We start from the raw sequence: 72,089 nt of genomic DNA, 5'->3' as shown, positions 1-72,089 counted from the left end.
CGAAGTGTTCGAGAGTGACCACCCATCCGGAGGGTTATGACTTGGGGATCGGAACACAGTAAACTTAAAAAATGAATAGGATTTTTAACTTTTTAAAAAGTGAATTGAGTTTATAACATGACATATACTATATTTCTAAACGTTTTTAACTTTGTTTAATATAATTTTATATTTTAAATTTTAAAATCCATTTCTGGATACAATGAAAACATAAAAATGTTATTTTCAGAATTTACATTGTTTAGATCACAGAATTCAAAAATAATTTTCAAAAAAAGAATCTGGGTTGTCTATCACACACATATTCACTGAATTCAGTGAATCTGAAAACATAAAACAAAATCTAGATTGCGAACCAAACAGGTCCTAAATTGTTTATACAATACAATTACAAACTACAATACCACAAGTTTTAGGACATCATCCCTAACACCTTATTTTTAAGGCCACCGACCCTCCTATTTCTAGTCTCATAGTCCCATATTTCTTTGTGACATCAATTTATATCCTAACCTTCCCAGCATTATAACTCCACTAGATTGCTAAATTAAGTGGTCTGTTTAACTTAACAATATTTTTCCATAAACTCGTCAAAGAAAATGCATACATCAAAGAGGTATGAAACATAAGAATTTCTCAAGCCACAAACCTTAGGGTATCCACATAACTTAACCCCTTAGAGAATTTAGTTCATGACTAATAATAAAAGAATGACCTTCATTAAGTCATAAATCATAGCTACAAGATGATGTTCGGCGAGTGAAAAGAAAATAAAAGAACTACAAGAAATAAATGAATATAAATGCTGGAAAAATACAACTCAAGGACAAATCCTTGATTTCTTAGTCTTTCTAGGTTGATTCCCCTTTTCCAAGGAAGAATCTTTTTCACCACACGCTTTCACGAGATGAGATGATCTAGTGCCATTGTGTCCCAAAAAAAAAACTTTCGTTCTTGAAGCTACTAACTTAAACAGTTGAGAAACACCCAAGGGGTTGACTAAATAGTTTAAACGATGAAGAATGGTGATGATTTCAGTGATGGAGAGTTGTATGCTCGAAATGGAAGACTTTTCTTCTTTATATAGGCTCCAAATTGGTTGGAAAAGGTCAAAATTCACGTTATGAGAGTTTACCAAGCAAAATCGGGGCTACCCAACTGATTAAAATGTGAAAACCGCAACTACTTTTGCTTGATTCAAAATTTGGAAAATTAGGGGTCACTGATGTGGTCCCAGTGGCTCTGCTGATACGGTCGCATGAAACATAAATCAGCAATCTGGCCCTAATCTCCTAAAGTCATGCTCTAGACGTTTTTCCATAATTTTAGACGTTGAATAACAATTTTGATAGAGAAAATAACAATTAGGGCTCACTAATTGGGCACGAATCTGGAAAATTAGGGCTTTCTGTAAAATCTGGAAAATTGAAACTTAGTGAGATCCCTAATGAGTTCTAGGTTTCACCAAAGCTCCGTACTTAAATATAAAGTGCACTCCCCAAAACTTGTGCTTTTGCTAGGCCTTAATGCTCCCATTTTATGTAGCTTTATACTTTTCTTTTCTTTTCTTGCTCTTGCCTAAGACTACTTTGCAAAACAAAAGACTAGCATGCTCATTTACTTACATGATCATCAATATTTTTATTTCGTATTGTTTTTTCAGACTCTTAAATAAAAGCACCTTAAATTACCTAACTCTAAATTAAAAGAAAAAACAAAGAAAAGAACTATGCAAAAATATACTTAAAGCAATAAAAGAGAATTGAGAACTCCCCTAATTAGCTTTGGAAAGTCCATCATCATCTTTATTAGTAGTGGAAAATATGATACTTGGGGATAGGTGCAGATCATTAGTTGGTGGTGGAAGAGTGGTCTTGCTCACCAAAATAGGAACCTTCGATTAGTTATCTTTCTTGGCTTATATTTCCAAACCCTAACATCATCAACATAATTCTTATCATGCTCCATCATTCTCTCAAGAGTAACTTTTGTGTTGCTTGAGGGGCAGAAGGTGGCCAATAGACTTTTAAAGTCCACCCAAGATTCTAAAGACATTTGAATTTCGAGAATTTAAATCGATGTGGGCGCATTACCCCTCCAAATCTTCAAATTTCTTTTCTTTACACGCTAGTTCTCTACCAGACTCATTTTTTACCTGCAACACTTAAAATAAAGGGGCAATTGTAACTTTAATTAAAAAAAATGAAAATTGGGCATGTGATTGATGGAACACGAGACATACGCAGCGGAATAAGGATCTAATTACATTCTAATTGCTTTTAATTTAAAGGAAAATAGCATGCAAAAAGAAGGGAAAAAACAGTGAATTAAAAGGATAGGATACAACCTTTGAAGCTCTCGAAAACCGCTTTTCCTTGCTAAACCTCGACCCGAACTCTTCCAGACCACCACTAAAGTTGACCTACTATCCTCTGGACTCAGAACCGGGTTGTGGGACCCAATGGATGAAGAACCTGAGAGAGAGAAAGAGGTGGAAAAAAGATGGAGATTTTAGGTTGGGTTTGGGTTTTGAATTTGCTCCAAAATAGTGATTTTTCCAGCCCAAATTTAGAAAACAATTTTGGAAAAATGGCAAAGTTTTTAATCCAAATTCTAAGCCTATAATTATATAAAAGAGCCATGCAAAAATTGCATGAAATCAATTCATAAAAATCCAACACCTAGAATCCACTATCTAAGTGGGCTTAACGTCTCCACTATAAGCCAATACCTAGCCCACTATTTTGTTAATGGAATTATCCAACAAAAGTTTGGATTTTTCTACTAACTTTAGTCAAAGAGCAAAATAGCCATTTGGTCAAAGTCAAACAGTGATTGCTATCTGATTTTTATGTGATTGCTATGTGATTGCCACACATATGATTACAAAAAAGTTGAAGTCATGGCTTTGGTTTTTTAAAATGTATTTGTCATACAATGCAATTTTTCTAAAAGAAATTGTTAAAAAGTTCAGGAAATTCCATAGGCACTTAAAAAAAAATTCTTCTTTTTTAATATCAACTTAATAATTTAGCAACTTTACTCCCAAGTAGGTCTTCAAGTTGAGGTGTTCCCAATGGTAGCTTAAACACCTCTTCCTTAGACAAAACCATCCTAAATAGAGTTTCCACGCATTATACTGTTGGATGATATTTAAAAACTCTTTAGTTCTCTCTTTATTGTTATATTCGTTTTTGCTTTATTTTTTTCTGTTCTTTTTATTTATTTTTTTAAAAATAAAAATGTTAACTTATCAAAATTTCAATAGCGAGATGAAGACATTGTTCCTTCATTTTACATCTAGGCCTTGACGATGGACGTGATTTAAGTCTAAGTTGAGGTGCTTTGATCATGGAGGGCTTTGGCACATTGAACGTTATTTGTTGTTTGCTACGACTAAACATCAATTTATATCCTAACCTTTCCTGAGTCTTTTCAATTTTTCCTATAAGCCATAAGTAAAATTATTAATTAGGCTCATAACAAAATATCCTTTCCTTCCCTAAAGGCATTTTATTGCCAATGGCGCATTGAACGTTATTTGTTGTTTGCTACGACTGAAGGAAATCTAAACATAGATATCCTATGAGCAGTGGAAATGGAGCGTTCCAAATCTCATTGAAAATGAACACAAACAATTATAGTCTAAACGAAAACAAACAGATCATGCATAATAATAAATTATAGCATGCTACAAGATATGAAGATACAAGGGATAAAGTATGCGAACCTTTGAAGAACTCTTCTTTAAGTATCCCTCGATAGTTCAGCAAATCGTTCAATCAGCATGAACTCGAATGCAATGATTAGAACACGATCTCAACGCATGAAAAAATCAACAGCACGAACAACTTGATGCACCTCGAACCCAATCGAGTCCAACTCGATCCTCAAATAGAATTAGAACACCACTACAATGGTTATCTTGGTATTCTCGATATGAGAATCCAGAAGTTGTGGGCTCTATATGATCTTGGATTGAGGAAGACAATAGGTAAACCATCGAGTAGATGATCGAGTAAGTGGGAGATGAGGCTATCTATCATATAGATGAAATACTCGATCGTGTAATAAACGGAAGCCTATCGTATAGACTTTTCTACTCGATCGTGTAATAAACGGAAGCCTATCGTATAGACTTTTCTACTCGATCGTGTAGCAATAATTAAGCGAGTAACTATCATATAGTAAACTCGTAGCTCGATCATGTAAGCTCTCTATACTATCATTTAGTAAAAACCCTTTTTATTTTATAGCCTTTTTCATGAGATTAATCCAAGAGATGTTGGGATTGATGTCCTAATTCTTCTCGAGTCTCGTAGTTTGTAAACTTTGTACACATTGTTATTAATAAAATAAGAGTTATTTTATTTGCATTTACTCATATCCAATAAATGAAGATTCGTGGTTATTGTATGTAAACTTAAGTATGTATATGAGATATACAAGTGGATCATGCCTTAAGTAATAACCTAAAGGTCTGTAGTATAAGGATAAAGGAGGGATACCTTATTCTGGTGACACTACGGATATGTCCCGCTTTATAGAGGTTTACAAGTGTTGTGAACTACTATAGATGGTCTGATTCTAACCATTCATGTGGAGACATGCGAGTGGGGGTGTCCTATACAAAGAGTTTGTATAAGACTGGACCACGAGATAATTAGTCTCTTTATATAACGCCGTTGATACTTGAGACTTACATCTTACTATAACGACTATGGATTACATGACCTTAATCCTGAGTGTTTTGGGAACTCCTACCTTTGAAAGCGGTCCTTTTATTAGTATGGGTGAGAGTGACCAGATTTCCAACTACATAAGCCTACCTTATTTAGGGATTTGTCCGATTGGGGAGCTGGGAACTCAGTTACACAAGACGGAATTCACTCTTTCCCTGAGGCAGGGTAAATAGATAGATTACTCCCTTAAGGGCTGATTCCAGGTCTTGAACATAATGGCCACATCCTCGCTTTGGAAAAGGGGACCCAGTCATAGTAGGAATATGACTTATTGTTTATTAGAGGAATCAGTGGTACTTAAGGAGTTAGATATAACTATAGAAGTAAAACGATAAATTTGCCCAACTGTACTTACGAGCGATCTGTGAAGGGTTATCGCATTGTTGATTGCTTAATATGGACACAGAAATATATCTGTAGTGAGAAGAGTGCAGCTATCGATCTTTAGTAGAGTGGTCGGCAGGTAACGGATGGTGGATCCCTTGACTAAAAAGTTTAGTCAGTTATTCACGTTCTATTGGAGCTTCAAGCTATAAGTCCATAAGGTCCCTTTCGTAGCTCAATGGATTCAAGTTAAAAATCAGTTCTTGGGGTTAGTTTGAAGTGTTCAAATTAACAAGAGAAAATTCAATTATATATGACATAATTGGTGTGATGTATAAGATATATCAAGTGGAGGATTAATGTAAATATGATTTACATTAAGTACCATAAAATAGAAAAAGAACTATGGTTTGTATGTTTCATGAGATGAAATATTAAAACTATAGGTTATAAATATAATATGGTAAGTTGGTTATCATATTTATATATAATATATTAATTATATGATAATTAAATTCTTTTTCTCTAATAACCGATTGAGTGAGAGGTTATTAGTGGTTTTATGGTAATCGTGAGATAAAAGAAAAAATGTTTTCCTAAAATTAGAAGTTACTTCATTCGGAAGGTTCTCACAGATTAAGCTATCAAGTGAAAGTATTTCACTAAGCAATAATGTGTAGAGACTAAATGATCGTGGAGCTTTGACTATGCGATAACATTCAGCTGATTATAGCTACACGATCGCGTGGCTAAGTCTATACGATATGCTATTGTTTACTAAACAATTGAGCACATCATCTATACGATAGATAGCTTCCTATCTCCCACTTGCTCGATTGTCTACACAATCATTGTCCTCCAGTCTCTTCCTCAAGCCAAGATCATACAGAGCCCACAACTCCTGGATTCTCACACCGAGAATTTCAAGGTAACCAATGTTATGGTGTCCTCACTCAGTTTGTTAATCGAGTAGGACTCGATTGGTTCGTGGAGATTGTGTTCATTTTGTTCGTGCTATGTACCGGTCGTTACATTCGAGCGTTGCTGATCTTGGACACTTGGAGATTGATCTAGGGATTCGTGAATATTGTTTCTTCAAAGGTATGCATCCTTTATCCTTTGTATCACCTTAAAGCATTCTACAATTTTTTGTTGTGCATGACCTGTTTGTTTCCATTATTGTACTATAATTATTTATGTTCAATTCGAAAGGAATTTGGAACGATCTTTTCCATTGCTCATGGAAATCCTCGTGCTTGATTTTCTTCAATTGGTATCAGAGCCAGATTGTTCTGATATTCTAAATACCATTTCGGTTTTGAACATCTTTTACAGTCGTGGTGGGTTTTTTGTGTTCTGCATTGCGTTTAAGGGTTAAATGCGTTTGTGGATGTGTTAATGAATGTTTACGGGATAGTTGCCTCAGTTTAAAACTTTCTTTATAATTACAAAGTGTTAATTTGTAAGGGCCCCTGCGTTTTTAGGCATAATTAACAAGCAATCGAGTCTGTAATTCAAAGTGTTTGAGTTTTTTAAGTCGTTCCTGATGAAGTTTCGAAGCATAGAGGCGTGGTTCTCATCGAGGAAGAAGACCAAGGGTTGGTCATATCGTATAGCCTAAGGTAAATGATTGTTGAGATTTGGCTAAACGATCATGTAGAAATTTTCTGCGCAATCGTGTAGTTTTAACTAAACGATCGTTTAGCTAATGCTAAATAATGGGGTAAAAAGTTTACTCTATCGCATAGCGCTGGTTGCTCGATCACATAGACGCTGAAGGCAAACGATCGCGTAGAGCATTTGATATCATCATTTATAAAAGATGCGCGCACTAAACGATCGTGTAGTTAGCATGCTTCATCGCATAGTCGCTGACTACAAAATCACGCGGTATACGATACCTTGATGCTTGCTCAGCGATCTTTAGACGATTTTGCTTCACCACATCGTTGTCGTTTAGTCGATCGCTTAAAGCTTGCATTGCAAGATGCATGTTCCACAATCGCGTATTTTCATGCTTCATCGCATAGTCAAAGGTACACAATCGTTGCTAAATAATTGTTTAAGCTCAGAAAGTGTTAGTAAACGATTAAGTAAAGAGTTTACTCTATCGTGTAGGTGATCACAAGGATTTGTTATAGGATCAAGGAAACGCGTTTCTTCGTCCAGACGGTTCAAGACCCGGTTCGCTTGTTTGAACCGGAGACTCATTGTGCTTTGTAATAGTTAGCTTTGGTTTTTGAGGTTTTGAGGCTAATTGTCACGATTCATCAACTTTATTCAATGTACTGGGATGTATGTCGGTTTATATGCCAGTATATAACATATAGATTTAAAACCCACCTTAGGTTATGCAATTATTCATGCACCATATATTATAAGTGTTATAATATAGTCTTTGGCATGATGAAATTATAAGAGAGCATGCGCATGCATCATGAAATATAAGAATTATATTTATGCATGCAGTAAGCATATTCATTATTATAAGAGTTATAGTATAAGGGTGTATGGAAGCATGTATGCTTGGTTCATTGCTTGGTTGTATAAGTGTTATATAAAAGTAGCAATGAATGAACGATGCATGGAGCATAACACTTATGTTGTTTATAAAAGTTATGAATGCCTTGTATGTGTAGCTTCACATTATGTTGATTTTGGTTGTTTCCTATTATAAGCGTTATAATGGAAATTAGAACTAAAATCAATAAGAAAGAGTTGCATGCAGACATAGGTGAACTCATGTTTTAAAAAGGTTTTAAAATTGGACTGAGATAGACCTAAGTTCAAGGTTTTAATGAAATTAGATAACTAAGTTTAATCTTTTAAATCAGTTTAATAGGATTGAATTTATTGGCATAAAAGATTAAATTTATATTAAATCTATCTATAAGGGACCTTTTATCTAAGGCAGGTACTGTCTAGGCTGGGGTACTTAAGCTGATGGAAACAGAATACCCCTACCTGGGAACCTACCTGGAAATATAAATTAGATAGATTTTCTGCAAGCATGCAATAATTGATCAAATACTTCGTTAAAGAGTTTAATGAATGATGATCAAAAGTTGTTTCAACTTTCCAAAGTAAAAGTTACTTTTGGGCAAACCTAATAAGTCACTAGTTAAAATTCTTAGTCGTGTTTTTTCTAAGTAAACTAAACCCTATGTTATAAAATACTCGGTGGGAGGAAGAGATATATATGATATGTCAATGATTCCACTCACGTTTTCCCTGAATGTTCACATCGTGAGATTCATGTTTGGCCTCGTAGTGCCCTAGGAGCATCCCCCTTCAGATGGTGTTTGCATGAGTCAATATCAAGGTGGACGGAGAAAGTGTTTATAGTAAGTGGGTGAAAGGTATGTGTCAACACGTCCTGCAGTCTCCTTCATTGGTTTGCAGCGTGAGATCTTCTTGCACTCCCTCGTGGTGCCCTGGGAGCGTCACCCTTCGAATCGGTTTTATGCAATAGGTCAATATCAAGGTGAACTCCATAAAGGATAAGGTTGCTTTAATTTTTGCTCAAATTGGATTTTTTCACTTCGGATTAGTTGCTTGGGGCGAAACTCTACGGCCTAAAATGACGAGTCACATTTACGGAAAATTGTTAAGTAAGTTAATGATTTCTTAACCAAATCAATGATGGCTAGTCTGCTGGGTTTTATGTCCTAAAACTCGTAGTTTGTAAAAAGATGTTATATTCTATATTTTATAAATTTCATACATAAAAGTCTAAATCCAATAAACTAAGATCCATGGCTATTATATGAATACTTGAACTTTATGTAGAGGCATAACGATAGATTAAGTTCGAGTAAATAGTAAAAATGATCCATAGTACATGATTAAAGTTGGGTACCTTATTCTGGTAACACTATTGGATGCAGCCTACTCTGTAATTGTTACAAGTTGTTGTAAAGTTACTACAAATGAAGTGATCCAAATTCGTTCATGTATTTGACATGAGGAGTGGGGACATCCTATGCAATGAGTTTGCATAAGATCGGATCAAAAAATAAGTCAATCTTACTTTATAACGTTGTTTACTGTATAAAATTTACTATTTCACTTAGATGACCTAGGTAACTCAATCTTAATCCTGAGCTAACTATGAACTCTAATTTATTCGAGATTATCCTTAGATTTACACAGTGAGGATTGGCTCAACAGTGCCAACTCAATAAGCCTCTCATTTCATGGGTAAGACCGAATAGATTGCTGGGGACATAGGGTGTAAGAAGGAATTCACGCCTACCCGATAGGGATAGGATAAAGGTTGTTCTCTCAAGTATTAAATCCAAGTCTTGAACAAGGGGCCCTACCCTCTCACTTGACTCAGAGAGTTTTGGTTTAGTGACTGGATCACAAACCAGTTGTTCATTAGAGGATCAAAAAGAACTTAAAGAACAAGACGTAATCTCGGTGGTAAAACAGACATTTGACCCAGCCACTATTACGAACAACCTGTGAAGGGTCGACTTATTAATTATGATTAAATCATGTGGACATAATATATCTACATTCAGGGGAATGAAACTATGGGCTTTAGTGGAGTGACCCATTAGTTAACGAATGGGGATTAATTCAATCTAATGAGTTTAGCGAATTAATCTCGGATCGTTGGAGTCCATGATCTATAGATCTGCGAGGTCCCCCTACAAGCTCATAAATGGACTAACTTTAGAGTAGCGTGATAAGTTAATTTGAAACGTTCAAATTTGAATTAAATGAATTAGTAATTATATGAGATATAATTACACGTTTAATTTTAAGAATTAAACGGAATAGGAGAATTAATATTTTAATATGATTTAAATATATGAAGGTGGATTTGTGTAAAATTAATTTAATATTTGATATTAAATTAATTAGAATTAATTAAATTATTTAAATAATTATTTATTAATTTTATTAGAAAAATTAATTTATGAAACTATTTTTGTAAAATTAATAATATTTTCAATTTTGGAAATCAAATTGATTTATGAAATCATTTGGAAAGTTTAAAAAACACAAAAATGGAATTATGGTTTTTTCTATTTATACCTTCAACTAGCTCACACCAAACCCACTTCATTTGGCTTCAATAACTTTAAGCATGAGTTGCATCTCATTCAGCCATCTTCTTTGCATGAAAGACGTGAATTAAATAAAGAAAGATTGGAATGGAATTGATGCATGCATATATAGAGTTTTTACTGAAAAATTCGGGTGGAAGAAGTTGTTCTTTAGGTGGGTTGCTGCAGTGAGTTTTTCTTCAAATTCCCTTAATTTAAGCTTATTTTGAGTCCCACAACTCAATCTAAAGTTCCAAGAGAATAGTGGAGAAGATCTTGAGGTGGTCTACAATGAGATTTGGAGAAATTTGTAGTTGAGAATCAAGATTTCAAGAAGTTCTACAAAGGTATGGCTTGAAACCCTCTTGTTTGAGTATGAACATGCTTTAGTTACTGCAAAACTTAATAAATTATAGTGCTTATTGATCCTTGTTGTTGATCCTTGTTGCTTCCGCTGCTTGTTGATATACTCTAAAAATCGATATCATAGCTTCATTTAAGCATTCAATTTGATTTAATTTTGGTGCGGTGGGTTTTTTTTCATGAGTTATATGAACATGGTGCACTGACGTGATTTTCTAAGTTTTGGCATTTAATTTCTCTTTAATGTCTTGATTAAATTTGTAATTGGCTCTTAATTAATGAGCTTATATGTGTTCTTAAGAGTCTATAATTTTTTTTGGAGTAATTAGAGTTGAAATTAAGATATAATTGACGAAACAAGTAAAGAAGGCCGAGCTACAGATTCCAGTTTGCCAGCCTCTGCTCAAATATCGTCGTTGAGGTATAAACGCTAGACGATCGTGTAGCTACGAGCGCTAAATGATGTGAAGAGGTGTTATACGATAGCACTACATGATCGTTTAGCTTTGGGCCTGCGTTGAACGATGTGAAGAGGTGTTATACGATAGCACTACACGATCGTCTAGCTTTATGCGTGCGCTGAACGATGTGAAGATGTGCTATACGATAGCACTACATGATCATAAAGCTTTGTGCGCGTGCTAAACGAAGTGAAGAGGTGTGCACTACACGATCGTGTAGCTTTGTGCACACGCTGAACGATGTGAAGAGGTGCTATACAATAGCACTACACGATCGTGTAGCTTTATGCGGACGCTATGCGATGGCGTTGTACGATAGTTGGAAGACGCTAGGCGATTGTGTAGTTTTGTCCAGCACTAGACAATGGCGATACACAATAGTTGGAAGACGCTGTATGATAGCACTACAGGATCGTGTAACTTTGTGCAAGCGCTAAACAATGTGAAGAGGTGCTATGTGATGGTGCTACATGATCAAGCAGATAGTAGACGATCGTGCTAGACGATAGATGCCTGTGCTACACAATGAGCCTTAACGAGATTTCGAGCATGGAGCGAGAGCAAGTTCGTCGGTTTTCTTGAGGTTCTATCCGTTTCAACCTCAAAAGGTTTTTTGCTGGTCCGGTTCAAACTTTTCTGGTTCGGTTCAAGTTGTTTAGGTTCGGTTTGAAGGGTTCGAGCGGTTCAAAAGCGGTTTTGAAGCTGTTTTGTAATATTTAGGCTTTTGCTTGCTTGTTTATGCCAAAACTAAAACCATATCAGTTTATGTTTAATTATTTATGCATTTGATGTATGCTATAATTAAATAAATCTTGTATAAGCATACAGTATCCCATGTAGATTTAAAATCCCACCATAGAAAGCATGTTACATGCATTGAAAGTATGTTATAAAATATTATAATATATAGTACGCATGTTAGGGTTTCTTTATTTAATATAATTTTTATATTAAAAATTGAATGCCTTTGATGTATGTTGCAGATGTTTAGCATGTCTAAAATTTTGTAAGTTGTTATAAAATTGGGTTAGACATTTAAAATCCATAGAAAAGAAGAGATGCATGCTCACATAGGTTAACACTCATTTTAAAAGTTAAAATAGATTGTTAAACTTGTAAAACTAGATTACAAACTCAACCGGTATATAATCCTGTCAAAGGCTAGAGGTATTTAAGTTGACGGTCTATAGAACACCACCTACCTGGGGATTATGGCCGAATAATTGAGAATTGTTAACTAGTTTTATAAGCATACGTGAGCGATATGAGGTCATAAAACGAATTATCACCTAGACATAGTAGGTTTAAAATCCAATTATAAGCCTTATACTTGGATAAAACTACTTAGACTTAAGGTTATTTTTATTAGCCGAAAAGAACCTAAGTATATTAAATTTACTCTATTAATAAAACACTTTAGTGGGAGTTTTAATAACTTATATATGATAAAGTTATTAGAACACTTCAGTGGAAGATTAATAACATATACGACATGTTATTTTTTAGCTCTCACGTCCCTAAGAGTTCACATTCGAGATTTAAGCGGTACTTCGTGTCACTCTGGGAGTGACCTCCATACGAAAAGTATTTTTTAGCATAAATCTAGATTTCGGTGAATAAGGAGAAGTTGTTCAAGCATAAATCAATTATATGATATATAGATTTCAACTGCCACATCTCCACATAGTTCACACCATGAGATTCATACGGTGCTTCGTGTCACCCTAGGAGTGACCTCCATACGGAAAGTGTTTGTATGAGTCAATAACAAGGTGAACGGGGGAAGTTGTTATAGTAAGTGGGTGAAAGATATGTGTCAACATATCCTGCGGTCTCTTCCGTTGGTTTGGACTGTGAGATTCCTATGTTGCGCCTGTTGGTTTACTTTAAGTGGCCCTTATTAGTCATTTAACGACGGCTATCCCCACAGAGGGTTGTGACATAGGATCCAGAACAACTCAAATTCAAGAAATGGATATAATTTCTTAGGTCCATTCCCAACCTTGACTCTTTATTTCAGTAGCATAGTTGGGGCTGACCTCTGACGTCTGAAAACGGAGGGTTACACTTACAGAATTATTAAAGTGTTAGTAATTTCTGACCAAAGGCAGTAGTTAAATGACTATCGGAATATGAGTTATTTTGGAGATAGTATTTAGTCAAGAATGTCTTGCTAAAGTATTATTGCAGATAAATAATAGTTATGGGTACATTATTACTTGTTCTGCTAAAACTTCATTATGGGTTTAGTTGCAATTAATTAGACTTTATTTAAATTTTTCAGCATGTTGAAATCTTTTAAAATACTCACTTCTGAATTAGATAACGATAAAATCAAATCAACAAATAAATTACTAGCAGTTGATATCTTCAATAGAGTTTTAACAGAGGATTGTCCTCTATCTCCCGACTCATGTAAAATTTTGAATAACATAAATGAGAATGCAAAATTCGAACAACAAGATAAGTATTATTTACTTGTTATTGAAGCGTGTTTAGTGGAAAACGATAAAACCTGGATAATTGATTCAGGTGCTGCTAATCATGTTTGTAATTTCTCACAGGAAACAAGTTCTTGGAGACTGTTGACAGAAGGTAAAACAATATTTAAAGTAGGGACCAGGGAGGTTGTTTCAGCTAAAGCAGTGGAAGATTTGAAGTTATTTATAGGAGATAATTACATTTATTTGATTTTTTTTATTATATTCCTTCTATGAAAATGAATCTAATATCTATCTCTTGTTTGTTAGAACAAAGTTATAAAGTTTATTTCGAAAATGATGAAGTGTTCATCAATACAAGAAATAAACAAATTTGTTCTGCAATATTAGAAAATAACTTGTATTTATTAAAACCAACTGAGGTTAAAATCGACTAAGGAGACCATCTACATGGCTCAACCAAAGAGGTTCATCTAGATGGTCTCCTCAAAATGGTCTTCTCAAGATTACCATTAAGAAAGGCAGTCTTAACGTCCATTTGTCATATCTCATAATCATAAAATATGGATATGGACAGGAGTATCCTGATAGACTTTAACATGACAACAGGTGAGAAAGTTTCATAGTCCACTCCCTTGACCTAGGTATAACCCTTTGCCACGAGTCTAGCCTTAAAGGTTTACACCTTTCCATCTACACCTCGCTTTTTTTTATAGATCCACTTACACCCAATATGTTTTACCTTATCAAGCTGATGCAGAAGCTCCCAGACATGATTGAAGTACATACACTCCATCTCCTAGTTCACGGCTTTAATCCACTCATCCTTGTCAACATCCCTCATTGATTGCTTAAAAGACAATGGATCCTCGACCCCATCATTAGAAATGACGTTATGAGCTTCAGTCAAACCCAGGTAGTGATCCGGTAGGTTCATAACCCTCCCACTATGTCAAGGCAGTCTTAACTCTTGAGCTGGTTGACTAGATGTACCGACCTCAACAATTCTTGTTGATCTGTCAGTCTGTTCAACAACTCTTATTGAACCCTCATTTGTCTCAGTTTCAATAGAAATCTCACATAAAACAAGCTTACTTCGTGGTTTATGATCCCTGATGTGGTCTTCTTCCAAGAAGATAGCATTTGTAAAAACAAACACTTTATTCTCACTTGAAGCATAGAAGTATCCACCCCTCGTTTCCCTGGGATAGCCTATAAAGAGGCAAACTTTCGAACACAGTTCCAACTTCTTCAGGTTAGTCACAAGCACATGGGCTCGACACCTCCAAATCCTGAAGTGACATAAACTACCTTTACGACCTTTCCACAACTCAAAAGGTGTTTCAGAAACACTTTTCAAGGGAACATTGTTCATAATATAGCATGCAGTCTCCACTGCAAAACCCCAAAACGAGTATGGACGATGAGCATAACTCATCATAGACCGAACCATGTCCAACAAGGTTTTGTTTCTTCTTTTTGATACACTATTCTACTGAGGTGTACCAAAGGTCGAGAGTTGGGACGTAATTCCATGTTCTATCATATAGTTCTAGAATTGGAGGTCCCTATACTCTTCACCACGATCAGATCGTAGTGTTTTTATCTTCTTACTTAACAAGTTTTCAACTTCAGCCTTATACTCCTTGAACTTGTCAAAGGCTTCAGACTTACGTTGCATTAGGAAGAGATACTTGTACCTTGAATAATCATCTATGAAATAGATGAAATATTCATACCCACCTCGAGCGCTAACACTCATCGAACCACAGAAGTCAGAATGTACAAGCTCTAAAGTTTCTTTGACTCTGTAACCTTTTCCAGTAAAAAGTCGTTTGGTCATCTTGCCTTTGAGGCATGATTAACACACCGGCAAGGAGTTTTCTTCTAAACTCTTTAGAATTCCACTTTTTACCAACTGCTCAATCTTATTGAGGTTGATGTGACCTAACCTTAGATGCCAAAGATGGGCATTTTCCTTAAGAGAAACCTTTGGCCTTTTAGTTGTTGTCGTTGTATTGAACATTTTAAGTATTAAACAAGGCTTTTATGACTAACAGCCTTAGTACATATAAGTTACTTTCCATTGAATCAAAACCAATATCCATTCCATTTTTTAAAATAAACACTTTACCCTCAGAAAATGGGATAGTATAACCTTGTTCAATAGGACAAGAAACCGAGATTAAGTTCCTCTTGATATGAGGAACTATGAAAATATTACCCAGTAATAGATAACGTTTCATGTCCCAAAATACCTTCAGCCTACCCACAACAACAGCTGAAACAACCTCAAGAGTGCCGCTTAAAGAGTCATCTCTCCCTGTGGCAACATTTGCTAGGAACTAAATCCTTGGCAAGAGGAACTGACGTGATTAGTAGCACCCAAATCAAGGATCCAGGCAGAATCATCATTCTCTACCAAACACGTTTCCAAGATCAATAAATCACATTTATTTTCTTTACATCCTCCTCTTTTGGAGAGTAGTGGGATCAATATCAGAACCTAAATAAGCTTCAAGTTACATTTCAGAGAGCACTTCTCTTCTATGAACTTCAACAGAGTTAGCAACATTTGCTTTCTCTTCTTGGAGTTTAACTTGGGAACTAACACTACTGGTTTTGTCATTCATCCCTTTGTACTCGAAAAGTAAGAACTAATATTCAAATAAATCTTGTAACGAGTCCATGATCTCACATGCAATGACCATGTTCTCAACTCTTTTGGCCAAAACATAAGGTATGCTAGCCAATATGTGAAGTCGGGCCAATGAATTAGCCAACATCCATACCTCATATGCATTACGAACACTTCGCGGTGCATCAAGGGTCGGGACTTGAGGAATTCCTCAACCATGACAAACTCCAGGTCGTTTACCACGAAATACATTTTACAAGACTTTTTTCACTGTATGTAACCGGTCAAACTAGAGGCATTAAATGGAAAATCAAACATGTTGCTGGAAACAAAAACACATTGACCTACATTAGGTTTTAAGCAAATACCCGTTGAAAAACATACAACAACCAATACGGTTTAGAAAAACTAACATGAACCGCGTGTGACATCTAGTTTCGCAATGACGCTCTAAAAGTTTAGAACAAAGGGCGTCGAAGGGTGGTCAATTTATCCCTCCTCTAAATTAAGACATTCTCAATCAGCCATTAATACCAGAACAACTTTTGCTCCTATAACGACTAGCCATCATTGATTTGGTCAAGAAATCATTAACTTACTTAACAATTTTTCGTAGGTGTGACATGCCATTTTAGGCCCTAGAGTTCTGCCCTAAGCAACCAATCCAAAGGGAAAAAATACGATTGAGGAAAAAACTAAAGTGGCCTTATCCATTTATGGAGTTTACCTTGATATTGACCAACTGCACAAAACCCATTCGAAAGGGGACGCTTCCAGAGTGCCATAAGGGAGTACAGAATGATCTCACAGTGTGAACCAATGAAGGAGACCGTAGGACATGTTGACATGCCCCCTTCACCCATTTACTATAAACACTCTCTCCGTCCACCTTGATATTCACTCATGCAAACACCATCTGAAGAAGGATGCTCCCAAGGCACCACGAGGCCAAGCATGAATCTCACGGCGTGAACATTCAGGGAGAAACTTAAGTGGAATCATTGACATATCACATATATCTCTTCCTCCCACTGAGTAATTTATAACCTAGAGTTTAGTTTACTTAGAAAAAACATGGCTAAGAATTTTAACTAAGTGATTTTTTAGGTTTGCCCAAGAGTAACAATTACCTTGGATAGTTGAACAACTTTTTATCATCATCCATTAAACTCTTTAACGGAATCTTTGACCAACTGTGGCATCCTTGTAGAAAATCTATCTAATTCACCTTTCTAGGTAGGTTCCCAGGTAGGGGTGTTTTGTTTCCATCAGCTTAAGTACCCCAGCCTAGGCAGAACTCGCCTTAGATAAAAGCTCCCGTATAAATAGATTTAATACAATTTTAATCTTTTATGCCAATCAATTTAATCCTATTAAACTGATTTAAAAAGATTAAACTAGGTTGCTAATCCCATTAGAACCAATTAACTTAGGTTTATTTTAATCCAATTTTAAAACCCTTTTAAAACATCAGTTTGCCTAAGTCCGAAGGCAACTCTTTCTTGTCGATTTTAGTTCTAATTTCTATTATAACGCTTATAAATAAAACAATCAAAACCATGCATAAAGCAAAGCAAACACACATAAAAGGCATTCATAACTTTTACAAACAGCCTAAGTATCATACTCCATGCATTGTTTATTCCTTTTATATAACACTTATACAAAACAGCAACGAGCCAAGCAAACATGCTTCCATTCACCCTTATACTATAATGCTTATAATATAAAGATGATGCATGAATAAATATAACTATTATATTTCATGATGCATGCACATTCATTCTTGGAATTTCATCATGCCATATTATAACACTTATAATACATGATGCATGAATAATTGCACAACCTAAGGTGAGTTCCAAATCTATATGTCATACACTATGCCATATAAACCACATACATCTCATGTATATTAAGCAAAAGATAATGCAAACCTTAAACGATCGTCTAAATGACAAGGATGTGGTGAAGCACAATCGTCTAAACAATCGCTGAGCGAGCGCCTAACTATCGTATATCGTGTGATCGTGTGGTCAGTGACTATGTGATGAGGCATGTTAACTATAAGATCATTTCATGTGCATGTCTTTTACTAAACGATGAGCATCAAATGCTCCCACTCGATCGTTTACATCTAGCGCCTACGTGATCCGACAACCAACGCTACACGATAGAGCAAACACTTTGCCCCATCGTCTACCATTAGCTAAAAGATCATTTAGTAAATACTGCACGATCGAAGAGAAAAATCTACATGACCATTTAGTGAAATCCCAACAATTGTTTACTTGACGTTACATAACACGACCAACTCTTGACCTTCTTCCTCCCTGAGACCACATCTTCATGCTTCAAAACTTCATCACGAACGGTTAGACAAACTCAAAAACTTTGAATTACGGACCCGATTGCTTGCTAATTATGCCAAAAAATACAAGGGCCCTTACAAATTTACACTTTGTAATTGAAAGAAGACTTTAAACAGAGGCAATTAACCCGTAAACATTCATCAATGACATCCACAAATGCATTTAACATTTAAACGTAAATGTAGAAAACCCACCACGACTGTAATAAGAAGTTCAAAACAGAAGTGAAATTTGGAATATTAGAATAACCTGGCTCTGATACCAATAGAAGGAAATCAGACATGAGGATTTTCATGAGCAGTGGAATGATCGTTCAAAATTTCATTCGTATTTGAACATACATAATTACAATCAAGAAACGGAAACTTACTGGTCATACATAATACGAAATTACAACATGCTTAACAAAGATCAAGGGAAAGATTATACATACCTTTGAAGACTCATCTTTAAATTCCCTCGGTCACGAACGCTCATTCAATCTCCATGATTGCAACACTTGAATGCTCTAACACTATGATCGAAACACAGCACGATCAATCAGCAACCACCACACGAACACGTGAACACAACAAACAGCCTCCAAAAACCTCTATCTTGATCGAGTTAAGTAAGACACCACCACAATGGCTACCTTGATATTCTCGGTTTGAGAATCCAAAAGTGTTGGCTCTTTATGGACTTGATTAGAGGAAGAGGCCGGAGAAATAACAATCGTGTAAATGATTGAGCAAGTGGGAGATGACAAAAGTCTATTGTATAGATGAATGCCTAATCGTTTAGCAGAAGGCAAGTTATCATATAGCAAAGGCCCCGCGATCGTATAGACGATGACCAGCTAAGTGAACTATCATGTAGTGTCACTCCACGATCGTTTAATCTCTCTTCAGCTATCGTTTAGCGAATCCTATTTACTTTACAGCAAACCATGAAGTTTTACGAGAATAGAACCTCTCACAACAACTACTAAATTTAGGAAAATATTTTTCCTTTTATCTCACGGTTACCATGAAACCACCAATAACCTACCACTCAATTGGTTATTAGAGAAAAAGATATAATTATCCAATAATTAATATTATTATAAGTATATATGATAACCAACTTATCATAATATATTTATAACCTATAGTTTTAATATTTTATCTCATGAAACATATCAACCATAGTTCTTTTTCTATTTCATGGTACTTAATGTAAATCTCTTTTACATTAATCCTCCACTTGATGTATGTCATACATCACATCGATCATATCATATATAATCGAATTTTCTCTTGTCAATTTGAATATTTCAAATCAACACCAAGCATTGATTCTCAAGTTGAATCCATTGAGCTACCAAAGAGACCTTATGGACCTGTAGTTTGAAGCTCCGACGGTATGTGAATAACTGACTAAACTCTTTAGTCACAGGATCCACCATCCGTTCACTGCCAGGCACTCCACTAAAGACCGACAGTTGAACTCTCCTCACTACAGATATATTTTCTGTCCATATCAACCAATCAACAGTGCGATAACCCTTCACATATCACTCATAAGTACAGCTAGGTCATTTAGGTGAGATGTAAGTCTCAAGTATCAACAGAGTTATATACAAAAACTAGTCATCTCGTGGTTCGGTCTTATACAAACTCTTTGTATAGAACACCCCCACTCATATGTCTCCACATGAATGGTCAGGATCAACCATCTGTAGTAGTTCATAACACATGTAAACCTCTACAAAGTGGGTCGTATCCGTAGTGTCACTAGTATCAGGTATCCCTCCTTAATCCTTATACTATAGACCTATTTAGGTTATCACTTAAGGCATGATTCACTTGTATATCTCATATACATGCTTAAGTTTATATACAATAACCATAGAGCTTTGTTTATTGGATATGAGTAAATGTCAAATAAAATAACTCTTATTTTATTCAAAACAATGTGTACAGTTTACAAACTATGAGACTACAGGAGAATTAGGATACCAATCCCAAAAAATATGATTTACATTAAGTACCATAAAATAGAAAAAGAACTATGGTTTGTATGTTTCATGAGATGAAATATTAAAATTATAAGTTAAAAATATAATATGGTAAGTTGGTTATCATATTTATTTATAATATATTAATTATATGATAATTAAATTCTTTTCTCTAATAACCGATTGAGTGGGAGGTTATTGGTAGTTTTATGGTAACCGTGAGATAAAAAGAAAAATGTTTTCCTAAAAATAGAAATTACTTGATTCGGAAAGTTCTCACGGATAAAGCTATCAAATGAAAGTGTTTCACTAAACGATAAAGTGCAGAGACTAAACGATCGTAGAGCTTTGACTATACGATACTCAATAAGCTTATCATAGCTACACGATCGCATGGCTAAGTCTATACGATAGGCTACCGTTTACTAAACGATCGAGTACATCATCTATACGATAGACAGCTTTCTATCTTCCACTTGCTCAATCCTCTACATGATCATTGTCCTTCAGCATTATCCTCAAGCCAAGATCATACAGAGCCCATAACTCCTAGATTCTCACATCGAGAATACCAAGGTAACCATTGTGATGGTGTCCTCACTCAGTTCTTGAATCGAGTAGGACTCGATTGGTTCGTGGAGGCTGTGTTCGTTGTGTTCATGTTGTGTACCGGTCATTGCATTCAAGCATCGTTGTTCTTGGACGCTTAGAGATTGATCGAGGGATTCGTGAAGAATGTTTCTTCAAAGGTATACATCCTCTATCCCTTGTATCATCTTAAAGCATGTTGTAATTTCTTATTGTGCATGACCTATTTATTTCTGTTCTTGTACTGTAATTGTTTATATTCAATTCGAATGGAATTTGGAACGATCTTTTCCACTGCTCATGGAAATCCTTGTGATTAATTTCCTCAAAGAGAATAATCAACTTCTTGCAAATTTTGGAAAACCAAAATCCTTTTATCTCACAGTTACCATAACTTCCAATAACCTCCCACTCAATTCAGTTATTAGAGAAAAAAGAATAATTAATTATCACATAATTAATATGTTATAAATAAATATAATAACCAACTTATCATATTTATTTATAACCTATAGTTTTAATATTTCATCATATGAAACATATAAACCATAGTTCTTTTTCTATTTTATGGTATTTAATATAAATCATACTTATATTAGTTCCTCCAATTTATGTATCTAAAACATTATATCAATTATATCACATATAATTGAATTGCCTCTTGTTAATTTGAACATTTCAAATTAACCCAAAATCTGATTCTCAACTTAAACTCATTAAGCTACCAAGGGGATCTCATGAACTTGAAGCTTGAAGCTCCAACGGTACGTGAATAACTAATTAAACTCTTTAATCACGAGATCTACATCCATTAATTGTTGGTCACTCTACTAAAGACTGACAGTTGCACTCTTCGCACTACAGATATATTTTTGTGTCCATTGGATATAACCAGTCAACAGTACGATGACCCTTCATAGATCGCTTGTAAGTATATTTGAACCAATTTACCGTTTTACCTCTATAGTTACATTTAACTTCTTAAGTACTACTGATTGCTCTAATGAATAATAAGTCATAGTTCTACTATGACTGAGTCCTCTCTTCCAAAGAGAGGGTGTGACCACTATGTTCAAGACCCGGAATCAACCCTTAAGGGAACAATTGATCTACAGCCCTTAAGGGAGCAATTTATCTACTTACCCCTGCTTCGGGGAAGGAGTGAATTTTGTCTTGTGTAGCTAAGTTCCCAGGTCCCCAATCAGATGAATCCCCAAAATGATAGGCTTGTTGAGTTGGCAATCTGGCCACTCTCACCCTTACAAATCAAATAACCGTCCTCATGAGCACGAGTTCCCAACTCACTTAGGATTAAGGTCATGTCACCCATGGTCATCCTAGTGAGACATAAGTCTTAATTATCAACGGTGTTATATAAAGAGACTAATCATCTCGTGGTCCGGTCTTATACAAACTCTTTATATAGGATACCCCCGCTCGCATGTCTCCATATGAATGGTTAGGATCATACCATTTGTAGCACTTTACAACATTTGTAACGTCTACAAAGTGGGTCGTATCTGTAGTGTCACCAGGATAAGGTATCCCTCCTTTATCCATCTACTACAGACCATTTAGGTTATTACTTAAGGCATGATCCACTTGTATGTCTAACATACATGCTTAAGTTACATGAAATAACCACAGATCTTAGTTTATTGGATTTGAGTAAATGCTTATAAAATAACACTTATTTTATTAATAAACAATATATTTACAGATGTGTTTACAAACTACAAGACCATTGGGAGAATTAGGATACTAATCCTAAAAATTTCCCACTTGTCCTAATGCCTCAGGAGACTAATGTACAATATACAATAAACTAGGGCATGCTCTATACCTTAGTATCATCTCCCACTTGCCCTAGACAAGGTGTCACATGTCCCATAATCCCAGAGTCTCCAGATGACCCTCGAACACTTTAGCCTGAGAGCCTTTGTAAACGAATCAACAATGTTGTGCTCCGATGCGATCTTCATGACTATCACATCATCGTGATGCACAATCTCCCTGATCAATTGATACTTTCGTTCAATATGCTTGCCTCTTCGGTGACTCCAAGGTTCCATAGAATTTGCCACAGCCCCGTTGTTATCACAATAGAGTGTGATCGGCAAATACATATTTGGAACAACTTCCAAATCGGTAAGGAACTTCCTAAGCCAAACAACTTCTTTAGCAGTTTCACAAGTGGCTACGTATTCGGCTTTCATAGTGGAGTTCACGATGCATCCCTACTTGATGCTCCGCCAAACTACAGCCTCTCAATTCAAAGTGAATACTGACCCTGATGTCGATTTCCAAGAATCTCTATCAGTTTGAAAGTTAGAGTTTGTATGTCCCGTAAGAATCAAATCCTTATCTTTATACACGAGCATATAGTCTCTCATTCTCCGAAGATATTTAAGAATTGTTTTGACCGTCGTCCAGTGATCTAATCCTAGATTGGACTAATAACAACTGATAATCCCTACTACGTAGCAAATCTCAAGTCTAGTATATAACATTGCATACATAAGGCTACCAATAGTCGATGCATGGGGAATCCATCTCATTTCCTTAACCACTTGAGGTGTCTTAGGACACTGTTCCTTAGACAAAATAATTTCATGCTTGAAGGGTAATAAACCCTTCTTGGAATTATGCATTGAGTACCTGATCAAAATCTTGGCAATGTACGATGCCTGAGACAAGGCCAACCTTTTGTTCTTACGATCCCAAATGATCTGGATCCCTAGAACAAACTGTGCCTCTCCCAAATATTCCATTTTGAATTAGGTGGCTAGCCACTTCTTAATGTCAGTCAAAAAACCTACATCATTCCCAATGAGTAAGATATCATCCACATACAGCACTAGGAAAGCTACTGAGCTGTTGATGATTTTCCTGTAAAGACGAGGCTCATCAACATTCTAATCAAAGTCAAATGATTTGATCGCACTATCAAATCTAATGTTCCAAGATCTAGATGCTTGTTTCACCCCATAAATGGACCTATTAAGCTTGCAAACCTTTTACTCTTGATCTGGAACAATGAATCCTTCTGGTTGAGCCATATAGATGGTCTTTTCAAGATTACCATTCAGAAAGGCAGTCTTGATGTCCATTTGTCATATCTCATAATCATAAAATATGGCTATGGACAGAAGAATCCTGATAGACTTCAACATGACAACAGGTGAGAAAGTTTCCTCGTAGTCCACTCCCTCGACCTGGGTATAACCCTTTGCCACAAGTCTAGCCTTAAAGGTTTGCACCTTTCCATCTACACCTCGTTTTCGCTTGTAGATCCACTTGCATCCTATAGGTTTTACCCCATCAGGCTGATCCATAAGTTTCCAGACATTATTGAAGTACATAGACTCCATTTCCTGATTCATGGCTTTAATCCATTCATCTTTGTCAACATCCTCCATTGCTTGCTTATAACACAATGGATCCTCAACTCCATCATCAAACATGATGTTTTGGGCTTCAGTCAAATCCATGTAGCATTCTGGTGGGTTCGCAACCCTCCCACTATGTCGAGGCGGTCTCAACTCTTGAGATGGTTGACTAGATGAACTGACATCAACAACTCTTGTTGATCTATCAGTTTGTTCAACAACTCTTGTTGAACTCTTAGTAGTCTCATTAGAAATCTCATTTAAAACAAGCTTACTTTGTGGTTTATGATCCCATATATGGTCTTCTTCTAAGAAGATAACATTTTTCGACACAAACACTTTGTTCTTACTTGGATCATAGAAGTAACCACCCCATGTTTCTTTGCGGTAGCCTACAAATAGGCATACTTTCGAATGCGATTCCAACTTTTTAGGCTTAGCCACAAGCATGTGAGTCAGACATCCCCAAATCCTGAAGTGGCATAAACTACCTTTAAGAACTCTTCATAACTCAAAAAGTGTTTTAGAAACACTCTTTGAGGGAATATTGTTCAAAATATAGACTGAAGTCTCCACTGCAAATCCCCAAAACGAGTTTGGAAGATGAGCATAACTCCTCATAGACCGAACCATGTTCAACAGGGTTTTGTTTCACCTTTCTGATACACCATTCTGCTGAGGTGTAACGGGGACCGAGAGTTGGGAAGTGATTCCATGTTCTATAATATAGTTCTAGAATTCTAAATCCATATACTCTCACCACGATTAGATCGCAGTGTTTTTATCTTCTTACCTAACAAGTTTTTAACTTCAACCTTATACTCCTTAAACTTTTCAAAAGCGTCAGACTTATGTTGCATTAGGTATAGATACCCATATCTTGAATAATCATCTATGAAAGAGATGAAATATTCATACCCACCTCCAGCTCTTACACTCATCGGACCACAGAACTCTGAATGTATAAGCTCTAAAGTCTCCTTGGCTCTATAACCTTTTTCAGTGAAAGGTCATTTGATCATTTTGCATTCAAGGCATGATTCACATTCCGACAAAGAGTTTTCTTCTAAACCATTTAGAAGTCCACATTTCACCAACTTCTCAATCCTATTGAGGTTGATGTGACCTAACTTTAGATGCCAAAGATGGTTGTTTTCCTTAGGAGAAACCTTTGTTCTTTTTGTAGTTGTTGTTATTCGGAACATTTCAGTACTTAGCAGGCTTTAATGACTAATGGTCTTAGTACATTCAAGTTATTTTCCATTGAACCAAAACCAATCTCCATACCATTCTTAAAAATAAACACTTTATTTTTAGAAAAAAAAAAAAAAGACGAAATAACTTTGTTCAATCAGACAAGAAACTGAAATTAAGTTCCTCTTGATATGAGGAACTACATAAACATTATCCAATAACAGATAACGTTTCTCGTCCAAAAATAACTTTAGCCTGCCTACAGCAATAGTTGAAACAACCTCACCAATACCGACTCGAAGAGTCAACTCTTCATCTTCCAACTTTTTCTAGGAACTAAATCCTTTGTAGGAAGAACTCACGTAGTTAGTAGCACATGAATAAAGTATCCAAGAAAAATCATAATTCTCTACCAAACACGTCTCCAAGACAAATAAATCACATTTATTGTCTTTAGACTTCTTCCTCTTCTGGAGAGTAGTGGGATCAATATCAGAACCCATATAAGCTCCAAGTTCCATGTTAGAAAAGAATTCTCATCGATGAACTTCTTCAGAGTCAGCAACAATTGCTTTCTCTTGTAGTCCCTTGACATTCAAGAAAGACTGGAGGTTATCTTAGGAATTGATACTACTGGTTTCTTTGTCAGTCATCCCGTTTTGCTTAAAAAGTAAGAACTGACGTTCAAATAGGTCTTGTAACGAGTCCATAATCTTACATACAATGACCATGTTCTCAACCCTTTTGGCCAATGCATCAGGTATACTTGACCAAATGTGAAGTCGGGCCATGGAATTAGCCTTTATCCATACCTCATATGCATTACGAACATTTTGCAGTGCATCGGGATTTGGGACTTGAAGACACTTCTCAACCATGACAAACTAGAGGTCGTTTACCATGAAATATGTTTTAAGAGACTCTTTCCAATGTATGTAATCAGTCAACTTATAAAAAGCAACTAACAGAAAATCATACAATGACATGTTGCTTAAAAATAAACATATTGATCAACATTAGATTTTAGCAAATGCTCTTTAAGATGAATCCAATCTGGTTTAACAAAATCTAAATGAACCCCGTGTGACATCTAGTTTTGCAATGACGCTTCAATGGTTTAGAAAATAAGCCATCGAAGGGTAGTCAATTTATCCTTCCTCTTAGTTGAGACACTCTCAACCAGTCATTAACACTCGAACAACTCTTGTTCCTATAACAACTAGTCATCATTGATTTGGTCAATAAATCATTAATTTGCTTAACAATTTCCCGTAAGTGTGACCCTTCATTTTAGATCCTAGAGTTTTGCCTCAAGCAGCCAATCCGAAGGGAAAAATCCGATTGGGGAAAAAACTAAAGCGGCCCTATCCATTTCTAGAGTTCATCTTGATATTAACCAACCGCACAAACCATCCGAAGGGGAACGCACCTAAGGTGCCACGAGGTCGTGCAAGAAGATCTCACGGTGCAAACTAATTAAGGATATCACAGGATATGTTGACACACATCCTTCACCCACTTACTATAAATACTCTCTCCGTCCACCTTGATATTCACTCATGCAAACAACATTTGAAGGGGGATGCTCCCAGGTCACCACGAGGCCAAGCATGAATCTCACGGTGTGAACATTAAGGGAGAAACATGAGTGGAATTGACAAATCATATATATCTTTTCCTCCCACTGAGTATTTTAAAACCTAGGGTTTAGTTTACTTAGAAAAAAACACGGATAATGATTTTAACTAAGTGAATTTTTAGGTTTGCCCAAAAGTAACTTACATTGGAAAGCTAAACAACTTTTGATCATCATTGAAGACTTTGATCAACTATTGCATGCTTGCAGTAAATCTATCTAATTCACCTTTCCAGGTAGATTCCAAGGTAGAGGTGTTTCATTTCCGTCAGCTTAAATACCCCAGCGTAGCCAGAACCTGCCTTAGACAAAAGGTCCATTATAGATATATTTAATACAAATTTAATCTTTTATTCAAGTCAATTTAATCCTATTAAACTGATTCAAAAGATTAAAGTTAGGTTTCTAATCTCATTAAAACCATGAACTTAGGTCTATCTCAATCAAAATTTAAAACCCTTTTAAAACATGATTTTACCTAAGTTCGCATGTAACTCTTTCTTATAGATTTTAGTTCTAATTTCCATTATAACTCTTATAAAAGGAAACAATTAAAACCATTCATAATGCGAAGCAACACATTTAGAAGGCATTCATAACTCTTATAAATAATCCTAAGTGTCATGCTCCATGCATTGTTCATTCATTACTACTTTTATATAACTCTTATATAAAAAAGCAATAAACCAAGCATATATGCTCTCATACACCCATATACTATAACATTTATAATATAAAGATGATGTATGAATATGCTTAATGCATGTATAAATATAACTCTTATATTATATGATGCATTAGCATGCTTTGTTGTAATTTGATTATGTCATATACTATATTATAACACTTATAATATATGATACATGAATAACTGCATAATCTAAGGTGGGTTTTAAATCTATATGTCATACATTATGCCATATAAAAAAACATACATCTCATGTATATTAAGTAAAAGTTAATGGACCGGGATAATTAGCCTCAAATCCTCAAGCATAAAGCTAACTATTACAGAGAGCATTTAGTCCACCGATTAAAACAGGCGAACCGGGTCTTGAACCATCCGGGCAAAGCCACGTCTCCTTGATCGTGTAATAGCTCCTTGTGATCGTCTAGCAACGTTGTATGAGCATAAACGATCATTTGGCAACGATCGAGTACCTTTTACTATGTGATGAAGCATGAAGGTCACACGGTCGTGCAACACACATCGTGTAACGCGTGCCTTGAACGATCAAGTAGACGACAATGATGCGGTGAAGCATGATTGTCTAAACGATCACGGAACAAGCGTCAAGTATCGTATACTGGGTGATCGAGTAGCTAGTGACTATGTGATGAAGCATGATGGACTACACGATCGTTTAGTGCACGCGCCTATTAAACGGTGAGTATTAAAAACTCTATACGATCGTTTACCCCAAGCGTCTACGTGATCGAGCAGCCAACGCAACACGATAAAGTAAACTCTTTTACTCAATCGTTTAGCATCAGCTATACGATCGCTTAGTAAATACTACAAGACCGGGTAGAACTTTTCTACACATTGTTTAGCCAAGTCTAAACGAGCGTTTAGCTTGGGCTACATGATGCGACCAATCTTTGGTCTTTTTCATCGATGAGAACAACATCTCTATGCTTCGAAACTTCATCACGAACGACTAAAAAAACTTCAAACACTTTGAATACAGACTCGATTGCTTCTTAATTATGCCCAAAAACACAGGGGCCCTTACACATTAACACTTTGTAAACTTAAAGAAAGCTTTAAACAGAGGTAATCATTCCATAAACATCCATCAACACATCCACAAACACATTTAACTCTTAAATACATTATAGAAAACTTAAAACCTACCACGACTGTAGAGGAAGTTCGCTATAGAAATGGTATTTGGAATATTAGAACAACCTGGCTCTAATACCAATTGAAGGAAATTTAAACATAGATATCCTGTGAGCAGCAGAAGTGGAACGTTCCAAATCCCATTGAGAATGAACACAAACAATTACAGTCTAAACAGAAACAAACAGATTATGCATAATTATAAGTTACAACATGCTACAAGATATGAAGATACAAGGGATAGAGTATGCGAACCTTTGAAGAACTCTTCTTCAAGTATCCCCCGATCGTTCAGAACATGATCTCAACAAACGGAACAGCCAACAGTACGAACAATTTGATGCACCTCGAACCCAATCGAGTCCAACTTGATCCTCGAACAGAATTAGAACACCACTATAATGGTTACCTTGGAATTCTCGGTGTGAAAAACCAGAAGTTGTGGGCTTTGTATGATCTTGGATTGAGGAAAATGGGATGTAGACGATCGAGTAAGTGGGAGATGAGGTTGTCTATCATATAGACGAAATACTCGATCGTGTAGCAAACAGAAGCCTATCGTATAAACTTTACTACTCGATTGTGTAGCAACCATTAAGCGAGCAACTATCATATAGTAAACTCGTAGCTCTATTGTGTAAGCTCTTTATGCTATCGTTTAGTAAAAACCTTTTTTACTTGATAGCCTTTTTCGTGAGATTAATCCAAGAGAATAATCAACTTCTTACCAATTTTAGAAAACCAAAATTCTTTTACCTCATTACCATAACTTCCAATAACCTCTCACTCAATTTGATTATTAGAGAAAAAGAATAATTAATTATCACATAATTAATATGTTATAAATAAATATAATAACCAACTTACCATATTATATTTATAACCTATAGTTTTAATATTTCATCATATAAAACATATAAACCATAGTCCTTTTTCTATTTTATGGTATTTAATATAAATCATATTTATATTAATTCCTCCAATTTATGTATCTTATACATCATATCAATTATATCACATATAATTGAATTTCCTCTTATTAATTTGAACACTTCAAATTCACCCAAAATCTAATTCTCAACTTGAACCCACTAAGCTACCAAGGAGCTTGAAGCTTCAATGGTACGTGAATAACTGACTAAACTCTTTCATCACGAGATCCACCATTTGTTAACTATTGGTCACTCCACTAAAGACCGACAGTTGCACTCTTCGCACTACAGATATATTTCTGTGTCAATTGGATATAACCAGTCAACAGTGCGATGACCTTTCACAAATCGCTCTTTGTAAGTACAGCTGGACCAGTTTACCGTTTTACCCCTGTAGTTACATCTAACTCCTTAAGTACCACTGATTCCTTTAATGAACAATAAGTCATAGTCCTACTATGACTGAGTCCTCTCTTCCAAAGAGAGGGTGTGGCCACTATGTTCAAGACCTGGAATCAACCCTTAAGGGAGTAATTTATCTACTTACCCCTGCTTCGGGGAAGGAGTGAATTCCGTCTTGTGTAGCTGAGTTTCCAGCTCCCCAATCAAATGAATCCTCAAAATGGTAGGCTTGTTGAGTTGGCAATCTGGCCACTCTCACCCATAAAAATCAAATAACTGCCCTCATGAGCACGAATTCTCAACTCACTCAAGATTAAGGTCATGTCACCCATGGTCATCCTAATGAGACATAAGTCTCAATTATCAATGGCGTTATATAAAGAGACTAATCATCTCGTGGTCCGGTCTTATACAAACTCTTTGTATAGGATACCCCCGTTCACATGTCTCCACATGAATGGTCAGGACCATACCATTTGTAGCACTTTACAACATTTGTAACATCTACAAAGCGGGTTGTATCCGTAGTGTCACCAGGATAAGGTATCCCTCCTTTATCCATCTACTACAGACTATTTAGGTTATTACTTAAGTCATGATCCACTTGCATGTCTAACATACATGCTTAAGTTATATGAAATAACCACGAATCTTAGTTTATTGGATTTGAGTAAATTCTTTTAAAATAACATTTATTTTATTAATAAACAATATGTTTACAGAGGTGTTTCCAAACTACGAGACCACCGAGAGAATTAGGACACCAATCCCAATAGCGACCATAGGGCTCACTGCAATTTCCTTTTCTTGTTCCTTCTTTTTATTTGTTTTTTTCAAATGAGTTTTCTTAAATCTCTTCTCTCTCATCGGGATCCATAATGCTTTCAAGTGTCAAAATTCTTCTTGCTTCATTTAAGCTATAGATTCCTTTTCTAATCCACTTTCAAATGTCATTGCTTCACCTTTATCTTTCCCTTCTTCATGCAAATTTCCAATGTTGTTGAACAGGGTTCCTTGTGGGTTTATCTTCAATTCATTAACACAATATTCCGTATGGGTCTCCAAATTTTGTTGGGATGTTGTTTCACTTTCAATCTTGATATCCATGTTCGCCTTATATTCCTTAGAAAGCTCTTCAATGCTTTTCTATTCTTGTGCCTCTTGCTTAACATGTTTATGTTGCAATTGAAGCATTGATTCAAAGCTATCAGCATCTAGGTGGACAACCTATGAGGAGTTAGGGTACACCCTCCATCTTTGCTTATGCTTATTCGGAAAAGGATTTAACAAGCTTTGACTACCTTCTTGCCCTATATAAAACAAATAGTCGGGATTATAAGGACAATCGTCAAATACATGTTTACCTCTACAATAAACATAAGACATAGTCAAATACGGACATATTTCAAAAACATGATATTCGCAACAATCAGAACAAAATGTATCAGAAAGTTTGTATTTAGGAGCAATAGAGATATTTTTCTCTCATATAACTTTTGTAGCATGTTGGCAAATTCTACAAGTTGTTCAGTTCAATGTTGCAATGACATGTGAGGGAATTATGTGGGTCGTTTTGAATAATCAAGATCTAATTCAAAATGATAAGCTCTTTTGCTTATGCATTATGCTCAACCTAAAAAAAAAAAAGAAAAGAAAAGAAAAAGAAAAAGCAAACAAAGATTAGAGTTTATGAGAAAAAGACAATGTGGTTACAATCTAATCACAATTTCTAAAAAAAAAAAAAGAATTTTAAATAGTCTCCGACAATGGCGCCAAAAATTTGATCGATCAATCGTGTATGAGTGATGAAAATGAGAATAAATATGGTCTAAATGCAAGCATAAGCTATCAATGAAGTAATAAACCTTGGAGTATTCCAAAAGTCAAATCCCGCGAAGCTATTTATGCAATTCAATTTTTCTAAGAAAGAACTTTTTTATGAAAATCAATGGGTAACTACTAAATAAGTGATTTTTAGGTTAAAAGTTGATAAAAGCAGTAAATAAGAGTATTAAATAGGGATACAGATATGTTTCAACCTTTTAGTTTCTGTGCTATAAGTGACACGGCCGCATCATACCAAGATAGTGAAATATGCATGAACAGCAAACTACTCCTATTCGGTCTTGTGTTAAGTTTCTTTAATAGAGATAAGCAGTTAATGCCTAATGTTTTCATGGTTAGCTAGATCTTAGATTAGTTTAAGCTTAGATTCTTTATCCTACAGTGTCCCTTATTTCTAAGGCGACTGACTCTCCTATTTCTAGGCTCCTAGCCTTGTATTTCTTTGTGACATCATTTTATATCCTAACCTTCTCAACGTTAAAACTCCACTAGATTGCTAAATTAAGTGATCAATTTAACTTAACAATATTTTTCCATAAACTCAATAAGGGAATTCATAAGTCAAAGTTGTATGAAACATAAGTATTGCTAAAGTCATAAAATCCTAGGGTATTCACATAACTTAACCCTTTAGAGTGTTTAACTCATGACTAATGATAAAAGAATGACCTTCAATAAATCATAAATCATATGTAACAACCCAAATTTTTTAAGGAAAGAAATTATTTAATTGTCTTGAATTATTCGAGATTGTGCTTCAAATTTTAGATATTTAAATCAGTTTATTTGGGGGAGATAAATCAATTTAAATTAAACTTAATAAAATATGTAGATTTAATTCAATTGGTGGGAATAGAATTTAATTGGGAAGACTTGGAGGTTTGAATTTTATTTAGGTTTTAGTTTTGTGAAGAGGAGAATTATTTGTTTGGGATTTAATGCGATGGAAAAGAAAGATTAAAAAGTATAATATATATATCAATCAGGAAAGAAAATTATTATTATATAAAAGGAAAAGGGAAATAGAAAAAGAAGATTGTTTTGGGAACTAGGGTTTGGAAAAGGAAAAAATTATATATGTTTGTGTGTGTATACTTCTCATGGAGTGTGCAAAGAATAAAGACAAATATATATATATATATATATATATATATATATATTTCCCTTCTCCCTCTTCGTTCTTCAACTGACCCCTCTGCTATTTTTTTCTTTCCGCCTGCTTCCAGCCATCGTCGTCTTCTTCGTTCACGCTGCCAGGTCCGCCGATCGCACCATCGAATGCGTGAAGCCTCAACTATCCGATTCGTCGTTTGTGTGCGCTGCTCAGCCGCCGCTCGTTCACGTCGTCCCATTCATCTTTTCCTTTTTTTGATTTCTGAAATCTTGAGATTTGTGTAAGTTTGGGGTGTTTTGGGCTTTTTTTAAACATCCATTAATATTGGATTAAGTTTTGGCCAATAACTAATTTACCCATAATTTTTTAAGTTGGATTCAGGAATTTGGGGTTGTGAAGCAAGTTGTCCAGTGGAGTAGAGATTCATTTTGGCAATTTCGGTGACCATTAATTGTCGGGTAAGTTAATTGGAGATACTTGAGTTGAATTTGGTGATTAAGATTAGTTCCTAGTATTGAAATTAAATTTGGTTAATGTTTTAGGGGTTAATTTAAGAATTTTCAGTCGAAGAGGAATTTATTTGCTAGTTGTTCACATAAATCAAGGTGAGTGATTTACTATTGGTTTGCCCTCGAATCCCAAGTTGGTATTAAGACTGTGAATACATTATTAAACATGTTTCTGTTGTGATAAAATATTCTGCCGTGATTAACTTATATACGATTGTTGAGACTGTCCAGAAACTCATGAGTTGTGCTACTATGATTATTAAAATATGATATAGCTTTATATGAATTTGGGCGTTGTATGATGTCTAATAGATGATGGTGTTTGTTAGCACTCCTATGATTGTGTACATCCCTTATGTATGTTTCGGCATCCTTATGGATTGTCGCCTATATTTATGATTTTGGTGACTCTTCGAAGCCACTACCTATGAAAGTGTGCTTTCGGGTTCACCCCTTATGCCTATGCCTACATTGGGATACACACCTTTGTCTTGATAGGAAAACTAGTAGTGGGTCACTTGCTGAGTATTTCTATACTCACGGTTAGGATAGAACCGCAAATAACAAGAGGAATCTATGACCGACCCTTGGGACTTGTCATCACTTCTACACAATATTTTTTTCTTATGTTTGCAAGTTTTAGCTTGTAATAAACTTCTAAATTCTTTGAACATTTCATTCCTTTTTCAATTTTTAATTTTAATTAAAGTTAAGGATACCCCGAACAGAGATTTTATGTTTTTTTTATATGTTTTATAATAAAATTTATTTCATTCTTTCGATCTTTCTCAAATTTTTGTAAAAATGTCATTTTTTGAACTATGCATGCATATAGTAATGGTCTGATTCTCGTTCTAGAAATTCAGGTTGTTACATCATAGCTACAAGATGAAGTTCAACGCGTGAAAAGAAAACAAAAGAACTACAAAAAATATGTGAATATAAAAAAAAATACAACTCAAGGGGTCTTGGGAAAATCCTTAATTTCTTAGTCGTTCCGTAGGTTGATTCCCCATTTTCAAGGAAGAATCGCATTTCACCTCACACTTTTACGAGATGAAATGACCTAGAGTTGTTATGCCTTAGATGAACTTTCGTTCTTAAGACTACTAATTTAAGAAGTTGAGAACACACCGAAGGAGTTGATTAAATGGCAGAAATAATGAAGAATGGTGATGATTTCGGCGATGGAGAGTTGTATGCTCGAAATGAAAGGCTTTTCTTCTTCATATATGCTCCAAATTGGTTAGGGAGGCCCGAAGTTCACATTATAAGAGTTTACTAGGCGAAATCGAGGCTACCCAACTGATTAAAACGTAAATTAGGACTCACTAATTTGACCACATCATACATAGCCTCAATCTCCTAAAATCATGTTCGATATGTTTTTCCATCATTTCAAGTGTTGAATAACATTTTTGACCAAGAAAACAACAACCACAATGATTGGGCATGAATCTGGAAAATTGGAGTTTTTTTATGCGATCATAGTGAATCTGATGATGTGGTCGTGATGAAGTCAAAATCTCCAAAATAGTAAAAAATTAGTCTAAAAGCTCATATAATCAGCCTAAATCATTAAAAACACACTTTAGACAATTCAAAGACATGTGATTGTTCATTGCTCATTTTATCCAATTTAGGGCATCCCAGGGTCAAAATATCACAAAAAGTATCTTTTTTTTTATAAAAAGTATTAAATCACATGGTAAAAGCATGCACATTTTGACATCTATCAGAGGTTGACAAAAAAAATTATGTCAGTCATAAAATTTGAGATAAAGTAGTGTACTTAATCTTCATCAATTTTTGTAGATTTTCATTGATGGGATCAAACCTAAAGAATATGAATGGATTTATGAAAGACAAACTTGTAAGTGTAGAACTTAAAGATAGAGATCTTCAAAGTTAGACTCTTGGCATAAGGTGAAAATCAGTGCTATAACTAATTGATGAAAATAGACTGTGAGTCAATTTTCTCACTAGTTACTTTAATAAGTCTGTATTATTTGATTCATTGTTGTATATGGGATATAATGAATAACTTCGTTTCTGAAAAGAAATTCAATGCATCTACACAAGTTTCAGCAAAATTTTCAAATATTGAGTTTGTGATGTTTATTTGATAAATGAATTTCACAATTAGGATATTTGAAAATAAGGGTTTGATATAATATCATAACCCATGACTTTAAATGATGGCAATGTTCTTGTTCAGACAAGAACATGAAAAGTAGGTATTTATTTATTTATATTGATATTTACTCAATATGAATGAAGTAATAATCAGTATGAAAGTTTGACTATTTAACCAATTTTAAATAGCTTATTTGAAGTGTTTGTGTATATTAAATGTCCACATAGAGATATCAAAGGACATGATGTTAAGTTTTTCTCATGAATCTTATATTTACAAAGTTGTTATTGAATGTTCGATGTAATAGCTTCAGATGGAATGGAAATGTATCATTCTATAGGGAAGTTGATAGGTCTAAGTAATAGTTTCCTAAAATACCTCAAGTGTTAAGGGGATGTAAATCTTACATGAGACTTAATTAATATTTAATATACAATTGGTTAATTAAATCGGTTAAATCGATGGTGTGACCATTTAGTTTTGAAAATTATAACTTGTAAATAATGAGACATTAGTGTATAAAGTTTAAGATTTGATCTTTTAAGTGATATACTATTTTATAATGGATTTAGAAAATTTCATGTTTTATCCTAGGTGGTGTAAATTGAACTACAAGACAATAATTTTGTTTATGAAGCAATTGTTTGCATAGTGTTGACATATCCTTAAATATTTGAAAATTATTTCACATATGAATTAGTTTATCCATTTTATGAGACAATGTGGTGCAATGACTATTAAAGATATATATCAATACCAAGTTGTAGGAATAACATAGAATGAGAGAAACATCATGGTAGTGACCATATGGGTTTTGTTGACATAACAATTTGAATTAAATAAAATTCCATATATGCAATTATTCATTAAAGAAAGATCTAAGGTTACTTTATGAAACTTGAACAGTATATGGTAGACGTATATGTGGATTATGTTCAAGTAATAACTTAAATGATCTGTAGTATATGGATAAGGTTGGGTGTCTTATCCTGGTGACACTACGGATACGACCTACCTTGTAATTATTACAAAAGTTGTAAAATGTTACAATTGATTTGATCTTAATCGTTCATGTGGAGACATGTGAGTAGGATATCCTATATAAAGAGTTTGTATAAGACCGGACCACAAAATGATTAGTCTCTCTTTATACCATCATTACTTGAAGAGATTAATATTTCTCGACCTTAATCCTAAGTGAGTTGTCACACCCCGCACCAGATTACCCTCCTAACCTTGACAGAATGGTGACTGCAGCAGTTACCAACCCTTTTACTGGCATTTACTGCCTATCTTACCTTAGAATACTATTCAAACCCTGAGTACATACATAGTAACTCAAAGTTTAATACATTTACATCACAGGATTTCGCAGCATTGTTTATACATGGATATTACAACCTAGTGAGCCCTATCAAGAGTACTAGTCACTAGATAGACACATGTGTAGAAGCTAATACAGGTCTTCAATTACGCTTGCTTCAACCTGTTTCTGAGTGGCAGAGCAGCAACAGAAAAGTCTTCTAGGAACTGACCACTACTTGAAAGTAAAACATTTGAAAACGTGAGCTAGAAGTCCAGTGAATGACTTAATAAAAATATATATCTCATGCTTAGAACCCTAAGCTTGAAAACATAGTACTGAAACTATAGTATACCAAGAAAAACGTGTACATAAAAACCTTTAAAACCACCATTAACATCATTATTCCTCAGTTGAGAACGAGCATACATCGCTCTAGCTCCTAACGTTTGTTATCAACTAAGAGACCCCATACCTCGGCCTCTCAATCAGATCTGTCTACGTGCTCATGGAGTTTTCTATGTGCTGTCAACACCTTAGGTATATTTACTCAAATTTCTTCCTTATCTTTGGTATCCGGATCACTCAAGCTATCAAGTTCTCGAAAAGCATTTAAAGAATAGTTCTCAAATATAGCATAGGAAACTTTCTAGGATACCTTCTGTACCTTCAATATCCATTTCAGTATATCTAGGAATACTAACGCATGTACTTTGACAATCTTAGGTATTAATGCATAGTACATCAAGCTTCATACGACCTTAACTTTGACCCTAACGCATGCTTCGTACTTTGCAAAATAAGTTGGCTTCATTCATGTTGAACTAGCTCATAAAGCTATTAGCATACGTTAGTTATGGAAAACATACTTGGAAAACTCATTAATTTAGTTATGGAAAACATACTTGGAAAACTCATTAATAAACATCATGCGTTGATAAACATTCATAAGCATTAGAAATTTCAAACTATCCTTCTAGCCTAGGAGAATATATGACTGCCTTTATCCTTAGTTGAGAGTGAACTACTAGTTTTAACCCTCAACGTCAACATTAGGCTGGGAGAACCCTTTTTTTCTCAGTCCCTAGACGTTGTATTACCTATGTGCACATGGTTATAACTGAGTATCGGCGTACCTTATGTACCGGACTAGGATACCTTCTCATTATCCTTTAGTATCTTTAGGTACTTGACTAGGATACCTTCTCATTGTCCTTCAGTATCCTTAAATACTTTTGCTCAGATACCTTCTCAAATTTGTCCTTCAGTATTGAGCTTCTATGATACCTTCTCAAAGGTCCTTCGATATCAAATTGGCCGGATACCTTCTCAAAAGTCCTTCGGTATCAAATTGGTCAAGTACCTTCTCAAGTGTCCTTCGGTATCTAATTGGTTAGATACCTTCTCAACGTCCTTCGGTATCTAATTGGTTAGATACCTTCTCAATGTCCTTCGGTATCAAATTGGTCGGATACCTTCTCAAAAGTCCTTCAGTATCCATCATATAACTAGTTATAAACATTTAGTTGAACATTAAGGCTTAGTGCTCAAATCATCATACTAGTTCATCCACCATACTAATTCATCATAAAAATGGAGTTACTTAAACATGCTGAAAGTATGTGAACAAGATAACATATTTAAATCATATCAATTCTATGGAAAACATACTTTACTTAGCATGAGAAATAGTTTCACAAATACGTTGTTTGGCACTTCATTTAAACACTTAGCATGAGAAATATTTTCAAAGAAATCATAATTACTAAATCACTAAAACAGTGAGTCATCATATAGTCACCCATAGCTTGTTGGCCTCTTAACGGGTAGTTTCACAAATACGTTGTTTGGCACTTCATTTAAACACTTAGCATGAGAAATATTTTCAAAGAAATCATAATTACTAAATCACTAAAACAGTGAGTCATCATATAGTCACCCATAGCTTGTTGGCCTCTTAACGGGTTATACGCCTCTCCTAGCTCTTCTTGGCCTGAAAGGACATAATTCTCGGTAAAACTACTTAGAATTCTTAGCAAAATACCTCAATTAATTCATTTATTAAAGGAACTTTACACAAACAGCTTTACTGGCAAGAACCCCATGAGCGACACCAGCGAGATCCCCTAGAGCGACACCAGCGAGATCACTACCAGCAATACCCACGATACTGACTTACCAGCGATACCAGCTCAATTTCTAGCGAGATCTTCTTCATTAGCGAGATCCTCTTCACAAAATTAGCGAGATCTCCTTCATTAGCGAGATCCTCTTCATAAAATTAGCGAGATCTCCTTCATTAGCGAGATCCTCTTCACAAAATCTTGCTATAATCTCCACGTTGGGTTGTTTGCTTGTTCTTCCCAAGCAGCTGTCTGCTTATACACAGGTTCTCTGTTACAAGTTTAAAAATTCATAGCTCAAAATCCAGACCTCTTTTGAGAAACTTCCTTCTACAAACATGTTTATAATTGAGTTATTCCTTATAGTTTGGTCTAGAGCTCCCAATCTTCACTTTGGGCCCTGATTAACCCGAGATTCTGTCTCTTCTATAATTTCATCACTTTCTGTTCTTCGTCTCCTGCCATCTCTCTCTGACAAGACAACCTTAAAAACTAGATTCTCTCAACTTTCAAATGGCACCGATTTCACTAAATTTGTTCATGTAAATTGTCGAAACCAAAATTTTGAAATCCTTCTTCCTTTTAACCTTCCTATCGCCTCCCAAATTCAAGGAGTAATGGCCATGTCAACTCATATTTAATGCCTCCAGCCCAAGCCAATAAGTGAGTTTCTTTATTTAATACGTTTTTCTTTTCCTTTTTCCTCAACTTCTATAGATAACATGGATTTTCACTTATATGATATTTAATATATCATTCCTTTGGCGAAACATACTTGTTTAGGAACTTAGAATTTGGGGTTTACACTTAGCTACACAAGAGCTTATTTCTTCTTGCTTCCATCCTCTATCCCACCTTAGACATGACTTCATTCAACTCATTAGAAGACATCACATTACTCACTCTTACTTAAAGTAATTAAGGTTCGGGTTTTACATGAGTTGTATACTTCTGTCTATAAGGGTGATCCTTTGATCTGTACAGGTGAGAGTAGCCAAATTCACTGACTCAATATGCCTACCATTTTGTCCAAGTAGGGAGTTGGAAACACAGCTACATAAGAAGAAATTCACTCTTTCTCGTCTTGAGGGAAAGTAGAAGAATTGCTCCCTTAATAGCTAATTTCAGGTCTTGAACAATAAAGCCCCACCCTCTCATTGGCTCATTAAATGGATGTAACTACAAGGGATTAGTTTATAGTTTGACTATCAACTGTTTGTTCATAATTTGACCCAGCTGTAGTTACGAGCGATTTGTGAATGGTCGACTTACTGTTCATTGATTATATTCATGGACATTGAAAAATATCTTCAGTGCGAAGACTGCAGTCGTGGGTCTTTAGTGGAGTGACCTATAGTTAATTAATGTTGATTAATTAATTAATGAGTTTAATTAATTAATCTTGTATCATTAGAACTTCTAATTTGTAGGTTCATTAGATCCTCCGCTAGCTCACTAAGGGTAAAATAAGGATTAATTATTTTTGAAAATTTTGAATTGTTCAAATTAAACAAGGGAAAGTGCATTAATTGTATTAGATACAATTAATAATCGTGTATATATATACGTTATAATATAAAGTTAATTTTGAATAGAATTTAAAATAATGTTTGAATAAGATTCAAATATTAAATTAATATGAATAAGATTCATATTATAAAAGAACTAAATATTATTTGTATAAGATACAATTAATATAATTTATATAGATATATTATATTATAAAGTTAAATTTGAATTAGATTAAAAAATTAAACAATATAATATGAAGGGTTAATGTATTTGAATAAGATTCAAATATTCAATAATATGAATGAGATTCATATTAAAACTATATGTTAAAATTTAATATGAATGCGATTCATTTTTAAACTATAGGTTATGATTGAAAAATACATTTGGATATGATTCAAATGTAACATTAATTAAATATATGATATTTAATTAATCAGATTAATTAATATTTAATTATTAAATTTGATTTAATTTATCTTTGGTTAAATTTTAACTCCCCATGGTTGAGGGAAGTTAAGGATTTGTCAAGGGAAGTTGATATAATTAACTTCCACATCTCTCTCTTAAACTTAGATGAACGTGATATTGGAAGGTGAAAGAATTATTCTGTAATTGCTAAAATTTTCTCACATTCTCTCTTGATCTCTCAACTCTCAACACATACATAAAAAGAGAAAAGAGTTTTCGCTATAACTTTTTACTTCTTCCCCAAGTATTCTAAAAGGATTCCACAAACTCAATCCTTGTTGAAAAATAACGGGAAAAACCCAGTGGTGGGTTCTGTTCGTGGGAAGGTGTTGTTATTCGTGAATTCAAGGAGATCATTTTGTAGAGAGGAAATGTATGAAGAAAAAAATCTTCAAAGATCAGTATTTTCTCTTCCCTCTTTCTCTTGTTAGAAAGCATGCTCAGCCTTCACTGTATTGTTTTAATTATGTGAAATTTTCTTATCTCGATTCAAAAACAAAAGGTGATAAAACGTTTCTGCATTAGGATTCAATCCCTTCAATGGGGACTCTTTCCTACTCTTTCAACTTCGGGGTACAAATGCTATGCTAGTTTTATAGACAATCATACACGTTTAAGAACCATCTTTCCACTTAAAAACAAGTTTGAAGCATTATCAGCTTTCATTCAATACCAAAGTCTTAGGGAAAATAAGTTTGAGAGAAAAATCAAAATACCACAAGCAAATTAAGGGTGAGTTTTAAGTCTACACCTCTTATCTAAAAGAAAAAAAGATAGGGTTGTGCATGCTTTCATTGCCTACGACTTTATCAATCTCATAATAGGAAGTCTGTATTTTTAGGTTATAGTGAGTGATAACTGGCAGAAATGCCAGTTATTATAAGCCTTTTATTTAGAATTATGAGGGCTAACAAGTAGAAAATGCAGTGATAATACTTAGAATTTGTGAAAAATTGAGTTTTGCGTCGATTAGCACCTAAATCCTCACTAATCCCAATATTATGCGTTATTCTGTGCCAAAGTGCCTATTTTTTAAGCTACCGCAGGAATCAAATGCATGTACTGGAAATACAAAAGCACAAAATCAAACGCATGCGCTAAAAGCTGAGCTATCGCATAGACGAACGCATGCGATGATCGCATGCGTCCATCGCGTGGAAGTTGCGATGATCGAATGCGTCCATCGCATGAAAGTTGCGATCGTCAAGCGAATGCGGTAATCACTTGAAGATTGCGGCCACGGAGTGATAACCATATATAGAAGGATGATTGCAAGATGGGTAGAATGCATTGATACTTAAGTTGAATCAAGCTTGGACGTATACTTTGGGAGTATCAACAAGATAAGATGATGTGACATTGCCTATACCGCGACAAAGGCAACAGTGAGACATTACGCAATCATGATTGCTGTTGGCATTTAAACTCTATAAATAGCCATTTGGATCTTCATTTCAAGACATCTGAACTTCTGCCTTAAGGCAGAGGTTTGCGATCACAAATGAGAGCATGAGAGAGATTTTCAATGAGAATTCTTCATGTCCACAAATCAGACTGATTGACAACTAGAGCTTTCACCGGAGATAGAGCTCGAGAGAGATGTCTCCACCATCCCTCCATGGCACCACCAGCAACCTTGACGTAGAGTCTTTCATTTCTCCTCTGATCTCTGTATTGTATTACATTTTAGCTTAAGATATTAAGATATTAAGATATTTTGTAATCAATGCATATCTCAATTCCTTCAATGTTGTCTTCTTCATCATCTTTATCTTTATCATCATTTACCTTCATCGTTTATTTATCAAAGGCGATCGCATACTTAATCGTATAGGACGCATGTAGCAACCCACCGAGAGGTGTGCGTTGTGTGAGTATAGTGAGTTAATCCTCTTTGCTTAGTGAAAGGCTGTAGCAACGCTTGTCGTTGGGTTGTTGCAATGCTTGTCTATAAGTTAATTAGCCGCATCTAACTGCCTAAGAAGGTAAGAGATGGAACGCACTAAAGCAAAGTATGCATTGTTCCTAGAGATAGGCACGATCTTATGCTCGACGCAACCATGCACTATAGAGATATAGTCATGCGGCTAACCACCGAGAGGTGTACGATACGTTAATGTGACAAGCTAGGATTACTCGAGCGATTTAAGATAATAAATATTACTATGCATTAACAGTTGCTGTTTATCTACCAACTCTCATTAAATTGCTCAATCTGTTTAGTTAGAAGTAGGAGTAGTATGTAATCCATTAAACTTCTTCTTTTTTACTTTTCTTCATCGCCTCAAACGCATTGCATTACAAGCATTATTGAGTGACAAGTCCCTGTGTTCGACCTTAGATTACCCAAGAAACTTGCATTCTTGTTATACTTGGCAAGAAGGCAAGAAAACTTGTGATAGGAATGCATGGTCATTGCATACTAGATTAACGCATACTTTCCATTCCAACGTATGACCTCTGACGCATGGGCATAAACGCATAGCTTAAGCCATGTACCACACATGATTACGTGCACCCTCATTTTTCCTCAACAATGGGTTTCAGCAAGTGTTTGAGTTCAAGTGGAAGAGCCTATAATACTAGAAATGCAATTCAATGAGAGTGAGTTTCCCTTCAAAACTAGCTTTATCCTAACCAGCAAAATGAACCAAACCTCCAATGATAGTACTATCATAACTTAGATTAACCCCATTGTATGTAAATCAAAATCTAAACTCACCACAAAATAGCCACTGAAATCCTCTCATAAGTCCAACGAAAGATGTCCACAGGGCGGGGTCGGGAATGTCATTCCCCATTCTCGTCCTCACTCCTCATTTCATTTTTCATCCTCGTGAAATTCCCTACAAGGATCAGGCCGAGGATTTCCCGCGGAGCATTTGCGAGGATCGGGTTCTCCGCGAAAATTTTTTTCCTGTTACCTTTTTTTTTTATAAAAAGTCAATTAATTTAAATCACTAATGTGAGCAAATTTTAATTAAATAATTAACTTTATAACTAAATTGTTTATTATGGTTAGTTTATATGACAATTTGAATTTAAAGATAAACTCAAATTTTGGCCTAAAAAAGTTAATTGATTTTTTTAGTAGAAAGAAACAAATATAAATCAAATTATTCACATATATAATCTAAATTTAAACATTCTATTTAAACATATTCATTATCTTTTTTAATAAATAATCAAATTAGAAATTTAAATGTAATATTTATATAATAATAATAATAACATAACATTAGATAACTATACTAAATAAATATGTAAAAGCTAATTGGGGTGAGGATGGGGCCGGGGCCGGGGAATGCATTCCCCGTCCCTTTTTAACTCACGGAGAATTTTTTTTCCTATTCTCTCCCCCATTCCCCGCCTAATCGGAGAAAAATTGGACATCTCTAAGCCCAACCCAACGCTATTCCTAGATACAATTGGTACAAACCAAGGCACAAACAAGCAACCAACATCGTGTTCTCCAAGTTCTAACATTGGCATGACAAAACAGTGAGTCAACAAACAATCCCAGAGCCATCCTCCTCTGATAGTTCATGCTCCCACTCTCCTTGCTAATGAAGATGTTAGTACAGACTTATCTCCAACCTCAGTTGAAGGAATCAATCACATCCAATGCAAACTTATTCTGAACCCAAAACTATGAATTCTTTTATCTAATTTATATGTTTCATCTTTCAATGAAGGGGTCAAATACAATGTCACTGGGGCTTTACTGGTACCAAAATGGAAAAATACAATGAGTGACGCAAGGAAACATTATATGGACTCTTGTACCATACAGAGATTATTCATACAATCTAGTTGGAAACAAATGGGTATTTTGCTTGTAATATAATATAATCGAGGAGGTTGAGGGCAAAATAGGAATTTAAAAAATTAATTTTGATTTGTCAAATTTATAGTAATTTTAAGAATTTTACTATATTGGTAAATAATTAGTCTGATTCTTTCATTTATTACAATCAATGTTTAAAATATCGATGTCAATGAAAATATCGAGCTCTTAATTTTTACAGAAATTTCGATGGAAATTTCGATAAAATGTCGATTTTAATGAATATCTCTAGAAAAATTATAAAAATAATTTTAATTAATAAATAAATATTTATTATTTTTAAACAAGTTAACATGTTTGTTATTTATATTATATTTACATTATTGACATTTTGTTGCTTACTTTTTATTTTTCATAGATTTTTCTACGATATAGTGAAAATATCATTACACTCTTCATGTTGATATCGAATTTGTAAAAATGTAGAAATATCAATATATCGAAAAAATTTAATATTATGATTACAATTGCCCTAATTTTAACTAAATTAAGAAAAAATAATAATTCAAAGATGTCCTATGGACAATAATTAGATTTCTCATTTTTTACCACACAATTAAAAATAAAATTTTCACGTCACAATCTTTCATTTGGCTGCACCTAAGTTTCATGCCACAAAGCTCTATCCCAAAAATAATTAATTCATATTATATTCAATCATTTTCTAAGACATTTGTTTCCTCACTATTGTCTTTTGAATGTCATGGTTCTTTAACTATATTGGTTACCTATCTCTTAATAATTTCTTTTTTAATTTAGGAAAACCTATCATTTAACTTATATAAGAAAAGGGGTTAATTAGATTTTTGGGGTGAAAATCGAATTTAATTAGAGAAAATGGGTGTTTTTAACTTATTTAAGGGAAATGGATGTTTTTTTTTGTCCTTATCTGAAATACGCATTTCAGATTATTTTATTATTTTTTTGGCACATTAAAAAAGTAATAATAAAGTCAAAATATGTTTGTTGAACAGTCGCATTCAGACTCCTATTTCATCTTCTTCCGCCTCATTTCAACTTAAAACCCTTCATCTTCCCCTTCATTTTTTTCATCTTCCTTTACGGACAACAAATTTTCATCTTTCTTCATCTTCCTTTACAGATAAACACCCGAAAATTCCCTTCATTTCTTCACCTTCTTTCTTTATTTTCAAATACCAATCATCTTCTACCTTCATTTCGACCTTCATATTATTAATTTGTTTCAGTGTAGTATTTTATTTGATAAGTTGTATATTTTTGTTATTTAACAAAAATAAAGTTTTTGATAATCTTTACTGATTTGTTTAATGTTTATTTTGTTTACCATGGATATTATATTGAAGAAAAGTTCTACAAACCACTATTCAAAGTATTTTTGGTAAGGTGCAATATTTTTCTTTTAATAAGTTGATATATTTTTTTTATAGTGGATTAATTTCTTTTGTATTGATTCTCATAATTTTTTTTTATATTGGTTTAATTTCATAGATTATCATAAGGGAGAATTAGATGTGATTAACATTGTGTTAGATATGTTTGGGTTAAGTATTAAAAATATGTTATTAGACTTCTAAATGATTCTAAATTTTTTTAATGACATAATAAATTCAAAATCAAATGTACTAACGGGTTACTTTAAGAAATAAGGTACTTTACAAAGATAATTAGACAAAAAGACACTTTTAAAACTATTTAGATAAATAAGTTATTATTTTTTTTTATATTGAAATGATTAGCTTTGAAAAAGAAAAATTTTATATTTGAAATCATTAATAATTTATTTTTCTCTCATTTTTGAGCAACATACGTAATAAAAAATAATAATAAAAATCACATTTTCCATATCTTTTAGCATCACATGTAAAATAAGAAATTTTTTTACAAGGAAAAAAAACGCATTTTTTCCATACTTTTAGTAAAAATAATTTAACTCAAATTTTAAAAATAAAAAATTATTTTTAATTCACGTTCAAAGAAAATTTTAACGAAATCTAAAAATAGATATTTAAATATGTTCCTAATGGAAAAAAAATAAAACCCTTTTTTAATGTAAAATTTATATTTAATTTTTTTTTATTTTGCCAAAATTTAAAATTTATTAGTAGTTTTAAATGCAAAATTAAGAATATGTTCCTAATACAAAAAAAATAGTGATATTACTTTATTTTGTGGAGAAAAAAAAAACTAGAACGAATTAAAGAAATAAAATGAAATCTAAAAATAGGTATTTAAATAAGAATTTAAAGTTAATAGACCAAGATAATTAGACCAAAAGGTACTTTACAAAAGTAAAATTTTAGACCAAGATACTTTACAAAGATAATTAGACAAAAAGACACTTTTCAAACTATTTAGATAAATAGGGTATTATTTTTGTTAATATTGAAATGATTAGCTTTGAAATAGAAAAATTTTACATTTGAAATCATTAATAACTTATTTTTCTCTAATTACATACGTAATAGAAAAATAATAAAAATCACATCTTCCATATCTTTTATCATCACATGTAAAATGAGAAATTTTTTTACAAGAAAAAAAATCATATTTTCTCCATACTTTTAGTAAAAATAATCTAATTGAATTTTTTAAAAAAATAAAAATTATCTTTAATTCAAGTTCAAAGAAAATTTTAACGAAATCTAAATTAGGTATTTAAATATGTTCCTAAAGGAAAAAATAAATCTTTTTAAATGTAAAATTTATATTTAATTTTTTTTCCATTTTGCCAAAATTTTAAAATTTATTAGTAGTTTTAAATGTACAATTAAGAATATGTTCCTAATGGAGAAAAAAAAAAGAGTGATATAACTTTAATTTGTGGAGAAAAGAAAAAAAACTAAAACGAATTAAAAAAAGAAAATGAAATCTAAAAATAGGTATTTAAATAAGAATTTAAGGTTAATAGTGGTATTGGATTTAAACTAAAATGTTTTATTTTATAATAGATTAATTGGAGAATTTATTTTATAGTGGATTAATTAGAGAATTTATTTTATAGCCGGTTAATTGGACGTTTTATTTCTGAAATGAAAAATGTCCATAATTTTGTATTGGTTTTTTTTTATTTTGTTTACCGTGGCTATTATTTCTGACAAAAACTCTACAATCAAATCATTCAAAGGTTATGTATTAAATATTTACTATTATTTGGAATGATATAATGATTATTGAATATTGAATGTTTGAATGTTAATGTTAATGTTATTGTTAGTATTATTGTTATTGTTGTTATGTTTATTGTTTATCTAGTCAATTTATTTTGGATTATTCACCTTAACATTGTAAATTGTATGATGATTAAAGAACAAAGATTCATGTCAATATAAAAGAATATTTATCATTGATTTATGGTCAAATGATGATGCATGATTTAAGTAACAATATTTATCATGATTTTGTACCTACTTTTTATTATTATTTTCTTTGAAGATGGATATTATTAAAAAAAAAAAAAACATTCCTTTATACAAATAGTAATAACACATTAATATAGTTAGCCTAATATATACTTACATATATTATGATAAATATCAAATTGCATTGGCCAAACGTGGAATTTTTATGTTATATGCCTGGAAACATTGTTAATGGGCCAAACGGGATAGAATATGATAGGCAACCATCTCTTCGTATAAACATGCATCGTCAACTTGATTTCAACATATTAATCGATGGATTATGTGATGCATTATCCAAAATAGAGATGATGAGGTAGAAGTAATATTTAGATATGGTAGTTATGTAGCGGGATCTATTTTCTATATCCCCATCTCATTACGAAGTGAGACTGATGTATGGTTCATGATGAGCAACACTCCATACCCTCCAAATAGAGTTGAACTGTATATATCCCAACCCAGTGTCCCAAGTTCAGCTTCAACGAGAGAAGAAGTTGAAATTGCTATTGAGTTAGAAAGTCATGATGTGGAGGATGAACATTGTGATCCAACCATTGCCACAAACAACGAAGAAGTTGAAATAGACGATGATGATATCGATCTAGATCAACTACCTGGTCAATTTTATGGCGTTCATGAAGTCCTTGAAACATTTACTGAGATAGACCTGAACGAGATGAACATTGAACCCAATTCGACAACAGAGGAAGACAGTAATATGGGGTATGATTCATTGCTTAAAGGGATGATATTCAATTCCAAATTAGATTTTTAAAATGTAGTGAAAAACTATTCAATAATTCGACATCAAAATTTTGAAGTCATTAAGTCAAAGAAAACAACATGGGATATTAGGTGTAAAAGATATGGTAATGGGTGCACATGGAGACTTCATGCTGTTTGCCGTAAAAACATGGTAAATTTGAAATTACCCAGTATAATGACCCGCATTCCTGTGTGTATGCAAGACTGAGTCAGGATCACAATCAATTGGACTTGGATCTAATTGCATCTGAGGTAAGCAGCATAGTGAAAAAAAAAAGTCGGTCAGTTGACATCAAAACATTACAAGATATTATCTTCAAAAAGTATTGTTATTTCGTTAGTTATTGGAAAGTGTGGGACGAAAGAAGAAAAACAATTGCGAAGATATTCGGAGATTGGATCGAATCATACAATTTGCTGCCTAAATGGATGAATATCTTACAAATCACAAACCCCAGTATAGTCGTCCATTGCAACCTAAATGAGGTGGATTGTGATGAAAGGATTGTAATGTTCAAGAGCGTGTTTTGGTCATTTCGATCTATTATTGAGAGTTTCAAACATTGCAGGCTGCTGCTTCAAATTGATGGAACCCATTTGTATGGGAAGTATGAAGGAACATTGTTAATAGCTACCTCAGTCGATGCAAATGGCCATGTTTATCAAGTTGTATATGTTATTGTACCGGAAGAAAGTGCTGACTCATGGTGCTGGTTTTTGAGAAATTTATGAGATCATGTGGTGCTTAGAAGGAAAGGAATGTGTCTAATTTCAGATAGACACAAAGGCATTATATTTGTCGTTAGAAACCCTAACAACGATTAAGTTGGAGTACACCACAGATTCTGCTTGCGACATTTGGCAAGCAATTTTAACAAGTATAAAAATAGTCTATTGAAGAGTTTGGTATACAGTGCAGGATCAAAACTTCAAGTTCGGAAGTTTAATGACTGTATGGCCAAACTTCAAACAACAAACCCTAATTGCTTACGATATTTTGCTTCCGTAGATCCTAAGCAGTGGACATAGTCACATGATGGTGATCATCGTTATGGATGGCTAACCATGAATGTGGCTGAAAGTACAAATGTTGTTCTGAAAGGAGCTAGAAAGCTACCTATCACTGCACTAGTCCAAGCAACATTCTATCAAACTATTGCTTATTTTGCTGCTCGTCGTGTAGAAATAAAGACTGCTCTTGAATCGGGAGAGCATTTCACAAGGTAAATTATTCACATCTTAGTTACCCACGTTTTTATACTAACTGTAGAGGTATTCTAAGTAATTGTCATATTTGTCATAGGTATGCAGTAAAGAAAATAACTCGTTAGGAACAACATGCAACTAAACATTCCACCAACATATTTGACCATCGAACAAGGTTGTGTGACGTCACCACCTCAATCAACTTAATAACACTAAAGGGTGGAACCACACACCGAATAAAATTAAGTGAAAGAACATGCACATGCAATAAGTGGCAGAGTTTTGGAATCCCCTGTTCTCACGCTATAGCTGCGTGTAAGACCATTGGAATAGACTATTTTTACTACATTGAAGACTATTACAAAATTCCCACTTATCTGGCATGTTATTCATCTCAATTCGAGCCCATCCCCGATAAAAAATGTTGACATGATCCTAACTTCTCCACTATTTATCCGGACAAATCACGAGTTAGGAAAGTTGGCAGACCGTGTACTTCTCGCATGCAAAACGAGATGGATTTGAGGGAACATTACTAGACACGGTGCACAATTTGCAGACAAGAAGGGCATAATAGACACAATTGTCCCAATCGAGCTCGTGATGCGACTTAGTTATTTATTTTTAATTGTCCTTATTGATTGTAACTTCTTTTACTTATTTATTCTTTAATTGTCATTGTATTTATTGATTGTATTTATACAATGAAGGGTATATTCTTTATTAATTGTCATTGCATTTATTGATTGTAATCACATTGATTTTTAGTAAATATTTAAATTAAATTTAATATTGTTTTTATGGGATCAGATGTACGAGGATGTTACCACAGGGCCATACAATGACTCGATTTTGTACTTACAGCGCAGCCATAGATCCGAGGTTGCTTGGGAAGACAAGCATATCGATGCTATGTATTGTCAGTGAAGAGAGGCTGTTATTCGAAGGCAAGAGAACCTAGACCCTCGTATATTGAATTATCTACGAGCTGCAGGATTCTGCGGAGTCTCTTGTATCAAATTTATACAACTAGACTGGCATCTGATAATGGCATTATTGGAACGATGGCGGCAGGAGACACACACTTTCCACATATTGTATGGAGAGTGTACAACTACACTTCAAGATGTAGCTATCCAATTTGGACTCCCGATTAATGGAAGACCATTGATCGGGTCACTAAATTATGACTAGGAACAACTTTGTGCCCTTCTTTTAAGGGAGTCGTCTAAGTCTGCCATGGTTAGCTGATCAATTTAACAACTTCGCCCATCTACCAGATAATGCAGATGAAGAGGACCTGCAACGATATGCTCGAGCATATATTCTCACGTTGATTAGAGGATTGGAATTTCCCGACAAATCCAACAGCAGAATGCACCTTATGTATCTTCCTTTCTTGGTAGATTTTGATGTTGCCGAGACTTACAATTGGGGGGTTGGATGTCTTGCATGGTTATATAGGCAACTATGCAAGGATGTAGTTATAAATGGAAAAGACATTGCAGGCCCACTTCTATTGCTGTAGATTTTGGCATGGGATTGATTTCCTCTTTTAGTGCCTCGACAACTCGATCAATATGAGAACAACTTAGGTGACAGACCTTGCAGTACGGTAAGCATATTTACCTTATTATTATTGTGTTCATTATGAAATACTAATAGCTAAAATTCAACTTGTGATTGTTGTAGATGGAATGACAAGTATTCTATAATTAGAGCACTAACGCATGTTCTAGTACAGTATAGGCACATACTAGATACGCATATGCCTAACCAGGTAATATTTTATTCATTCATATATCATATATTCATAATGTTTCAATCTTCTGGTCCATTCATATTTTGACACATATGCATGCAGATTATTTGGGAGCCATACAATCATCTTATCCAACTATTACCGCCATATTGTCTCGATGGTAATGAGATATAGACATCCAGATGTCCACTCATATGCTTTTTCATTGTGGAGTGGCATCACCCAGATCTTGTGATGCGTCAATTTGGGATGTTGCAACAAATTCCTCAACCTTGCAACACAAACGCCCGACTTCATTCACACGATCTAAGGGGCAGGCATGAGCGAGATTGGATTGCATATTTGGCTCCTCAAATTTCTATCTAGAAAATCGTCAGAGTTTGGTTGCTAATGGACCTTCTATTAAAATGGTGTAGGTACTGAGCCTGGATATATTGAATGGTATTCCACTGTGAGCAGGTGGTACATAACTAAAATAGGAGCATCCTATCACTTATTGGTATGAGTTTATTATTTACTAGAATTGTTTGATTTTATTTCTTCATTGCACACCAAAACAAATTTTAAAGTCATTAACTTGTTGTTCAATTCTTTTTCAGGCCAAGCTTCCAAATTTGACATTATCTGCTCAAAGAGCTTTGCGTAGACTCACCTCTATATATCGAGTGTGATATTTCGAGGATGATGTTTCAATGGAAGAACAAGGTGATCCAGCAAGACATCAGGATGTTCCTATTCGACCTAATGTTCGGAATGAATATCCAACAATGCCACTCTATCATTTTACACATACTTCCATGATGTCATCTCCCTCAACATTTAAATTTTTTTCCAACAACCCTCAGTACACTAAGTATGGAAGAAGGAAAAACTTAACATGTCCATCTAAATGTTCATGACCAGTATGTGACATACCGACAACGTAGTGAGGGTATACACTTTACAGAGGAAAGCCGACCATCAAGTATAAGAGGGCACGGGCGATCATGGACACTATGTGACTCAACATGATCAATCTAGGTATAATAGAGGTGAAGGAAATCAAACACGAGGATTTCTATGAGCAGGGGAATAGATCATTCTAAATTACAATCATGTATGAACATTACAAATTACAGCCAAAACATGGTTATGCATGCATTACAGAAATTACAACATGAAAACTACAAACAATCAAGAAGATATGCTATGAACATTTGTAGACTCGTCTCTACGCTTCTTGATCACGAACACTTGAACACAGCAACCTCAAACGTTCGAACAACACGACCGCTCGACAGTACGAACACCGCGCACTGGCACTTCGTGATCGCCTCGATCACGAACACTCCAACAAGAACAAAAACGGCCTCCACAGAACCTCGACGGCGTTGAGTTGAGTATGACACCACCAAGAAGGTTACCTTGGTATTCTCAGTGTGAGAATCCAAAGGGTGGGCTCTGTGTGGACTTGGTTTGAGGCAGATGAAGGAGGATTCAAAAATCGTGTCCACAATTAGGCAAGTGGGAGATGGCGGAAAATTATCATATAGGTCGTCTAGTACCGTGTCTGTTGCTTACAAAACACTACATGATCGTTTAGCTCGCTCAAGCTATCGCTTAGTAAATTGAATTTACTTGACAACTTACGTGAGATGTTTTTCCGAGAGAGAAAATCTCCAAAACAATTTTGACAAAGCCCTACTAAAATTAGGAAACAATTTTCCTTTTATCTCACAGTTACCATGAACCACCAATAACCTCCCACTCAATTGGTTATTAGAGAAAAAAATTTAATTATCCAATAATTAATATTATTATAAATACAAATGATAACCAACTTATCATACTATATTTATAACCTATAGTTTTAGTAGTTCATCTTATGAAACATATAAACCATAGTTATTTTTCTATTACATGGCACTTAATGTAAATCTCATTTACATTAATCCTCTACTAGATGTATCTCATACATCAAACCGATCATATCATATATAATCAAAATACCTCTTGTCAATTTGAACATTTCAAATCAACAATAAGAACTAATCCTCAACTGAATCCATTGAGCTACCAAGGGGATCTTATGGACCTGTAGCTAGAAGCTCCAATGGTACGTGAATAACTGACTAAACTCTTTAGTCACGGGATCCACCATCCGTTAACTGTCAGGCACTCCACTAAAGATCGATAACTGAACTCTCCTTACCACAGATATATTACGTGTTCATCTTAACCAATCAGCAGTGCGACAACCCTTCATAAATCGCTCGTAAGTACAGCTAGGCTAATAACCGTTATGTCCCTATAGTTACATCTAACTTCTTAAGTACCACTAGTTTCTCTAATGAACATAAGTCATAGTCCTACTATGATTAAGTTCTCTCTTCCAAAGAGAAGTTGTGGTCAATATGTTCACGCCCCAGAATCAGCCCTTAAAGAAGCAATCTCTCTACCTATCCCTGCTTCAGGAAATGAGTGAATTCCATCTTGTGGATTGAGTTTCCAGCTCCCAGATCAGACAAGTCCCCAAAAATGTAGGCATGTTGAGTTGGCAATGTGGCCACTTTCACCCATACTAATCAAAGGACCACCCTTAAAGGCAGTAGTTCCCAAAACACTCACAATTGAGGTTGTGTCACAAAAGGTCGTTTAGATGAGATGTAAGTCTCTAGTATCAACGGCGTTATATACAGAGTCTAGTCATCTCGTGGTCCAGGTCTTATACAAACTCTTTGTATAGGACACTCCCACTCGTACGTCTCCACATGAATGGTCAGAATCTACCATCTACAGTAGTTTACAACACTTGCAAACCTCTACAAAACGGGTCATATCTGTAGTGTCACCAAGACCAGGTATCCCACTTTAATCCTTATACTACAGAGCTATTTAGGTTATCACTTAAGGCAGGATTCACTTGTATATCACATATACATGCTTAAGTTCACATAAGATAACCAAGGAGCTTTGTTTATTGGATTTAAGTAAATGCCAGAATTAAATAACAATTATTTTATTCATCAAACAATATGTATCTTTACAAAACAACGAGACTCCCAGAGAATTAGGACACTAATCCCAATAAGAGGATCTTCTTCTAGTCGTGAATAAAGAACATTGTGCATATAATTAAATTTATTAATGAAATTCAATCACGAAAATGCACTTGCAGTCTACAACACATCCTAAAGAACCTTGAATATTATTTACTATAGTCAAAAGTTAATATCTATATTTTTGCATAAGTTTCTAACAACTTTAAACAAAAACAACAATTTGAAATTAAAAATTAATATTGAGCATATTAAATCAATCATAGAAATTTCTTAATCTCAAAGTAATATTATTGTTTATACTGTTAAAAACTAGTAATATTACTATCAAAATAAAAAACGAGATTAGTAAGATAGTTGATTTTAGATTATAATGATTTAGAATTAAACAAATGGAATATTATTAACGGTAAAAAAAGCATAAGTAATGAAATAGTTGGGTTTCGGATTGTTAAAGAATGAAAAAATAAAAGCAAATATATTTTTCTCTTTTTTTATTATTATTTATGAACATGTCTCTTCAAGATACATTCTTAATTTTTTTATTTTAGGGATGCGTCTCTTTCCTCTTTTTTTTCCTTAATGAATGCGTCTTTTCAGTCGCGGAAAAAATAATAAAATAATCTGGAATGCGTCTCTTGAAGATTCGCATTTGGATAAGGACAAAAAAAAACCATACATTTCTATTAAATAAGTTGAAAACACCCTCTTTTCCCTAATTAAATTCGATTTTCACCCAAAAATCTAATTAACCCTGAGAAAAGTCAACTTCAACCAAATTTAATTAGTCAATAATATATACTTTTTATCTAGAAGTTTGAAGTTTCAATTATACCAACAAAATATTAATACAAGAGAAAACAAAGAGAAATTAGTGGAAGATTTTTGCCATGAAACTATAAGGGTCTATTTGTTTCACAAATATTTTCATGGGATTTTACATAGATATATAATATTTGTGTTTGTTTCACATCATTTCACTTTTTAAAACATATCTTAAATGGGTTTTTTAATACCCTCCATACTTGTGGGATGTTTATGGATAGAGTCTGATTAATTAATAAATTAATATCAATTAATTATTACTATTAATTTTAATTCTTATTAAATATAAATATATTATTTAGACTTAATAAATTTCAATTAATATATTTAGTATTGATATTTTATGTTATCTTAACTATTTAATATTCTAATTAATTTATATTTATTTAACTATTTTTATTAATTAATTAAAGTAATTTAAATAATATTTAATTTTAAAATATTTTAAATGATTAAATAATTAATCAATACAACAATATATTAAATAGTTAAATTTAATTATGACTACATCACTTGTTATCTTACATTTAATTTTTAGTTTTGATTTCTATATACAAAATTAGTAAATCATACATTAATTATCATGCATATCCAAACACATACATTAATTATTTCAGACATTTAATATTCATATCCATGAAATAATATCTGTGATTCAATCTGCCCTAGTATTTTGAATCTATGTCAAACATTAAAAAATTATTAGTGACATGTAGAGTTTATTTATATTTAATTTTAAATAATTTTTAAATTAAAATTAATATTTAAACGATAGGATATACAATTATTACTCAATAAATTTATATGAGTGAGACCAATATTTTGTTTTAACAATAATCAATCTAAATCTATTATATTTAAAAAAATAATAATACAGCTTTGATCATCTATGTTGTATTGTATTCATTTTTGTGCAACCTTCTCCCATGTGTTGTATTGTATTCATTTCTGTGCAATCTTCTCCCAATCAGATACAAAAATTAAAAATATTTATAAAAGAAGAAGAAGAAATGTTATTTATCATATGGAAAAACTATGGTTAGAAGATTGGAGAAGTCCTAGAAAGATAGATGCATGTAATGAAAAAGATTAGAGACAAAGTCGTAGAAATACATGTAACCCAAATACACTTAAGTTATTTTTATTTTAAAATTAGTTACTAGAGATGTTCATCCCTATGAAAATTCTCTATTTATTTTTGTAGGAATCGGGTGGGGATTTCCTACGAAAAAATTTCCATTTTGATTTTTTAGTTTATTATTTTTTAACAATTGTTTTAAAAAATTATTCTCAAACAAATACAATTTTCAAAACTTCAATACAATTTTTATTTAGAAAAATATTATAAATTATTTTACTAAAACAATAATATTTCATATGTGATGAAAATATAATTAAAATGTCTAACTTTTATAATTTCTAAAAATTTAAATTAAAATATTACACCAACAAGTTTTAATCTCAACTTAATATATATGTATATATAAACTCATAATGACTTATATATCTATATAAATTAAGAAAAACTCTTATAAATAGAAAAAATATGAAACTATAATTAATCGAGAGGGTAGAGAATATAATCTCGGGTTCTTGTTGCAGTTTAGCCAATGGAAAAAAAATTAAAGAACAAAGTAAATTATATTAAGGAGGAACGGATGAAGCCATGTCAACCTATCCTACACAGTCAACAATGCCCAATCACCAAATGTCTAGAATAATCGTGTAACAAACTCTGGTTGGAAAGAATATTGATAGTTAGGAGGTTTCCAATATCCGTGTGTCATGAATACTGTGTATAAATGTCAAACATTTGTATTGAATAAGATAACGAAGAGTGGTAAGAGCAAATTAGATTTTCCCTTTCTTTCTAGCTTAATTTGGTATCAGAGTCGATATGACCAACGTCAATCCTGTCGAAAACTCAGCCATGAATCTTGATAACCCTAATTTCAGCCATCCTCCTCTAAATCAGCTGTCCAATCAAATTGCCTCAATAAAATTAGATCAAAACAACTTTTTACTTTGGAAAAACCTTGCCCTCCCAATCGTTCACACCTGCCACTTAGAAGGCCACCTGACTGGGTAAACCATGTGCCTGCCAATGTATTTGCCATCAGACCTCGGAGATCACACTTTAAAAGGTGTCACGACTATCATTGTACCATCAAGCTCAGTAGGAGACTCGGACAATGGATTTTCCAGTTTTTCAATAAGGCTAAAGATAAATCCCTAATACGATATGCGGATGGCAGTAGACCAACTTCTCCTTGGGTGGTTGTATAACTCAATGACACCTGAGGTTACAGCCCAAGTTATGGGCTACAAGAATGCCAAAGACCTCTAGAAGAGCATTCAACAATTATTCAGAGTGCAATCGAGAGCTGAAGAAGACTTCCTTCGACAAGTTTTCCAGACAACTAGGAAATGTAACATGAAAATGGAAGAATATTTGTATGTTATGAAAACCAACTCTAAGAATCTTGAACAAGCCCAAAGCCCTGTTTCTGTAAGGGCTTTGGTGTCACATGTCTTATTAAGACTTGATGAAGAGTATAATGCCATTGTTGCAATGATTCAAGGGAGGATAGACATATCTTGGTTGGATATGCAATTTGAACTCCTACTGTCTGAGAGACGTCTGGAAAGTCAGACAACACAAAAGACAAATGTTGGCTTCACTCACAACGCATCAATTAACATGGAAAACACCAAAGAAGCAAGCAGCAACAATAATCAAAAGCCACAAAATGATGGCAACTCATCCTCGAACAGAGATCAGAGAGGAGGAGGAAACTTCAGAGGACGCGGGAGAGGCAGAAGCCATAACAAACTCATCCGTCAGATATGTGGTAAATTAGGTCATATTGCCTACTTCTGCTATAATAGGTATAATCATGAATTTGTACCAAACCTACCTCAGAACAAGGGGAACAACTTGAATCAAAATCAGTACAAGGGAATGCCACCAAATCAGACAGCTCTTGCAACAACTCAAACCTCCAACCAATTTTTTGCCACATCATAAAACATACGTGATCCTAATTGGTATACAGATAGTGGTGCCTCAAGCCATGTGACATTTGATTTCAATAATCTTACAAACCCAACTGAATATGGAGATAACGATTCTGTCACTATAGCAAATGGAGATAGCTTAAAGATTTCTCATGTAGGATTTGCTTATATGTCCGCTAGTAACAAATCTTTGAAACTTGATAATCTGCTATGCATTCCTGATATTGCCAAGAATCTCATAAGTATATCTAAGCTTACAAAATATAACAACATATTTATTAAATTTCATGATGATTATTATCTTGTTAAGGACAAGGGTACGGGTATAACCATTCTGAATGGGGTGCTTAGAGATGGCCTATACAAGTTGGAAGGTAATGAAGTGAATTCAAGAAAGGGAGTAAATGATGTAGCTCGAGTCCAGACAGTGAACAAAAATAAAAATATGTCTGTGTTAGCATTATCTAGTTCTGATTTTCCTAATAGCAGTAGAGTGTTCAAGACAGTTTGACATAGGCGTCTTGGTCACCCATCGTTAAAAAACACTTGAGTCAATTATCAAATTTTGTAATCAGCCTATCGTTGTTAATGAAGAAACTCAATTTTATGATTCTTGTCAATATGGAAAAACTCACTCTCTTGCATTTCCTTCTACCAAATAACGAGCTGAAAAATTATTTGACCTTGTCCATATTGATTTGTGGGTTCCGACACCTATATTATCATAGGAAGGTTATTGATACTATGTGATTTTGTTGATGAATTTAGCAGGTACACTTGGATCTATCCCTTAAGATTAAAGAGTGACACTCTTGCTGCATTCCAACATTTCATCAGTGTAATAAGAACACAATTCGAAGGAAGTATTAAGTCTGTTCAATCTGACAATTGGGGAGAATATACTAAGGTTCACAACTATTGACAACAAAATGGAATTCAGTCTAAGATATTCTTGTCCGTACACTTTAGCTTAAAACGGTAGGGTAGAACGCAAACCCAGGCACATTATTGATATGAGACTTACCCTATTTGCGCAAGCTTCATTACCATTAAATTTTTTGTAGGAGGTATTCCTCTATGCTACCTATCTTATCAATAGCTTGCCAACACCAGTTTTTCAAGGTAAATCTCCCTCTAAACTTATGCTCAACAAACAGCTAGATTTTGAACATTTGAAAGAATTTGGTTGTGTTGTTTTCCCATGCCCAAGGTCATATAACAATAGAAAGCTTAATTATCGATATGAAAAGTGTGTATATCGAAAACTGGGTATGCATCATAAGGGATTCAAGTTTTGAGTAAATCAGAGCGTGTATTCATCTCTCGCATTGTAGTCTTTAATGAGCATGAGTTTCCATTTCAAATCGAGTTTACAATGACTGTGATATCCAGTGCTCAGCCTTCCTCGTCAATACTGTGGCTGCCTTATCCCTTAACCAGTGAACTGTCGCTTCTACTTCCTCATCCACCAGAATTAACTCATACTCCCTGCCACAACACACTCAACCCAGCCTACAAACTATCTCACCACCTCTAAACCTGACAAACTCATCCCCTGTTCCCTCTCCCTCACCCAATCTCAATAATAGCCCTCACACAACCAATCAACCAAATCCTTCAGCAACTCCAATGCCCTCACCAACAGAGACAACCCCTTTATTCAACATGACAGTACCCTACCTGACCCTACACCTCTACCCACTCAAACAGTCGCACATGTTCCCACTCACCCAATGATCATAGGGGGAAAAGCTGGGATTTTTAAACCTAAGATACTACTATCTCATTCCTCAACTGACTGGTCTCTCACGGAACCTACATGGGTTTCAGATGCCTTGCGCACGCCACAATGGAAAAATTCAAGGGACACTGAGTTATCAGCCCTGGTAAGGAACAATACTTGGTGTGTTCCCTCCTCACCCTCTTTGAATGTTATAGGGAACAAGTGGATATTTCGGGTTAAAAAGAATTCAGATAGATCGATTCAACGCTATAAGGCAAGACTTATGGCCAAAGTTTTTCACCAAAGGTCTGGTATAGATTTGTTTTAAACATTCAGTCTGGTTGTCAAGGCATCGACCATTCGTGTGGTTATCAGTTCTGTCGTATCTAAAGGGTAGAAGTTACGACAGCTAGACTTTAATAATGCGTTCTTAAATGGTTCCCTTGAAAAAGATGTATACATAAGTCAGCCACTAAGATATGTTGACACAAACATTCTAGATTATGTCTCAAGCTAAACAAAGCTATTTATGGTCTCAAACAAACTCCACGAGCTTGGAACAATATGCTAACAACCTTTCTTCTCTCGTGGAGATTTAAAAATACACGGTCAGATTCCTCCCTCTTCATTCTATGAAATGGATCTACCTTGGTCTTATTACTAGTTTAGGTAAATGATGTCATAGTGACTGGAAATGATAGTTTACTGATCAACAACTTGATAAAAGTGTTGGATACTTAGTTTGCTCTCAAAGACTTGTGCACTCTTACCTACTTTTTAAGTGTGCAGATTCATTATCTAGATAGTGGGATACTCCTCAATCAAGAAAATTATGTTGATTATTTCTGTGCAAACTTGGCTTTCACAATTTGAAACCAGCTTCATCTCCTAGTATTATGAACAAACAACTTTCCCTTACTGACGGCACACCTTTAGAAGATTTGTTCATTTATCGAAGTACAATTGGGGCACTACAATACTTAACAAATATCATACCAGACATCACGTACATTGTTAATCACCTTAGTCAGTTTCTAAAAAGCCAACTGATGAACATTGGAGTGCTGTCAAGAGGGTGCTTTGTGGACTACACTTTCAACCAGGAGTGAACCTTTCTATCTCAACCTTCTCCGATGCAGACTGGGCAACATGTAGGGACGATAGAAAATCTGTGGCCGCTTATTACATCTTCTTTGGAGGAAAAACCTTGTATCTTGGTCTTCAAAAAAGCAGTCAGTAGTTGCACGATCAAGTACGTAATCCGAAAATCGAGCATTAGCTCATGCTTCCATTGAAATAATATGGCTTAACGAACTGTTGGGTGAAATGGGTGTCATTACAAAATCAACTCTTGTACTATGGTGCGACAACTTGAGTGCTGACACCCTTGCTGTAAATCCGATGTTCCATGCTTCAACTAAACACATCAAAATAGATGTTCACTTTATTAAAGATTAGGTTCTCAAATGTCAACTCGATGTTTGTTATGTCCCATCCATAGACCAATTAGCTGACTGCCTCACAAAATCCTTAATACATTCACAGTTCTTCCTTATGCGCTCCAAGCTCGGACTTGTTCCACTCCCCTCTCATTTGAGGGGAATATTAAGGAGGAACGAGATAACGAGATGCCTTAATACATTCACAATTCTTCCTTATGCGCTCCAAGCTCGGACTTGTTCCACTCCCCTCCCATTTGAGGGGGATATTAAGGAGGAACAAGATGAAGAGCTATGTCAACCAAGCCATGTCAACCTATCCTACAATCAGTAATATCCAGTCACCAAATGTCTAGAATAATCGTGTAACAAATTCTGGTTGACTTTTTATTCATTATTATTTATTTTTTGCTCTTCCTAAATTAGGGAATATTGTTTATAAATGTCAGGCATTTGTATTGAATAAGATAAGGAAGAGTGGTAAAGAGCAAATTACATTTTCCCCTTCTTCCTAGCTTAATTAATTATACAATTTTAATTATTTTAATTTTCACAAACGTGATAGATAATTGGAGACTCGACTCAAAATATATAACTATATTCCTCATTTTCTCCCATTAGCTTTCACACTCACAAACATCCGAGTTCAACCAAATATTACACTTTCATTTTGCTAAAACCCAAAATGTTGGAAGGAAAATAAATTAACACAGGAAAAAATTTCCCGATATTCATGAACTAATTATACCTTTTTTAATATAATTTAACTAAAAGATATACTAAATAATGTAGAACTAGCACTAGCAGCGAGAGCCCTTGCGGCAGTTGAGGGCGCCGGCGGTAACGGTGATAGAGCCAACAAGAGAGGAGGGTCTCGCGCTGAGGCTGTTAGCTCGTGCATAGCTGGAGGCGGCACCGGCGCCGGACTGGCGGAAATAAGCGCCGTTCAACATCATGTCGCCCTCGGAGCGCCAATTCCAGTGGCGCCACTCGCTCTCCGGCGCGTCCTCGTGCTTTGTTACCTCCTTTCGGAAGCGATTGTAGGGCGCTGCAAATCTGTTCCCTTGGCTGTATATCGTTGGCGAAGCACTCCCTCCGATGGCGTACATTTCCCAGTGGGTGTAATCGTTGTTCACGACATGGAAATAACCATGTCTACATCTGCATAGTTAATATAATAAAATACATTTTATTACATAAACATGGGTCTAATTGAGAATGAAAGTAATCAATGAAAATTTGTTGTTAAGTTTGAACAGTTGTCTAGTCTTGATTTACTAATATAAATTGGACAAAACCGTTTTAAATTGTTTCGTTTTAAGAATAGACTCTCGTTAAACAAGGGATTAGATCAAACAAAAGAGAGAGTCAATATCGATATATTAAAACATTAATGTTATCAGCCTTTAAAAAAGGAAGTTATAGGCTACACTTTATCATGCCTCCTAGATTTTTCTTTTTTTTAAAAAAAAAAATGGTCAAATGGCAAATATTCAATAGATAACTGGTTGTTTTTTCTTTAAACCATTGCATATGTGATGTGCCCCTCTATCATCTTTTTTCTAGCCATCTAATTTTGCATGCATGTCAAATCCCATCAAAATTTGATGCACATTCACTTAGTCATAAATATTTCAAAACAACCAAATCAGATTTTTTTTTTCTTGTTTTTAGTTCTATAAATTTTTATCTTCTAAAATGCACATAAATACCTATGAATAGATATATCTTCATTTTTTTTTAAATATTTATAAAAACTTAGGTCGTGTTTAGTAAACATTTTGTTTGTGGTTTTTGTTTTTGAAAACTAATTCTATAGATACTACTTCCACCTCCAAATTAAAAATTCAATGGTAAGAAATGTGGATAAAATAGACTTAATTTTCAAAAATAAAAACAGTTATCAAATTTGTTCTATTTTTTTTTTTTTACATAAAAAAAAAAAAGAAAGAACACACAATTACAAAAAGTAGATCATTCCATTTTTTTAATGAAAAAAAAAAAGAAGGAAAAAAATTTAAAAAAAAAAGTTATAAAACAAACCTAAATAATTAAACACGAGCATGAAAATGAAAAAGAAAGAATTAAGTAGATAATTGATGATTTACCTTGGCATTCGCTGAACAAGTCCTTCACCAAAATGGTTAAAAGCAATAGTAACTTGCATATTTTTATCTTGTGCATAAGAATCACTATGTCCCAACAACATCACCTTATCATGATGTGTCATATAATTATTGGATATAGTAATAGCAGTGGACCCATGAATCGCATCAATCAACCCATCATTACAATTAGACAGAGAGCAATGATCGATCCAGATTTCTCTTCCTCCTAATATTGACACTCCATCACCGTCCGATGCAGTCCACCACCCAGAATGCTGTGGGGAGTCCCGTATATTAGCGTTTCCCCCTCTCTTACAATCGTGAATATGAATGCCGTGGATTATAATATTTGTGGCGTAATGGATTTTTATACATGGCCCACCTGCCACATGGACGCTGGCCCCACGTCCGTCGATTGTTTTGAACGAGTTCATTACGAGTTCTTGGGTGAGTTGGATTACCATGTCACGTTTGAAAATGATCCACAAGGGTTCGTTTTGAATGACGGCGTGCCGGAGAGTGCCGGGGCGTGGGTTGACAGGGTCGTCGTCGCCGGCGTCCGTGACAACGTAGAAACGGCCGTTTTTTCCTCCGATGGCGTTTTTGCCGAAGCCGATGGCGCAATCGGCTAAGCGTTTACGATTGGTTGCCCAATTGGAATCGCATCTCCAGCAATCGTCTATTGGGTTTCCCGTTCCGCAAGAGAAATATCCCAAGTTTCTCCTTGATGCATTTATGCTCCTACATAGCAATAATATATATATATATATATTGAAAATCCAACTGAACCATTTATATTATATATAAGACTGAAAACTAAATCGAATTCTATATTTAGGATTTAGTTTGGTATATATTTTCTTTGAATATGTTGATTTCGTTTAGTTGTGACCACCCTTAAGATGGTTTGATTTGAAAATTTTCACTTTGATTCGATTCGATTTAAGATGAAAATACACGTGGACTTAAATTAAGTTGGACAAATAATTAGCCAACAACTGAAATACAGGTGGACTTAAACTACTAATAACATACTACTAACAGAATATAAGAGAAATATCTCTTAATAAGAACCAATAAAAAACTAGAAAAGTTTATGAGAAAATGCATTTTTGGGTATTGAATTTGTTTGTGATTTTTAGTCATATCTCTAGGTTATAAAAGGCTACCTTTTTTATCTTTGAATTTTCAATAATATCGACTTTTACTTCAATTAATTCAATAATCTAAACTATAAATAGTTTCAAATTAACTAATTGAAATTAGTTACCATTTTAAAAGTAAAGATTACTAATAAATAACTAAACTCAAAACTTAAAGATAAAAATATAATGTTTTGAAATCTAAACACCAAATATAAAACTTATACTAAAAAGCATTTCCCCAAATTTTTAAATATTACTCTGCTTTGATTTTATTTTAGCTACTTGTCCTTTCAAAATATCAAATCATGGACTTCCAACCTTTGTTCTTTTAGTCATTATATTCCACCTTCAAATAAGAGTATTCAAAAAATTTGATGGATTCGAAAAAATCGATCAACCCAACTCAATTCGTACGATTTGGATTGAATTATCAACTTATTTGAATTGGGTTGGGTTGGGTTGAGTTCAAATAAATAAAAAATTTATGGGTCGGGTTGGTTCATCGGTTCATCTAATATAACACGAACCAACCGAAATTTATTATTAATTTTAAAATACATTTTTTTTATTACATATAACACAATTATTTATACATATATTGATTTTAATTTTATTTAATCCAATATTTTTTTAATAATTTATTCTTCAACAGTTTCTTTGCACAGGAAATTTTCATTATATAAATTGAAATTGAGTTGTTAATCTTAATTCAATATATGAAAATAATTAACCCGAACCAACCCAACCCAAATATTTCATGGTTGGGTTGGATTGGGTTAATTTTTTAATAAGGATTATAAGAAATTTACAACCCGAACAATTAGGTTGAATTTAAAAAGTCTTTCAATCCAACTCATGAACACCCCTACCTCATGAACACCCCTACCTTCAAATTGTCTATTTGTCATGTATTTTTTAAAAAGATTATTTTAATCTCTATCTACAAAATTATAAAACAAAAATTACTCATAATAGAAACTCTTTTATATAAATTTATGGTTACATTAAAAAAAATAATTAGTGAGTGATGTTAATTGCCAAAACTTTGTTAAAAAAAATAATGAACATGGAAAATGTAGAAACAAAAATGGTTTTCTTTTTCTAAAAAAAAAAATACATCATGAAAGTAAATATTTTAAAAGTAGGAAGAAGCGGACCACATATATGGGAGAATTAGAAACAAAAATGTATGTACCTTTGAACATCTTGAACGACAAGATGCGGATGTTGATGAACAGAATGCAAGGAGGAATTGGAAGTTGTTGTTGAAACAGACATAGTGAAGAAGAAAGAAAGAGATAAAAGAAGAAAGAGAAAGGAAAGAGAAGAAGAAGCCGCCATTAGAGTTCAAAAGAAGAAAAAGTTTGAAGAAGAAGAAAGAAGAAGAAAGTGTTGTGAGTTTAGACAAAATGAGATTGATGCAATTATATAGAAATATAAAGCCGATAGTACAGGCGTGATTGTACCATAAATTACCATTTGTGGGGTCTCAAGCATCATCGTAATTTCAGGTTTTTTAAATCCTCTCTCTTCAAACAACACTCAAGTCAATTTACTTTGACTTTCTTCCTTTACTTTCCTTTTTCTCTTGTCGACGCCGCCACAGTGTAGCGGATGGTTTCACATTATTATTTATCCACTCAGTGATAATGTCATTGTTTCATAATAATTAGATTAGATTTAAATACATGCATAACAATCGAATCCAATTGTTGGGGTTATAAATTTCTTCAACTCAAATAACCCTTGTTAAAAAATAAACTCAACCCAACCCAAACCAACCCAATTATTATTGGGTTAATCGGACCATTTATTTCAAATTTTGTTCTAAAAAGAAACAAAACGTAAATATGTAAAAATCTAATTTAATTTTTATTATATATTGAATTAAGATTAACAACTCAATTTCAATTTATATAGGAAAAATTTTCTTTCTAAAGTGCAAATAAACTACTTAAAAGAGTTGTTGAAGAATAAATTATTCAAAAAAATATTGGAATTAAATAAAATTTTAAAAAATATATGTATAAATAATTGTGTTATAAGTAACAAAAAAAATATTTTAAAGTTAAAAATACATTCGTGTTGGTTCGGGTTGGTTCTTGGTTCGGGTTATATTAGGTGGACCCATGAACCAACCAAATCCATAAAATTTTCATTTATTTGAACCCAACCCAACCCAATCCAAATGAGTTAATAACCCAATCCAACCAATCCAAAGGTTGGGTTGATTGGTTTTTTCGGGTCATGGATTTTTTGAACATCACTAGTCTCAATAAATAGAAAAATAAAAAAGAAATTAAAAGAAAGCAACAAAATAAGTAATATAAGAATTTACATGAAAAACTCCAAAATTTAGTCTACACTATATAAAAAATGTTATAATCACACAGAATAAATATCGAATGAGTTACAAGAACTCAAGTATAGAGAGTTGTGAACTCCTGAAACCCTAAAGATAAAAAGTCGATAAAGTATAAAATGATGTTTTTCAATACTGGGATCCGCAAATTTTTTGGGCCAAATAAGTTCTAGAGTTTAGAACTCCTACTTCTCAACTCCATGGGCTTAAACACACCCTAAAAATTTGTGAACCTTTTTCTTCATTCACAATTAGCGAATACAAAAAGTGAGTTTAGTCCGAGTTAATAATGTTGAGAATCTCACCTTGGAAAAACTAAGGGACTCACACTCTTTATAAGATAGATGAGTTACTCCTCTCATTGTCAATTAGTTTTGAGATGGAGCCTCATACTCTCTAACATGGTATGAGAGCCCATAAAGCCTAAACGGGTGATGTCATTTTGAGATGGAGTCTCATACTTTCTAACTAACACACCTAAATTTCAGGTATTTTTAACTAAAATAATTTGAAACCAAAATTATAGGGTATTTTATAATGTTTGGAGTCTATCATTTTCTCGAACTTTTTTAATACAAGATAACCACTTTTTTAATATTTTGTCAAAATCTAACTGTCTGTTGAAATTAAAGTTGAGATTTTTATGTTTTATCAACACTTTGGATAAAACTAAATTAGCTCAACCCTTTTGTTTTTTTTTTTCCTACGGTGACTTTTGAGGGATTTAGAGCTATCAATTCGAGAATTTGTAATTTTGGATTCACACCAAAGGACTAATTATTGCAACTGCTTTATTGGCTCCTAAAGTATGTAAGTATTTTAATTAACCCCTCCATGAATTTATAAATACGAACATCCAAATATTTCCTTTTGGAATTTATATAATTTAGGTTTAGGTCAATAAAGTATCTGTAGGCTCATCAAACTTGTAATTAATATTTTACTGTACTCAAAATATATTTATTTAAAAATAATATAACAACCGTATTAATATCGCTGCCTCTTGCTTTCAACTTTTCATGGAGATTACAACGACCCACTCCAAAAATAGTTACTATATTTGATATTATTTTATAATGTATTTTAGTCATGGAATATAACTTATAAAGTTTAAATATTGTAGAGCTTAATCACGAATGACACTTATTATATAGTTTCGAGATATACCTCTATTTTAATAAAAAAAATTATCTTTTTAGTTTCCAAATTTGGAAGAATACGTGTGTTTGATCTCTTTTCAAAACATACATTTTTTGTCTCTGACTTTTTAGAATAGATACGTTTAGATTTTGAAGAATAAGTTTAAAAGGCTATTTTTTATTTCTATTTTATATAATTATATGAAATTTTAAAATTAAAAGATATGTTTAAAAAATAATTTTAGAGAGAAAAATTAATAAGTGGTTTTTGAAACCTATTTTTACAAGTTCAAGAACTAAAAAGGTGTATTTTGAAAACTTAGATACCAAATGAAACTATTCTAAAAAATTTAGAAACTAAAAAAAATGTTTTGAAAATTTAAAAACCGAACGACATTAAAAGGTAGTTTTTCCTTTTAATAATAGTTGTAATTTGGTGTTGGATTCACGTGAGAGTAAAAGGATGATTAGATAAAGACTTCCAAAAAAAAAAAAGTGGTAGGGTATGAAAAAGAAATAAATGTATTTTCTATTTATTAGCATTATTATGTATATAACAATTTAAGTAAAGCTTAATAATACAATTAATTTTTAAAAAATAAAAAATGGACACAAATAAAATGGATTTGGAATCCAATGTTTGAAAACAGAATGATAGAGGTTGTTGACGATCAAAATCCCACAAATTACGTATGAGTTTGTTGCAAAAAGAAATACTCCCAATTGCCTGCTTTTTCAAACATTTCTATTTTAATAGCTTCACTGCAAATTTATGTAATAATTTCCTTTCTTCCCATAATTGTGGAACCAAAGTAATCCTTTTGGCTTTTTTTCTCTATCGTGAGATGCATGTTAAAGTATTGATTCAAAATACGTAAATCATTACTAATTAATTTATCAACTTGTTTTATGTTAAATGTTTATATAATTATTATTTTGTAATATCATATCATATATAATATATTACATATTACATATTTATATTTAATAAAAGTAATTGAATTTATAACATAAAATAGTATATTTGTTATTGTTTTTATAGTTTTTAATATAACTATGCATTATAAAATTTTGAATTCAAAGTTTCATAATTTACATTATTTGGATTACATAATTCATAATTTGTATTTATATTGGTTGAAAAAACAAATCAACAACGAATATGAAAACATAAAACATAATTTGAGTTGTCTAACAAACAAACTCTCGCTAAAAGATAATCTAATGGGTTAAATATCGATTGCTCGTTCTAGCCTATAAATGAGATTTTTAATGAGAATATAATGGAGTAAAATTGGGTTTGTAACATACAAAACATAATTTTATGGTATTTGGTATAATTTAATGGAAAAAAAAAAATCAATTATGTTCACTTAATAAATTCTTTTAAAATCACTTCAAAACAATTAAAATAAAATTATTTATATTATAATAATTAATTTGGAGTTTTAATGGGATAAACTTTTCAATTACTTCCATTAATATTGAAAGTGAATATTTCCGATTTAAATTCTTAAACAGAGTCGAGAGGAATGAAGAGAATAGATAAATTGATGAATGATTATGGTTAGAGGTTAACATAATTGCAACCTTTTTAAATTTAAATCTATCATTTTTAATGAAAAATTTAAATCAACCATGAACATAAAAAAACAATAAATTCTAATAAAAATAAATCAAACACAATGAAGAATAAAAGAGAAATCATTATTGTTATTTAGTCCATTTGGATAAAAATCAACTTTTAAGGAACTAAATTAAAGAAACATAAATAATATATGGACTAAAATTGAAAAATGGGATAAATTTTGAAATGATATTTTAACCTATTTATTATTTTAAAGTAAAGATTTGGCTCGTGATTAAAAAAAAAATCTTGATTAAATGTTTTGAAAAGGCATCAAAACAATGGCGATTAAAATTCAGGTGAATTTGTAAAGAAAAAAAATGTTTTTAAGAGTAAACCAAAAATAGAACTTAAAGAACAAAAACATGGAATATCAAGTAATGGAGATTCAAAAGATAATATGATCATCCCTCTCTCAGAGAATCATCAAATACAAATAATATTTAATAACAGAATCATTAATCTCTTCAAATACAATTCAAATCCATCTCACATTAAATTAAAAAAGCTTAGAAGGCAAAGAATCCAGCAACGGCTGAAATCCCAGCAACGGCGGCAACGGAAACTTTCAGGAAAGAACCTCCACTCGCTGCATCAGTGGGTGAGTCAGCGGGTGCATCAGCAGCAGCTTCGCCGTCGCTGGCTGGTCCGTCAGCAGGTCCGGCGGCAGGTCCAGTTGGGGAAGGTGGAGATGACACGTCGGCGTCGGATTCAGGGGCTCCAGCAGGGGAATCAGAAGAAGACTCATCACCAGCAGGGGCGGAAGCAGGGCCACCGGCAGCAGGGCCACCGGCAGCAGGGGATTCAGCCTCAGCCTGGGGGGAAGAAGCAGCTCCTTCGGGAGCACCGGCGGCGGATGGAGTGGCGGCGATTGGGGCGGTGGTGGCGGCGGCGGGAGACTTGGAAGGAGCAGCTGTAGGAGTCTTTTCGGCATCGGAGACTGCATGGTCATCGGCTGCAGGGGAGGAAGCAGGGGAGGCGGTGGGGGCTTCGGCGGCTGAGACAATGCCGACGACGGCGGTGAAGAGGAGAGCGAGGAGAACCAATTGACGGGCCATTGTTACTGATTTGAGATGGGGAAATTGAATTGAAAAAGAAGAGGAAAAGAAAAAGAGGGAATGATTTATTTAGGATTCTGAAGGTTGCAGAAATCCTCTAATGTATATAGAGAAAGACTGCAAGACCAGAGAATGAGTTTGAAGGACGGAAGGAGAAGGGTATTTAAAGGAGTTGAGGACGACGGTGGAGGATTCAATCTGAGGTTGAGAGCAATCGGCGGTTTTAGCCATTTTTAGTCGGCGGCGACCGAGTCTCACGGCGGCCAG

At 33.9% G+C, this 72,089-nt stretch overlaps 2 protein-coding genes and 1 long non-coding RNA gene across 3 annotated transcripts; 1 reads left to right on the top strand and 2 right to left on the bottom strand.

Annotated features, from left to right (window-relative positions):
• The first annotated feature begins 33,211 nt into the window (after positions 1 to 33,211).
• Positions 33,212 to 34,117, top strand: LOC120079384 (uncharacterized). The gene is made up of 3 exons (XR_005482229.2): positions 33,212 to 33,602; positions 33,694 to 33,780; positions 33,865 to 34,117. It is a non-coding gene; the product is annotated as an uncharacterized LOC120079384 (long non-coding RNA).
• Positions 34,118 to 62,960: 28,843 nt separating this feature from the next.
• LOC120080216 (pectate lyase-like) lies at positions 62,961 to 67,038 on the bottom strand. The gene is made up of 3 exons (XM_039034797.2): positions 66,832 to 67,038; positions 64,492 to 65,232; positions 62,961 to 63,544 (listed from the first exon to the last, which is right to left on the bottom strand). The coding sequence occupies exons 1-3, from the start codon at positions 66,975 to 66,977 to the stop codon at positions 63,184 to 63,186; spliced, it is 1,248 nt and encodes a 415-aa protein (XP_038890725.2). The 5' UTR covers positions 66,978 to 67,038; the 3' UTR covers positions 62,961 to 63,183.
• Positions 67,039 to 71,273: 4,235 nt separating this feature from the next.
• Positions 71,274 to 71,953, bottom strand: AGP6 (arabinogalactan protein 6). The gene has a single exon (XM_039033291.2). The coding sequence runs from the start codon at positions 71,820 to 71,822 to the stop codon at positions 71,274 to 71,276; it is 549 nt and encodes a 182-aa protein (XP_038889219.2). The 5' UTR covers positions 71,823 to 71,953.
• Between the last annotated feature and the right edge of the window lie 136 nt (positions 71,954 to 72,089).

Source organism: Benincasa hispida, chromosome 6 (genome assembly GCF_027475165.1).
Source record: "Benincasa hispida cultivar pf3 chromosome 6, pf3_genome.v1.1, whole genome shotgun sequence".
NCBI lineage: Eukaryota > Viridiplantae > Streptophyta > Magnoliopsida > Cucurbitales > Cucurbitaceae > Benincasa > Benincasa hispida.
This window is presented reverse-complemented; position numbering and strand designations above follow the sequence as displayed.

Bases quoted from the DNA above. Each gene is read 5' to 3' on its own strand.
- LOC120080216 (XM_039034797.2), bottom strand. From the start codon at position 66,977: ATGGCGGCTTCTTCTTCTCTTTCCTTTCTCTTTCTTCTTTTATCTCTT. The intron at 65,233-66,831 runs GTACATACATTT...ATTGCTATGTAG, and splicing joins GTCGTTCAAGATGTTCAAAG to GAGCATAAATGCATCAAGGA. The intron at 63,545-64,491 runs GTAAATCATCAA...TTAACTATGCAG, and splicing joins CTTGTTCAGCGAATGCCAAG to ATGTAGACATGGTTATTTCC.
- AGP6 (XM_039033291.2), bottom strand. From the start codon at position 71,822: ATGGCCCGTCAATTGGTTCTCCTCGCTCTCCTCTTCACCGCCGTCGTC.